The sequence below is a fragment of the Lethenteron reissneri genome, chromosome 27 (genome assembly GCF_015708825.2).
Source record: "Lethenteron reissneri isolate LAM-NWPU_2019-01 chromosome 27, ASM1570882v1, whole genome shotgun sequence".
Taxonomy (NCBI): Eukaryota; Metazoa; Chordata; class Hyperoartia; order Petromyzontiformes; family Petromyzontidae; genus Lethenteron; species Lethenteron reissneri.
Window position 1 is genome coordinate 17,421,340 of NC_083805.1, and position 66,996 is coordinate 17,488,335.

The following is a 66,996-nucleotide window of genomic DNA, read 5'->3' on the forward strand; positions in this document are numbered from 1 at the left end:
CATTCAGCTATTCACTCACTCAGCCACACACTCAGCTGGTCACTCACTCAATCACTCAACCACTCGCTCACTCAACTACTCAGCCACTCACTCCCTCAACCACTAACTGACTGAACCACTCAATCAACCGCTCACTCACTCAACCATTCACTCACTCAGCCACTTGCTCAACCAATCACTCAATAATTAACTCAACCACTCACTCAACCATGCACTTGTGCACTCAAAGACTCACTCATTCAATCACTCACTTGCTCAATCAAGTACTCACTCACTCAACCCACTAACTCAACTACTCAACCCACTCACTCAATAATCAACTCACTCAATTATCCACTCACTCAGTCACTCACTCAACCACTCACTCAACCACTCATTCAAGCACTCACTCAACCACTCACTCACTCAACCCTTTCACTCAACCCTCACCTAACCACTCGCTCAACGACTAACTCTACCACTCACTCACTCAACCCCTTACTCAACCCCTCACCCAAACACTCACTCAACCATTCACTTAACCACTCACTAACTCAACCACTCACTTAATGACTTACTCAACCAGTCAACCAATTACTCTCTCACTCACTTAGCCACTCACTCTTTCATTCAGCCACTCACTCATTCAGCCACTCACTCAACGACTCACTTACTTAGCCAGTCAGCCGCGCACGCATTAAGCTACTTACTCAACCACTCACTCACTTAATCACTTACTCAACCACTCAATCATCACTCTCACTCACTCAACCATTCACTCACTCAGCCACTCACTCGATCACTCAACCACTCACTCGATCACTCAACCACTTACTCAACCACTCATTCAACCGCTCACTCGATCACTCAACCACTCACTGAACCACTCACTCGCTCAACCTCTCACTCACTCAACCACTCACTCACTCTACCACTCACTCAAGCACTTACTCACTCAACCATTCAATCGCTCACGCAACTACTCACTCAACTACCCACTCAACCACTAACTCACTCAGTCATTCACTCAACCATTCGCTCAACCTCTCACACACTCAACCTCTCACTCGCTCAACTACTTGCTCACTCAACCACTCGCTCAATCAAGCACTCACTTGCACACTCAACTTATCACTCGCTCAACCTCTCACTCAACCACTCACTGAACCACTCACTCGCTCAAACACTCACTCAACCACTCACGCACTCAACCTCTCGCTCACTCAACCACTCGCTCAATCAACCACTCACTTGCACACTCAACTTCGCACTCACTCAACCTCTCACTCAACCACTCACTCAACCACTCACTCACTCGCTCAACCACTCACTCGCTCAACCACTCACCCGCTCAAACATTCACTCAAGCACTCACTCAACCACTCGCTCAATCATTCAACCACTCACTCAATCACTCACTCAACCACTCACTCAACCACTCACTCGCTCAACCACTCACTTGCTCAACCACTCACCCGCTCAAACGCTTACTCAAGCACTCACTCAGCCACTCACTCAACCACTTACTCGCTCAACCACTCACTCAACCACTCACTCGATCACTCAACCACTCACTCAACCACTTACTCAACCACTCACTCAACCATTCAATCAACCACTCACTCACTCAATTACTCGCTCACTCAACCACTCACTCGCTCAACCACTCACTCGATCACTCAACCACACACTCGATCACTCAACCACTCACTCGATCACTCAACCACTCACTCAACCACTCACTCAACCTCTCACTCAACCACTCACTCACTCGCTCAGCCACTCTCTCGCTCAACCACTCACTCGCTCAACCACTCACTCACTCAACCACTCACTCTACCACTCACTCAACCACCTACTCAACCACTAACTCACTCAGCCGCTCACTCAACCATTCACTCAACCTTTCACTCACTCAACCTCTCACTCGATCAACTACTTGCTCACTCAACCACTCGCTCAATCAACCACTCACTTGCATACTAAACTTCTAACTCACTCAACCTCTCAGTCAACCACTCGCTGAACCATTCACTCGCTCAACCACTCACTCAACCACTCACTCGATCACTCAACCACTCACTCACTCACTCAAACTCTCACTCAACCACTAACTGAACCACTCACTCACTCGCTCAACCGCTCACTCACTCACTCAACCACTGACTCACTCAACCACTGATTTAATCACTCACTTAACCACTTATTCACTTAACCACTCACTTGCACACTCTATCACTCACTCAACCTCTCACTCAACCACTCACTCGCTCAACCACTCACTCGCTCAACCACTCACTCGCTCAACCACTGATTCAATCACTCACGTAACCACTTATTCACTTAACCACTCACTTGCACACTCTATCACTCACTCAACCACTCACTCTCTCAACCACTCACTTGATGATTCAACCACTCACTCAGTCAACCACTCACTCACTCACTCAACCACTCACTCACTCACTCAACCACTCACTCACTTAATCACTTCCTAAACCACTCAACCAATCACTCACTCATTCAACCATTCACCCTTTCAGCCACTCACTCAGTCACTTACTCAGTCACTTACTCATTGACTCAGCCGCTCACGCACTCACTCATTCAACCACTCACTCACTCAACCACTCACTCAACCACTCACTAAACCACTCGATCACTCAATCACTCACTCAACCACTCACTCAACCACTCATTCAACCACTCACTCGATCACTCAACTACTCACTCACTCAGCCACTCACTCAAACAATCACTCACTCAATTATTAACTCAACCACTCACTCACTCAACCACCTACCCACTCGCTCATCTACCCACTCACTGACATTTCCACTAACCTACCCACTTCCCTATCCACTCACTCATCTACCCACTCGCATTTTTTTTATTTTACCAGGTAAAGCCCACTGAGCTCTATAGCTCTTTATCAGAAATGACCTTGCCACAAATGATAGCCCAATGAAGTGGCTTATCACGATGCAATGTAAATAAGCCAAATACTGTCAATGCATATTTATATATGTGGAGGGCAAAACCAGAGGATCCATAGAAAAAGTCACGCAACTCCTCATATGTAAGCATCAGGGTTTGGATCAAACCTACAACCTCCTGTATACCAGGCGAAATAGTGACCTTCTCGTCACCCGGGTCGCCCTAATCCATTCCCGTATCTCTTCTTCTGTGTGTGTGCTACAGGCGGGTGTCTCAGATTGCCAGCACCATATGATGGGAGCTCCAGGGCATGCTGCGTGCTCGCCAGGAGGGGCTGGGCAAGATGGCGTAGTCGCTGGAGCAGCTGCGGGCGCGGCACCGCCGCTCTCACCCTGGCGGAGTGCAGCAACACAGTGGGGCGGCACCAGCGGGACACTCTGGACAACGCAGCCAAGGTGCGCGCCAGCCACTCACTCACTCATCCACTCACTCACTCAGCCACTCATACAACCACTCACTCACTCATCCACTAACTTAAACCACTCACTCAACTACTCACTCACTCAACTACTCACTCACTCACTCAACCACTCACTCAACCATTCACTCAACCATCCACTCAACCATCCACTCACTCAACCACTCAATCAATCACTCACTCAGTCATTAACTCAACCACTCACTCAACCAAACACTCATGCGCTCAAACACTCACTCATTGGTTCAAACACTCACTCATTCAAATACTCATTCAACCACTCACTAATTCACTCAACCACTCACTCACTGAACCACTCACTCGCTCACTCAACCACCCGCTCGCTCACTTAACCAATCGCTCCATAAATCACTCATTCAGCCACTCACTCAACCAATCAGTCACTCACTCACTCAGCCACTCACTCAACCAATCAGTCACTCAATCATTAATTCAACCACTCACTCAACCCCTTACACACAGGCTCATCACCTGTGTCTCAACCATCTTACTGAGTAACATAACTCTTTTTTTAGAAGTGACCTGGCCACAAATGATAGGTCAACAACGTGCCTTATGTGGAAATTTATAGCAGCCAACTACTCTAAACGCCTGTTTCTAAATGTGTAGGGAAAATCCAGAGGACCAGAATAAAAATCCACTTGACCACGGAGAGAACATGCAAACTCCAAATATACAGTTGTCAGGGTTGGGATCTAACCGACAACCTCCTGTATACCAGACGAGGTAGTTAACATTGTATCTGGGCAAGCCGTACATCGAGCTGGAGTGGACCATGCGGCCCATCCCTATCGCGTGAGTGGCTCCCACTGTTGTTATTGTGTTAATATGTGTGTGTTCTGCTTGTGTGTATGCGTGTGCCGCACTGCGCTATGAACCCAACATGACCAGGCTGTTGCCCTGCTCGCCCGACTCGTTGAGAGGCTTGCCCACCCCCCAGGGCGTTGTCGTGAAGATACCGCTGGGAGGAAGAATATCTCACAATACTGGAAGAGGTGAGGACTACACATAGAGTGGGTGATTAACTGGGTGGGTCTGTGAGTGAGTTGGTGGGTGAGTCAATGGGTGAGTCGGTGGGTGAGTGGGTGCGTGAGTGTGTTAGAGATTGAGTGGGTGGTGGGTGATTGTGTGAATTAGTGGGTGGGTGAGTGAGTGAATAGTTTGAAGTGAGTGAGTGGGTGAGGGAGTGGCTGAGAGGTGGGTTGGTGAGTGGATGAGTAAATTGGTGGGTTAGAGATTGAGTGGGTGGGTAACTAGGTGATTGTGTGGGTGAGAATGGGTGAGTAGGTGAGTGCCTGGATAAGTAAGTGAGTGGATGGTAGCATGAGTGGGTGGATGGTTGAGTGAGGGGTGAATTAGTGACTGACTGAGTGAGTTAGTGGGTAGGTCAGTGCGTGATTGTGTGGGGGAGTGGTGAGTGAGGAGTTGAGTGAATAGGTTAGTGGGTGGGTAAGTAGATTGTTGGGTGGGTCAGTTAGTGGGTGGGTGAGTGAATATCGAAGGTTGAGCAGGTGAGTTGTTAGTGTGTGATTGGGTGGGTGGGTGAGTCAAAGAGTGGGGCACCACGGTGATGAGATGTTAACTACCTCACCTAGTATACAGGAGTTTGTGAATTCGATCCCATCCCTTCCACCTGTATATTTGGAGTTGGCATGTTCTCCCCGTGGTCGTGTGGATTTTTCTCCGGGTCCTCCAGGTTTTCTCTCCAGATTTAAGATCAACATGCATTTAGAGGATTTGGCTGCAATAAATGTCTCCGTGATAATCAGATAACCAGGTCACTTCTGAAAAATATAAATATAGTTCTGAGCCTTATCTGGTAAAATAAAAAAGATGGTTTAGTTTATTGGGTGGGTGAGTGGGTAGGTGGGTTGTGGAGTGCGTTGGTGGGTAGGGTAGAGGTTGAGTGGGTGAATGGTGGGTGTGTGAGTGGGGGTGTGAATAGTTGAATAGGTGAGTGGGTGAGTAAATTGTTGAGTGAGTGGATTAAAGATTGAGTGGGTGGCAGGGTGAGTGGGTTTGTGAGTGGGTTGGTGGGTGTTTGAATGGGTGAGTGGGTGGAGTGCCGTGGTGGCGAGCTGTTAACTACCTCGCCTTTTATACAGGAGGTCGTGAGGTCGATCCCGACCCTGACACCTGTATATTTGCATGTTCTCCGCATGGTCGCGTGGAATTTTCTCCAGGTGCTCCGGGTTCTCCTCTCCACATTTAAAAACATGCAATTATAGAATTTGGCTGCTATAACTTTATACGTGAAAAGCCACCTAATTGAGTTGAATATTTGTGGTCAAATGGTTTTTGAAAAACATCTATATAGCCGAGTGCCTTACCTGGTAAAATAAAAAAGCGTAATTTTCATTTAGTGTGCAGAGGAGTGGCTGGGTGGGTGAGTGGATGAGTGAGTGCGATGTTTGATGGGTGTTTTATTTTACTTTTATTAATTTACATTTTTTTACCCACGTGACTTTACCGAAAAAACCTAAGAATAGTTTGATTGGTAGTAGGTCAGTGGCTGGGTGAGTGAGTGTGGGCTATAGATTGAGTGGGTGGCTTGGTAAGTGGGTGAGTGTGTGCTTGGCTCGGTGGTTGAATGAATGGATGGTTGAGTTAGTGGGTGGGTGTTTGAGTGTGTGTTATCGTGTGTGGGAGAGTCAGAGAGTGGAGTGCCATGTTGGCAAATTGTTAACTATCTTGCCTGGTATTTTTAAGTTCGTAGGTTCGATCCAAACCCTGCTTCTCAAAACAATCTATATAGCTCAGTGGGCCTTACCTGGGGAATTTTTTTATTTTATTTAGTTAAGGGTGTTGTTGAGTGGGCGGGTGGGTGAGTGCATCAGTGTGGGTTTGAGATTTGTGGGTGGCTTGGTGAGTGGGTAAGTTCGAGTAACTCAGTGGTTGAGTTTGTGGGTTGTTACGTTAGTAGGTGATTAAATTAGTGGGTGGGTCAGTAATTACGGTGGTAGTGGGTGAGTGGCTGAGTGGCTGAGGGAGTAGGCGGGTGGTTGGCTGGGTTGGTGGGTGAGTAGGTGGGTTATAAATTGAGTAGGTGGCAGGGTGAGTGGATCTGAAAGTGGGTGAGTGAGTAGGTGCACGGCTGGGTGAGTTAGTGAGTGGATGGTTGAGTGAGTGGGTGAGTGTGTGGGTGCATGGATGTGTGGGTGGGTGAGTGTGTGTGGGTAGGAGGTTAGGTGGGTAGTGCGTGAATGGATGGGTTAGAAATCGAGTGAGTGGGTTAGTCACTGGGTGAAGTGAGTGGATGGGTGGGTTTGTGAGCTTTGGTTAAGAGATTGAGTCAGTAGCAGGGTTTGTGTGTGGTTTCGAGATTGAGTGGGTGGTTGAGTGAGTGGGTGGTTGGGTGAGTGGGTGGGTTAGAGATTGAGTGGCTCGGTGAGGGAGTATTGGGTGGGTGAAGTGAGTTGGTAGGTCGGTGAGTGCGTGGGTGGGTGATTCAGTAAGTGGGTGAGTGAGGGGTTGGGTGAGCGATGGGTTGAGTGGGTGTGTTTTTTGTTCGTGAGTTTGTGGGTGGGTGAGTTGGTCAGTTAGTGGTTGGGTGAGTAAGTGGGTGGGTGAGCAAGTGAGTGAATGGGTGTGTTGGTAGGTGAGTGTGTAGCTTGGTGAGTGGTCGTAGGGTGAGTGGGTGGGTGAGAAAGTGGTTAACGGAGTGAGTGGTTGGGTGGGTGAGTTGTTGACTGAGTGGGGTCAGCGAGTGGGTGGGTGAGTTGATGTGGGAGGTTGAGTGGGTACGTTAGCGTGTGAGTGATTGGATGGGTGAGTCAGAGAGTGAGGCGCCAAGGTGGTGAGACGTGCACTGCCTCGCCTGGTATACAGGAGATTGTGGATTCGATCCTGACCCTGTCGCCTGTATATTTGGAGTTTGCATGTTCTACACATGGTCGCGTGGATTTTGCTTACAGGTCCTCCGGGTTTTCCCCTCTGCATTTAGAATCAACATGCGTTTAGAGGATTTGGCTGCAATAAATGTCTATGTGATAAGCCACTTCGTTTATCTATAATTTGTTCACAGGTCTATTCTGAAAAGGATCTATATAGCTCAATGGGCCTTACCTGGTGAAATAACAAGTAAACCCGTAAAAACAAAGTTTTTCACTCTAAATCCTTTATATGCGTGGCGGCTAGAGTTCTCTCGTCCTCTGGCTTGAGATGGCTGCAATCTATGGGGCAGATGATTGTCTGCCAGTATTAAGCAATTGGTAATTAAATATTTAATTTGTTTTCCCTAAACAGTGTAAAATTTTGGAAAAAAATTTTCACGAAAATTAATTGTCACACACAACGAGTCTGTGTGGAAAATGTCAGCTCGATTGGATCACGGGAAGTGGGTTAAAAAACGAGCGAAAGATTTGCACGGTCCTAAGCAAGCAAGCGAGCTTAATATAAAGGATTTAAAAATATATTCGCCTGTGGAGGACGCGGGGATCGATCCCGCGACCTTTGGCATGGGAAGCGAGGGCGCTACCAACTGCGCTACTCCGCCACGGCCTGTGGAGGGGTTACGCTCTGGGCTCTTGCACTGTGATGTTCAGCCAAAGACATGAATGCGTTCTATTTGAATATATGTAAAATAATTTTTTTTGCCTAAAAAGTGTAAAATTTTGGGAATTTTTTTTCACGAACAATAATTGTCTGGCACAACGAGTCTGTGTGGAAAATGTCAGCTCGATTGGATCACGGGAAGTGGGTTAAAAAACGACCGAAAGATTTGCACGGTCCTAAGCAAGCAAGCAAGCACGCGAACTTAATATAAAGGATTTAAAAAGTAGTTTAGTTTAGGGGGTAGGTGGCTCGTTGGGTAGGTAGGTCTGTTGCAGGTCGAGTAGGTGGCAGGGTGAGTAGGTGAGTAGGTAAGTGGCTGGGTGAGTGGGTGGACTGGTGAGTGTGTGAGTTAGAGATGGAGTGGGTGGATGGGTGGGTGTACGGGGGAGTGAAATGGTGAGTGGATGGGTGAATGAATTGTTGAGTGAGTGAGTCAGTGAGTGGGTGTGTAGGTGGGTGCGTAGGTAAGTGGTTAGCAAGGTGTGTGGGTCTTTGAGTGGGTATGTGGCTGAATGGGTATGTGGCTGAATGGGTATGTGGCTGAATGGGTATGTGGCTGAGTGGGTATGTGGCTGAGTGGGTATGTGGCTGAATGGGTATGTGGCTGAATGGGTATGTGGCTGAATGGGTATGTGGCTGAATGGGTATGTGGCTGAATGGGTATGTGGCTGAATGGGTATGTGGCTGAGTGGGTATGTGGCTGAGTGGGTATGTGGCTGAGTGGGTATGTGGCTGAGTGGGTATGTGGCTGAGTGGGTATGTGGCTGAATGGGTATGTGGCTGAATGGGTATGTGGCTGAATGGGTATGTGGCTGAGTGGGTATGTGGCTGAGTGGGTATGTGGCTGAGTGGGTATGTGGCTGAATGGGTAGGTGGCTGGATGGGTATGTGGCTGAATGGGTATGTGGCTGATTGGGTAGGTGAGTGGGTATGTGGCTGAATGGGTATGTGGCTGAATGGGTAGGTGAGTGGGTATGTGGCTGAATGGGTATGTGGCTGAATGGGTAGGTGAGTGGGTATGTGGCTGAATGGGTATGTGGCTGAATGGGTAGGTGAGTGGGTGGCTGCGAGTCAGAGAGTGGAGCCCCATGGTGGCGAGATGTTAACTACCTTACCTTTTGTACAGGAGGTTATGGGTTCGGTCTCGATCTTGATGCCTGTATATTTGGAGATGCATGTTCTCCTCGTGGTTCATGGATTTTTCTCCGAGACCTCTGGGTTTTTTGTGGCCACGTTGCTTCTGAATAAGATCTGTATAGCTCTGTGGGCCTTACCTTGTAAAAAAAAAAATAGTTTACAGTTGGGTGAGTGGGTGGTTGAGTGCGTGGGTGGGTGAGTGAGTTGGTGGGTGGTTAGGTTAGTAGGTGAGGGGCTGGGTGAGTGAGTTGTTGGGTTAGATATGGAGTAGGTCACAGTGTGAGTGGGTGGGTTGGTGCGTGAGTTGGTCAGTGAGTGGGTGGGTGAGTTGGTGGGTGGGTTGTTGGGTGAGTGAGTTGGTGAGTGCATGTGTAGGTGGGTGCGTGGATGAGTGGTTTAGTGAGTGGGTTAGAAATTGAGTGCGTGGCAGGGTGAGTGGGTTTGTGAGTCGGTTAGTGGGTGGCTTTAGTAGTTGAGTGGGTGAGTCAAAGAATTGAGCGCCACGGTGGCAAGATGTTAACTACCTCGCCTGCTATACAGAATGTTGTGGGTTCGATCCCGACCCTGACGCCTGTATATTTCACTCCACATTTAGAAACATGTAATAACAGGAATTGGGTGCAATAAATGTTTACAGTGACTTTGTTGAACTATCATTTGTGGCGAGGATGCTTCTGAAAACAATCTTTATAGCTCAGTGGGCCTTACCTGGTAAAATACTGCTGGGAGGAAGAATATCTCACATTACCAGAAGAGCTAACGACTACACATAGAGTGGGTGATTAACTGGGTGGGTCTGTGAGTGTGGGTCAGTGATTGAGGAAGTAGGTGAGTGAGTGTGTTAGAGATTGTGGGTGATTTTATCCCAGCCCTTCCGCTTGGATATTTGGAGTTTCTATGTTCTCCCCGTGGTCGCGTGGAATTTTCTCCAGGTTGTCCCTCCACATTTGAACATGCATTTATATAATTTGGTTGCAATAACATTCTACGTGAAAAGCCACTTAATTGAACTGTCATTTGTGCTGAGGTGGCTTCCGACAAAGATCTGTAGATCAGGGCCTTACCCAGTAAAATGAAAACCAATTAAATATTCGTTTATTGTGTGGATGAGTGGGTGCGTGCGTGAGTGGGTGGGTGCGTGGGTGGATGAGTGAGTGGATGGGTTGATGCGTCGTAGGTGAGTCGCTGAGTGAGTGAGTGGCTGGGTGCATGAGTGTGGGTTAGTGATTGAGTGGGTGGCTTAGTGAGTGGGTCAGTGTATGAATGGCTCAGTAGTTGAGTGAGTGGGTGATTGAATGAGTGGGTGAGTGTGTGGGTTAGTGCGTGGGAGAGTCAGACAGTGGGGTGCCACGGTGGCGAGATGTTAACTACCTCGCCTGGTATGCAGAAGGTTGTGGGTTTGATCCCGACCCTGACACCTGTATATTTCCCTCCACATCTAAAATCAACAAGCATTTATAGGATTTGGCTGCAATACATGTCATAAGCCACTTCGTTGACCTATAATTTTTAACCAGGTCATTTCTGAAAAAGATGTTTAGCTCTATCGGCCTTACCTGGTTAAAAACCACAATTTAGATTTAGTTTAGTGTGTTGGTGAGTGGGCGGGTGAGTGGGTGGGTGGGTGAGTGGGTGAGTGTGAGTGGCTCGGTGGTTGAGTTAGTGGGTGGTAGTGGGTGGTTGAATGTTTTGGTGGTTGAATTATTGGGTGGTTGAGTGATGGGTGGGTGGGTGAATAATTACGTGGTTAGTGGGTGAGTTGCTGAGGGAGTGGTTGGGCGAGTGGGTGGGTTAGAAATTGAGTGGGTGGCATGGTGAGTGGATGTGTATGTGACTGGGTGAGTAGGTGAGTGGCTGGGTGAGTATGTGAGTGGATGGATGAGTGAGGGGTTGAGTGGATTTGTGGATGAGTGAGTGTGTGGGTAGCAGGTTATGTGGGTAGTGGGTGGGTTATAAATTGAGTGAGTGGGTTAGTGACTGGGTGAATTGTAGTTGAGTTAGAGATTGACTGGCTCGGTGAGTGAGTGCTGGGTGGGTTAGTGAGTTGTTGGGTGGGTGCGTGTTAGTGGGTGGATGATCGACTGGGTGGGTGGTTGAGTGAGGAGATGGGTGGGTGGTTTGCAGTGACGTGTGGTGAGGTCAATGGCTGGGGAGGCACTGGCTTGTGTCAGAGCCAGATTCACACACTGAGGGGGACGTGGCCTCACGGAGGGGGGCGTGTTAGACGCATCCCCCTCAGTGAGGCAAATGTGATGGCTACCTCCCCTGGTGCTTTTTCATTGCAGTTTCATGACGAGACCAGCGAGCCTAAATATCTTTATACACATACGTGAAATAAGTTACGTGGAGTATGGAAGGCGAGGACATGAAATGAAGGGGTCTACAAACATTACATTGGTGACATACTGTGATAGTAACAGGCACGCGCTTATTGCCCGCGCTCCATCCAGTTACTGAGGGGTTGCGTAATCAGGGGAGGCTGAGCTCGTCGCTGCCTCACCTCTCGTCTCTTCCTGTATTTGCAGCGGAGCTCCGCAAATTTAGCGATTTTGACTATAAAAATGATTGGAATCGTACAGAAATGACATTTATAACACAGATCAGTGGAAAAATCTTATTTTATTTTATTATTCTCTTTTTTTTTACTTTTCGTAAAAACTATTGTCATTGGAGTATGACAGTTGAGGCTCTGCCTCCCGTGACCGCACGTCGCTAGTGGGTTGGTAGGTTGGTGAGGAAGTGAGAGAGTTAGTGGGTACGAGATTGAGTGGGTGGCTGGCTGAGTGGTTGAGAAGATGGGTGTGCGATTTCATGGGTGAGTGAGTCGGTGAGTGAGTGGGTGAGTGGGTTTTTGTATAGGTGAGTGCTTCAGTGGGTTCATGAGTGAGTGGATGGGTTATTGAGTGAGAGGGTGGGTATTTGAGTAAGTGGTGTGCATGAATAGGTGAATGGGTGGGTGTTTGAGTGAGTGAGTCAGAGAATGGGGTGCCACGGTGGTGAGATGGTAACTTCCTCACCTAATATACAGGAGGTTGTCGATTCGATCCCGACCCTGTCGCAAGTATATTTGATTGTGCTTGTTCTCCTCGTGGTCGTGTGGATTTTTGTTCCAGGTCAACGGAGTTTTCCCTCTGCATTGAGAATAAACTTGCATTCAGAGGATTTGGCTGCAATAAATGTACGTGATAAGCCACTTTGTTTACCTGTAATTTGTAACAAGGTCGCTTTTGAAAAATATCCTATATAGCTCTGTGGGCCTTAGCTGGTACATTGAGAAATAGTTCCGTTTTCGTTTATTGGGTGGGTGAGTGGTTGGTGGGTGATTGATTGAGTGGGTGGTTGGGTTGGTGGGTGAGTGTGTGAGTTAGAGAGTGGGTGGGTGGATGGGTGGGTGTGTGAGTGGGGGAGTGAATAGGTGAGTGGGTGGGTGAGTGGAGTCTAGAGTGAGTGAGTGGGTTGGTGGGTGGGTCGTTGAGTTAATGAGTGGGTGTGTAGGTGGGTGCACAGGTATGTTCTTGAGTGACTGTGTGTGTGGCTGTGTGTGTGCATGAGCAAGTGATTTAGCGGTTGAGTGGGTGGCAGGGTTAGTGGATGAGTGAGAGTGTGTGTGGCTTTCGTAGTTTAGTGGTTGGGTGAGTCAGATAATGAGGCACCACAGTGACGAGATGCAAACCCCCTCGCGAAAGCCGACGTGTTAAACTGGTATATTGGAATTCGTAGGTTTGACCCCAACCCTGATGTCTGTATATTTGGAGTTTGCATTTTCTCTCGTGGTCACGTCGATTTTCCTCTGATTCCTTCGCGTTTGTTTAACACGTAGACTTTCGCGACCAATATCATCCATAATAGAGGTTTATTTTTTGGATTAGATCGCGTAAATATATCATTGTGTCGTTAAAACCCACCACCACCCGACACAGCCAACTAGTAAGGGTTGTCACGTACGCAGAACATGCCAATTTGTAACTAGTACAGCTCACGGTGTGTTGGAGAGTCAAGCCACAACATTTACAATCTGAGTAGAACGTTTCGCCAGTAATTACAACTAGCTTCATCAGGCAACAGCCAGATTTGTGGAGACATTCACCTGTTTCGTTCCTTATGTAGAGGCGTAGATGTGCTGCCTGTTTTTTATCATTTGCCTGTTATCATTCGCCTGTTGTCAAGTTAAAAGTAGAAATAGTTATTATTGTTGTAATCACGTTATAAGTATAAATAATTATTATTTCGTTAAAAGTAGAAATAATTATTGTTATCAAGTTCTAAGTGGAAATAATAATTACTGTTCTCATTCGCCTGTCGTTTCATTTGCCTGTTGTTATTTTTCGTCTATTGTTATCAAGTTAGAAGTAGAAAGTTATTATTATTGTTATTATTCGCCTGGTGTTGGTAGTGCACGTCTCTAATCCAGCACTGTGGAAGGTAGCGAGGGTTGGTGAATCACCGCACAATGATGTTGGCAAATGACCTTCCCGTGGGCGTCGAGGTGCCATAACCTGACTCGCCAGGAGAAGGCAGTAGAGCAAGTGGACTAATCGCCATCTTCACCTGTACAGGGATAGAGTGTTTCACCCTCGCACGCATGGGTTTTCTCCGGGTACTCCAGTTTCCCCCACTGGTATAAACACTCGTCATTAATTAGCGCATAATGCCTCCATAGAGGACCGCAGAGCTTGGACAATTGTTGGTACTGGCTCACCACGTGGCTTCCTTCCTGCACGGCTGTGGTTCCTCATGCCTCTGAGTCGGTCTTGTGCGCGCTATAAAACTTTTAATTATTACTATTATTCGCCAGGCGGTGGTGTTGCAAGCCTGTAATCCAGCAGTGGAAGGCAGCAAGGGTGAGTGGATCACACAGTGAATGTTGTGAAACCCCTTTTCCGTGGGGGTTTCACACGACACGACTAGAGAGCTGGCTTGCACTGCAGGGAACGTAATAATCAACTTGGATTCTGCAACCCTCAATGGCCATTTTAAGTTAAATTTGTGCATGTAAGACTTGCACAAACAACCATACCCAGAAACCCATAGACTCCAACAGAGACCCATACATTCCTACAGACACTCAGACTCACACAGCGACCCCATACTCACAGAGACCGATAGACATGCACAGAGACCCATAGCCTCACATAGAGATCCATACACTCAAGGCCCAAAAACTCACACAGAAATCCATAAATTCGCACAGAGGTCAATAGAATTTGAATTTGAATATTTATTTCTACTGGATGAATCTGATGAGCTATAACGATCTGTTTTCACAGACGTCCAATCGGGTGGGTCAGAAAATAACAACAAAAATACAATACAAAAACATCACAGGAAAGGTAAACAAATTGTTTCGAAATATACAAATTAAACTGAACTCTTTTTATCTTACCATAGACTCATGCAAACATGTTGGACTCGCACAGAGACCTTAACCACTAAACCTCTAACAATTAAAACCCTCTAAACCCCTAACTATCTAAACCCATAACCATCTAAACCGCTAACCCTCTCAACCCCTTTACTCTTACAACTCTAATCTTTAAACCCCTCGCCCTCTAAAAGCTTAACCTCTAAACCCCCAAAACCCTAACCATCTCAACCCCTAACCCTCTAAATTCCTATACCCCTAACCCTCAACCCCTTTACCCTTAAAACCCTAACCCACCAAGACCCTCACTCTCTAAACCCCTTATTCTTTTAACCCTAATCGTCTAAGCCATTAATAACCAAACCCTCTAAACCCTCTGAATCCCTAACCCTCTATACCTTGAAACCCTAACCTTCTAAAACCCTAAATCCGTAACCTAATCCCAACACATTTAAACCCCAACCCTCTAAAGAACGAACCCTCTAGACGCATAACCCTTAAAACACCTATGCCCCTAAAATGCTAACCCTCTAAACACATAATCTACTAAACCCGTAACCCTCTAAACCCATAAAGGTTTTTTTTGTTCGATTATGTAAATATAAACGTGTCATTAAACCAACCACCACCCGAAACAGCCAATTAGTAAAATTTGTCACATCAACAAAAAGTTCCATTAAGTGTTGGAGACTAACGAAAAAAAAACACTTTATTACGGACAATATTAGTTGTGAAAGTCTAGGTGTTAAACCCTCAACTCTCAAACCACTAAAGCCCTAACACTGGAAATCCCTAACCCTTGAAACCCCGATACCTCTAAACACATACCCTTATAACCTCCTCAACTTCTAACCATCTAAACCATTCAACATCCAACAATTGAAACCCATAAACCTCTAAACACGTAACTCTCTAAACCCCTAACCCTCTAAAACCCATAAACCTCTAAACATGTAACTCTCTAAACCCTCTAAACTCAAAACGTTCTAAACTCTAACCCTCTAAACACCAAATCCTCTGAAGGACTTTCCCCTTAAGACCCCAACCGTCTAAACACCTCACCCTATAAAACGGCAACCCATAAACCCCCAACACTCTTAACTGCCTAAACCCTTAACCTTATAAACCCCAAACCGTCGAAACCCCTAAACCTGTAAAACCGTAACCCACTAAACCCCTCGCCTTATAAACCCCTAATCCCCTAAACATCAAAACCTCTAAACCCATAACCTTCTAAAACTCCTAACCTTGTAGACCAATACACCGAGCAATCAAAACCCATGAACCCTCTAAACACCCAACTCTCTAAACCCCAAACCCTCTAAACCCATAACCTTCTAAACTAAACCCCTTTACCCTTAAAACCCTATCTGTCTAAACTCACCCTTTTAAATCCTAACCCAAATACACCGAAATCCCTAACCCTCTAAACCCCTCAACCTCTAACACACTCAACCCCGAAACATCATAACCCTTGAAACACCCAAAACCTCTTTACCCCTAAGCCCATAACCTTATAAACTCCTAACCCTCTAAACCACTAACCCTTTAACAATCAAACCTCATAAATCCTCTAAACACCTAATTCTCTAAACCGAGAACCCTTTAAACCCATGTCCTTCTAAACTGTAACCCTCTAAAACCCAACCCTCAAAACCCCTTTACCCTTAAAACCATAACGGTCTAAACCCATCACCCTCTAAAATCCTAACCCATAAACCCCCAAACCTCTAACCCACTGAACCCTTAACCTAAACCCTTACAGTGAGGGAAAAAATATTTGATCCCCTGCTGATTTTTTGTAAGTTTGCCCACTGACAAAGAAATGATCAGTCTATAATTTTAATGGTAGGTTTATTTGAACAGTGAGAGACAGAATAACAACAAAATCCAGAAAAACGCATGTCAAAAATGTTAGAAATTGATTTGCATTTAATGAGGGAAATAAGCATTTGACCCCCTCTCAATCAAAAAGATTTCTGGCTCCCAGGTGACTTACTACACAGGTAACGAGCTGAGATTAGGAGCACACTCTTAAAGGGAGTGCTCCTAATCTCAGCATGTTACCTGTATAAAAGACACCTGTTCACAGAAGCAATCAATCAGATGCCAAACTCTCCACCAAGGCCAAGATTAAAGAGCTCTCCAAGGATGTCAGGGACAAGATTGTAGATCTACACAAGGCTTGAATGGGCTACAAGACCATCGCCAAGCAGCTTGGCGATAAGGTGACAACAGTTTAATACGTAGGCTTTCGCGACCAATATTATTCATAATCAACGTTTTTGGGTTTAGATCGCGTTATTTATAAATGTGTCGTAACCCTCCACCACCCGACACGGCCAATCAGTAAAAAAGTGTCACGTTGACAAAAGACAAATAGTTCACTGCTTTAGCCCACCGGTGTGTTGAAGCGTGAAACCACAACAATTTACAATTTTGAGTACGACGTTTCGCTGGTAATTGCATCCAGCATCATCGGGCAGTGAACTATTTGAGTTGCCAAACGTCAGCCTCGAAACCTTAATGACTTGGAGAATTTTTCGATTTAAAGCTTTCGTGACTGCAGGGATTTATCTTCTTGGTTCTTTCGGTAAAGTCACGTAGAAGGGAAGTAATAAAATAATAAAAATAAAATATAATAAAACAATTCTCACGACGTTTCGGCCACAACGCAAGCAGCCGTCCTCAGGTGAAAACCAGGTCTGTCGAGGCGACAGTGTCTGAATGAAACAGTACACGTGCTTGGAGCATATATATAAGCTGGGTTGGAAGGGGGGAAAAGAGCGCCTTGACAAAAGAATATGCATATCAAGAGGAATTTAGCATTTTTATGGGAAATGCAGGTATGTGATTAGTACTACATATGACCGTGCATTATGCAGGATTAGCAGCATCAAAGGGAAGGGATATGGGAAATGCAGGTATGTGATTAGTACTACTTATGCCCGTGCATTATGCAGGATTAGCAGCATCAAAGGGAGGGGATAGGGTTAGCATTAATAAAGGGAAGGAGTGTTAATAGTATGTAGCTGCAGTAACTAAAACCACCACGTAAACAACTAAAGTATAAACTACATAGTATCATCAGTATACTAAATATACTCTACAATAAGCTGAGTTACTAACAGTAAGTAATACATTACAATTGTACGTCGTAAAAAATATATAATATGCTTCCATCTAAACTTTATTCTCTTACATCACACGAGTCTACACCGTACTATATACTGCCATAGACAAACCCAACATTAAATTATATACTGTATTGCTATAAACCACCCTATACCTTAGACATTGTAATATTACACTATGTATTATTCTACCCACCCTAATGTATATCACACTGCTGTATATTGCCTATACAATTACGATACTATATATTACTTTGTACATTGTATTAAGCATAAAAATGTTATACTATGTTATTATACACTGTACCATTGGCCGTCGTGTGAAAGATACTAAGAGGAAGCAACGAAATATGTCAATGGGTGAGTAGTGAGGGAAACTTGCAGCGGAGCAAAGAATCCATTCCCTGCGGAGAATACAATGCCAGTGAGTGGAACGCGGTCTGAAAGTCACCGTAAACGTGAACACAATCAGTTAAGATCCGAAATGGTTTATTACGTCCTTCCAATGATTGGTAAGCCAGAATCCATCTTCTCGGTTGAAATTGTCTCTGTGTTTGTATATGTGGATCGCCTCATGAACGAATCTCTCATGGTAGCCAGATGGCTTGTAGATAACCTCTGTCTTGGAGAAGTCAATATCATGTGAGCCCACTGAATTGTAACAGTGATCTGCCACGGCTGAGGTGTTTGTCCTACCGTGTTTCAAGTCTGCTATATGTTCACGGATGCGGTCCGAGACATGTCGTTTGGTTTCTCCAATGTAACTGCTACCACAGAGGCAACTTAGCTTGTAGACGCCAGGGTACTGTATGTCTGGAACCACATCTTTTACAGACGGGACCAGATCACGGATTTTATGTACTGTGTTGAATCGGACCTGGATCTTGTGTTTTATCAGGATTTTGGAGATCTTTTTTGTGACCCCAGCAATGTAGGGTAAGGTGATGGTCTTGAAAGGCTCCTCAACAGGATCCTTCTTGATGGTTGGAGTGATGGCTTTGCGGATTGTGTAGTCGGAGTAACCATTAGCCTTAAGAGCTTGGCGTACGTGTTTGAGTTCACTGGCAATGTGTTCCTGGTCGGATATGCATTGGGCTCTATGGTATAGAGTCTTGATGAGGGAATTCTTCTGGGATGGATGGTGGTGGGAATCCGGTTTTAGGTAAGCATCCGTATGGGTGGCTTTCCTGTAAACAGAGTGGCTCATTGAACCATCAAATCTCCTTTTAATTAGGACATCCAAAAAGAGTAGCTTGCCATCGACTTCCATGGTGAATCTGATGGCTGGGTGTATGGAATTGATGTGGTCGAGAAATTGGTCTAGAGCAGGCCGGCCATGTGGCCAGATGACAAAAGTGTCATCTACGTACCTCTTCCATAAGGTCGAGCGTCGAGTGGCAGTCTGGATGGCGTCAATCTCAAATTTCTCCATGAACACGTTGGCTACAACCGGAGATAGGGGGGAGCCCATTAGGGTGACCTCAGTTTGCTTGTAGAAAGTTCCATTCCAGGTAAAGTATGTATTGGTTAAGCAGTGTCTCACCAGGGGGGGTACCCCAGCATTCAGTCCTTGATGAACCAAGTCTTCAATGATTGCGATGGTGTCAGGTACAGGAACTTTGGTGAATAAGGAAACCACATCAAAACTGACAAGCAGGTCGTCTGGGGACAGGGAAATCCCCTTGATTGTCGATACCAGGTCAGTAGAGTTTAGTACCGCAGGTGGTTTTTCCAGTGAAAGGCCATAGGATTTCAGACAAAAAACGAGCCAGTTTGTTGGTGGGGGAGTTGATAGTAGAGACAATGGGACGAATAGGTGTATCTTCTTTATGTATCATTGGCAAGCCGTATAATCTTGGTGGCCTGGCTGCAGAAGGTTCCAACGAGAACTGTTTGGTCTGATCAATTAATGCGGTTGAAGCAGAAATGATTTTGTTGGTTTTAGAGACGAGGCTGTTGGTGGGGTCTATTTTTATTTTTGTATAGCTGCCATCGTTGAGTAGTTCTTGAATTTAGTTGTTGTATTTTATTTTGTCCATGATGACAGTGGCATTGCCTTTGTCGGCTGAGAGGATGACAATGTCATCCCTATTTTTTTATTGAGCTAATTCAAAACGCTCATCTTTGCTGATGTTGCTAGCTGGCATCTTAGCGTTTTTGAGGGTTGCAGAGATTTCAGATCTTGCTACGTCTGCAGCGATGTGACTCAGGCCCTTGAGAGCTACATCTACTCTAGCAATTATATCATTAACTGGTATGTGTCTAGGTGTGACTGCAAAGTTTAGTCCTTTAGCTAAAACGGATTTCAGACCTTCAAAAATAGAACTGTTATTGCGATTAAGTACGACTTTATTAACGTCTAGCTTTTCAATGTGTGGGTCCGGTCTCTTGTTTGAGAGGCGGTTGAATTTGGAAATCATTTGGTCGACATAGCGGCAGTGGAAGAGGCAGTCATCTTGTCTACATGTTCCCAATCCGATGTGGACATTGTTGCACTCAAAGATAAGTGTGATTTGTAGAGTGTCTTGTCTAACTGATCTAGATCGGTGCGCGTAAGTCTGATTTTCTCTGAGATAAGAGCTAAGCTAGTTCTAGACAGAATTCGTTTAGCATTATCTCAGAGAAAATCAGACTTACGCGCACCGATCAAGATCAGTTAGACAGGACACTCTACAAATCACACTTATCTTTGAGTGCAACAATGTCCACATCGGATTGGGAACATGTAGACAAAATGACTGCCTCTTCAGCTGCCGCTATGTCGACCAAATGTAAGGACAACTTGATTTCCAAATTCAACCGCCTCTCAAATAAGAGACCGGACCCACACATTGAAAAGCTAGACGTTAACAAAGTCGTAATTAATCGCAGTAACAGTTCTATTTCTAAAGGTCTGAAATTCTTTTAGCTAAAGGACTAAACTTTGCAGTCACACCTAGACACATACCAGTTAATGATATAATTGCTAGAGTAGATGTAGCTCTCAAGGGCCTGAGTCACATTGCTGCAGACGTAGCAAGATCTGAAATCTCTGCAACCCTCAAAAACGCTAAGATGCCAGCTAGCAACATCAGCAAAGATGAGCGTTTTGAATTAGCTCAATTAAAAAAGAGGGATGACATTGTCATCCTCTCAGCCGACAAAGGCAATGCCACTGTCATCATGGACAAAATAGAATACAACAACAAAATTCAAGAACTACTCAACGATGGCAGCTATACAAAAATAAAAAGAGACCCCACCAACAGCCTCGTCTCTAAAACCAACAAAATCATTTCTGCTTCAACCGCATTAATTGATCAGACCAAACAGTTCTCGTTGAAACCTTCTGCAGCCAGACCACCAAGATTATACGGCTTGCCAAAGATACAAAAAGAAGATACACCTCTTCGTCCCATTGTCTCTACTATCAACTCCCCCACCTACAAACTGGCTCGTTTTTTGTCTGAAATCCTACGGCCTTTCACTGGAAAAACCACCTCTGCGGTACTAAACTCTACTGACCTGGTATCGACAATCAAGGGGATTTCCCTGTCCCCAGACGACCTGCTTATCAGTTTTGATGTGGTTTTCTTATTCACCAAAGTTCCTGTACCTGACACCATCGCAATCATTGAAGACTTGGTTCATCAAGGACTGAACGCTGGGGTACCCCCCCTGGTGAGACACTGCTTAACCAATACATACTTCACCTGGAATGGAACTTTCTACAAGCAAACTGAGGGCACCCCAATGGGCTCCCCCCTATCTCCGGTTGTAGTCAACTTGTTCATGGAGAAATTTGAGACTAACGCCATCCAGACTGCCACTCGACGCCTGACCTTATGGAAGAGGTACGTAGATGACACTTTTGTCATCTGGCCACATGGCCGGCCTGCTCTAGACCAATTTCTCGACCACATCAATTCCATACACCCAGCCATCAGATTCACCATGGAAGTCGATGGCAAGCTACCCTTTTTGGATGTCCTAATTAAAAGGAGACTTGATGGTTCAATGAGCCACTCTGTCTACAGGAAAGCCACCCATACGGATGCTTACCTAAAACCGGATTCCCACCACCATCCATCCCAGAAGAATTCCCTCATCAAGACTCTATACCATAGAGCCCAATGCATATCCGACCAGGAACACATTGCCAGTGAACTCAAACACGTACGCCAAGCTCTTAAGGCTAATGGTTACTCCGACTACACAATCCGCAAAGCCATCACTCCAACCATCAAGAAGGATCCTGTTGAGGAGCCTTTCAAGACCATCACCTTACCCTACATTGCTGGGGTCACAAAAAAGATCTCCAAAATCCTGATAAAACACAAGATCCAGGTCCGATTCAACACAGTACATAAAATCCGTGATCTGGTCCCGTCTGTAAAAGATGTGGTTCCAGACATACAGTACCCTGGCGTCTACAAACTAAGTTTCCTCTGTGGTAGCAGTTACATTGGAAAAACCAAACGACATGTCTCGGACCGCATCCGTGAACATAAAGCAGACTTGAAACACGGTAGGACAAACACCTCAGCCGTGGCAGATCACCGTTACAATTCAGTGGGCTCACATTATATTGACTTCTCCAAGACAGAGGTTCTCTGCAAGCCATCTGGCTACCATGAGAGATTCGTTCATGAGGCGATTCACATATACAAACACAGAGACAATTTCAACCGAGAAGATGGATTCTGGCTTAGCAATCATTGGAAGGACGTAATAAACCATTTCGGATCTTAACTGATTGTGTTCACGTTTACGGTGACTTTCAGACCGCGTTCCACTCACTGGAATTGTATTCTCCGCAGGGAATGGATTCTTTGCTCCGCTGCAAGTTTCCTTCCCTACTCACCCATTGACATATTTCGTTGCTTCCTCTTAGTATCTTTCACACGACGGTCAATGGTACAGTGTATAATAACAAATAGTATAACATTTAGATGCTTAATACAATGTACAAAGTAATATATAGTATCGTAATTGTATAGGCAATATACAGCAGTGTGATATACATTAGGGTGGGTAGAATAATACATAGTGTAATATTACAATGTCTAAGGTATAGGGTGGTTTATAGCAATACAGTATATAATTTAATGTTGGGTTTGTCTATGGCAGTATATAGTACGGTGTAGACTCGTGTGATGTAAGAGAATAAAGTTTAGATGGAAGCATATAATATATTTTTCATGACGTAGAATTGTAATGTATTACTTACTGTTAGTAACTCAGCTTATTGTAGAGTATATTTAGTATACTGATGATACTATGTAGGTTATACTTTAGTTGTTTACGTGGTGGTTTTAGTTACTGCAGCTACATACTATTAACACTCCTTCCCTTTATTAATGCTACCCCTATCCCCTCCCTTTGATGCTGCTAATCCTGCATAATGCACGGACATAAGTAGTACTATTCAAATACCTGCATTTCCCATATCCCCTCCCTTTGATGCTGCTAAGTCTGAATAATGCACGGGCATAAGTAGTACTAATCACATACCTGCATTTCCCATATCCCTTCCCTTTGATGCTGCTAATCCTGCATAATGCACGGTCATAAGTAGTACTAATCACATACCTGCATTTCCCATAAAAATGCTAAATTCCTCTTGATATGCATATTCTTTTGTCAAGGCGCCCTTTTCCCCCCTTCCATCCCAGCTTATATATATGCTCCAAGCACGTGTGCTGTTTCATTCAGACGCTGTCGCCTCGACAAACCTGGTTTTCACCTGAGGACGGCTGCTTGCGTTGTGGCCGAAACGTCGTGAGAATTGTTTTACGATGTTTTATTTTTATTATTTTATTACTTCCCTTCTACGTGACTTTACCGAAAGAACCAAGACTTGGAGAATATCTGCAAAGAGGAGTGGGACAAAATCCCTCCTGAGATGTGTGCAAACCTGGTGGCCAACTACAAGAAACGTCTGACCTCTGTGATTGCCAACAAGGATTTTGCCACCAAGTACTAAGTCATGTTTTGCAGAGGGGTCAAATACTTATTTCCCTCATTAAAATGCAAATCAAGTTATAACATTTTTGACATGCGTTTTTCTGGATTGTGTTTTTGTTATTCTGTCTTTCACTGTTCAAATAAACCTACCATTACAATTATAGACTGATCATTTCTTTGTCAGTGGGCAAACGTACAAAATCAGCAGGGGATCAAATACTTTTTTTCCCTCACTGTAAACCCAAAACCCTATAAACCCCTAACCCTCTGAACCCCTTTACCCTTAAACCCCTTTACCCTGAAAACCCGAACCCTCTAAAAACCCCTAACTCTCGAATCCCCTCAACCCCTGACACTCTCAACCCCTAAACCCTATAACCCTCGAAATCCCGAAACCTCTAAACCCCTTATCCCTGAAATAACCCGAAACCTCTAAACCCTTAACTTTATAAATCCCTAACCCTCTAAACCCCTAACCCTTTGTGTGGAATGTGGTGGGGATGGGATCATGGGGTGGGTGGGTGCAGGGTGTGTGTGGTGTGCGGTGGGTAGTGGGTATCACAGGGGGGTGAATAGGTGCAGGGTGTGTGTGGTGGGTATGGTGATAGTGGTCGTGGTTCACAACGATCCGTGACCACCACCACCACCTCTACTGTGTGGTGGACCGGCCACCACACAGCAGCACGCGTCGGAGGAGTGAACGGATGGTTCTCGCTATGCGGGCCAGACGCCCTCGCTTCCTCTTCTCCTCCTGCATCACCATCACCTGATCCTCTGTCCTTGTCATCTCCTTCTCCACCATCTTCTCCACCAATGTCTCCTCCACCTGCACCACCATCTCCTCCACCAAGGTCTCCTCCTCCTGCACCACCAGATCCTCCACCAGGATCTCCTCCTCCTGCACCACCAGCTCCTCTATCAGGGTCTCCTCCTCCTGCACCACCAGCTCCTCCACCAGGGTCTCCTCCTCCTGCACCACCAGCTCCTCCACCAGGGTCTCCTCCTCCTGCACCACCAGCTCCTCCACCAGGGTCTCCTCCTCCGGCACCACCAGCTCCTCCACCAGGGTCTCCTCCTCCTGCACCACCAGCTCCTCCACCAGGGACTCCTCCTCCTGCACCACCAGCTCCTCCACCAGGGTCTCCTCCTCCTGCACCACCAGCTCCTCCACCAGGGTCTCCTCCTCCTGCACCACTAGCTCCTCCACCAGGGTCTTCTCCTCCTGCACCACCAGCTCCTCCACCAGGGTCTCCTCCTCCTGCACCAACAGCTCCTCCACCGGAGTCTCCTCTTCCTCCACAACAACCGTCAGCCATTTAGAGGCCTGGGCAAGCGCGGAGGATGGGGGCAGCGCCGGCTCCGCTCTGTAGAGAGATGCGCACGACACTGTTCCAACTTCCTGCTACAGCAGAGATCGCACTCCCCCCCCCCCCCCCCCCCCCCCACCATCGTGCGGAGATAGATTAACCAGGTTAATAACGATGCTGCAGTAACACAGAATACCTTTGCCCATCGTGGGTCTGGTTACAAAATGGGCATTAGTCTTGCGATATCACACTGGATGAAAGGCTACATGGCAAAGATATGGCTGCTTCATTATTTGTCCTCACCCAGAACCCAATTATAAAAATACATCCGTATATAACCGAATGTACACGTGGGGTTTGAACTGTACATGTGTTCGTTTGCAGGCGGCAGGGCTGGAACTCCCAGTCAGAGGGACCTGGGTTTGATGCCCAAACTTGGGCCACTTTCTCCATGTGGAATGTGGAAAATTACACTGGTCAACACTTTTTCTGGCATAAGGTATTCCAACGGTTTTAATGTAATTTTGGGGTGCTGATTACATATCTGGCTTCAGTTTTTGTCTATCACATCAGGTTTTTGAGATCTCAAATATTGCACTTTCAATAAAAACTACAGAAGAAAAATATTAAATAAATGTGGATATCTACATAAAATGATATTATAAACACACTATCCTAAAAATACAGCACCATATTTTAACACTAAAGCAGTCACTGAATCGCAACAACTTGCAATCATAAGTGACAGAGTTAATTTCGGATAAAATCAATGAAAATGGGGTATGCCGATAGCATAAAAATGAGATGTGATCGAGCTAATCTGAGATAAGATTTGTAATCAGCACACTGAAATTAGTCTAAAACAGCTGTAAAAGTCCAGGCCAGAAAAACATGTTTTTTGTTGACCAGTGTTATTTAGACTGGATGAAGAGGAATCCGATATGCAGTCGAGGCACAGGGTCAGCAAGTTACAACAACAAACATAAGAAAATGAGTGCAATGTGTAAAAATGTAAGCAAGTCCCGAAATAATTGAGCATATAAGCACAAAGTACGCAAAATCCTGCCAGTTTTTCAACACTAAATACAAACTTGGGCAAGGCAGCAAAACATCAACAAGAACAGCCCCAGACCTCACCAAGACAACACACAGTCCCTCAATAAAATTGTACATTAAAATGTAACTTTCATTCCTTGGGGTTTGGCATTTTCCTCCATGTAACCGAACCCTGACACACACGCCACACAACCAGTGTTGGATGGACATCCTCGGCAGTGTTAGAAATTGAACCCCCAAATCACTCAATAGGAATCGCATAGCAGCAGTAGCAAAAGCAAATTTGTTCTGTACTGCAAACAACTTGGCAGGACTCTAATTAAAAAGAGTCTTGAGACTGAGTGAGGCTCATGCTGGCTAAATAAGGGTAGTAGTAATCAATATAGAGCCGGGTACGGTGTACTGGGGAAACCGCCCCGGGCACCGTGCTTCTGGCAGCCCTGTGCTTCGAGGTCACGGTGTCAGACGTAATGTCTTTTTAACACGTAGGCTTTCGTACCAGATTGGCTCACATGATGACATCAAATTTATCACTATTTAAGACCGAAACAGGAGTATTTCTCCACAATTCTCCCCGGCAAAATGTCGTACTCGAATTGTAAATGTGGTGGGTTTGCTTTCCAACACACTGGTGTGCTGATCTAGTAACTAATTGTCACATTTTGTTTACATGATTCAGACGCTGTCTCCCCGACAGACCTGATCTTCACCTGAGGACAGCTGCTTGCGTTGTGGCCGAAACGTCGTGAGAATTATTTTAGTATGTTTTATTTTTATTATTTTATTACTTCCCTTCTACGTGACTTTACCGAAAGAACCAAGAAGATGATACACCTTACTAATTGGCTGTGTTGGGTGATGGTGGGTTTAACAACACACGTATATCTACGCGATCTAACCGAAACAAACCTGTATTATTAGTAATACTTCCGGTTTAATTGTGACTTGCCCCGGGCTCCACACCTCCCTATGGACTGTCTTGAACATTTGACAAGCAGATCGTGGCTTACCGTCGCTCAGCAGCTCCAAAACACTGTACACTGCCAGGAGTAGCAGTGGTGGTGGTGTTGCTGGTGGTGCTGGTGGCCGCGGTCCGGAGCCAGCTGTGACCCAGCGCCTGCGCTGGCGTCATGCGACAATCCGGATCCCATCTGTTGAGAGGCACACGGGGGTCACACGCGGCGCACATGGTGAGAGAGGCGTGGTGAGAGCATTGACGTTCCTTCCCTTCTCCCACGAGGTCCAGGAACGCACAGCAGCAGCGGTAGTCGTGGTAGCAGCGGCAATCCTTCAATATGCAGTACTCTAAAAATGCCCTGAGCCTCGCACTGCCGAGTAGAATCTTTAAAGAACCTCCAAAGAGGGCGATCTTAACACCGGTGGTACTGGTCATCGGCAGGTTCACTCAGCTCCACATCTTCCTGGTGATCGGAGGAGAGCGATCGTTGATCACCTTGGTGGGGGAAATCCTTATGGGGAGGGGGTGGGGGATGATTCTTACCGCAGGCAGGAGCTGACGAATTCAACAAACTCCGGGTCGTGGCTATTGAGTGCCCCGTGAAGTGACAAGCTCCCTGGCACCCTTCTCTTGACTGGGCAGAACATCATGCCCACACGATCTGCAGGAGACATGCACAGCAGGAGAGACACACAGTCACCAACCACCACTTTGCCCACCTACCCACTTACCCACCCACCCACCCAAGGAATTGAAAATACAAAGAGGCCCCCCCCCCATGGCCAACACCCCAAAAAAACTACAACAGCTCCAGGCCACACCCTAACACTGAATCCGGTCGGTTGCTCGCCCCACCCTTCAACTCACCAAAGTAGTGCATTCCGTCAGGAGCTGCATCCATCATACATCTTGGAGGCAACCCGAGGATCTGCACATGGTTGAGATGAAAGCAAAAGTCACCCATGTAGCTGCAGCAGACTGTAGGGGCAAGTGCTTTTAGTAGTGAGTAGAAACAGCAGCAACAGCAGCGGCACCAGTTGAGGGCCAGGACTGTGGCACACACAGAGAGGGGATGGTTGGTCATAATGAAGCAGGTACACACCGCACCAGGTACTCATTTGAGGCTGAGTCGAACTCGGGGATGCCCAGTACCGGTTCAGATAATCCTCACTGATGTTGGCCGTGATTTGGAATCAAACTCGCATTACCGGGTTTGTAGCTGAGCACGCTAACCGCTGCACCACTGCTTCCCCCACACGTACAAGACACACACGTGTACACACATACAACATACGATGGCTGCCATTCGCCAGGTCACCAAGTACCCAATCGCCCCCCCCCCTCTCCTACCTCCCCCCCCAGAGCCTACAACTTTAAGGAAGGAGGGGGGAATCACGAGTGGGTGAACGCCCAGTTGGAAATACCTCCATGCAGCACGGGAGGTGGTCGTCGCAGCTGTCCGACTGGAATAATTCCCTGCCGGTCACCAACTCCGCCACCGTGCAGCCCAGTGCCCACATGTCCACTGCACAGGTCAATCTGTAGCCCAGCAATACCTCCGGAGATTGGAATGGCAGGGTCCCACCAACATGCAGAGCTGCACAACAATCACAACAACAACAACAAATATGTATGTGTGTACTCACTATGTCATGAACAGCATCGTTATCACACACTGTCACATGTACAGACACTAAGAGACTTGCACACACACTGGTACACAGACACACCCACACGCAGAAACTCACACCCAGGTTAAGTTACTCACGTTGACTTTTCACAAAAAAGCTGGTGCCAAAGTCCGTGACCCTGATGGTGCCGGTCACGGTGTCCTTGATTAAAACATTTTCCTAAAGCAAGAGAGGAAGAAGGAATTCACACTCTAAGGTTACACCAATAGCATTCAGCCCGCAGTGGATCAATCACGTACCACAGTACATACTAAACAGGGGAACTAGGTGAGGCGTAGCGCCGTCGTCAACCTTTAGTCAAGTGCAACATTCCCTGTTTTCTGACAGCTGCCACTGGGGGTGCCCCTTTCAAATGCGTCAAGACGAGCGATGTTTGTCGAGGCTCATCACATTTAAAGCTCTCTGAAGCACCATCTAAGTAAAAGGGTGCGGCTCTATAGACAACTTATCCTAGTTGCTCACAGCTGCCCGTTAACGAGTTACGAACCAAAAACCACACTCGAGGGCGCACGGATTTAGTGACGATTTGGGAAGTTTTCCATTCACAGCATGGAAGCCGACAATGGGCACCTGTCAGTTCAAACGCGTGTTTGGCACGTTTTGAAAATCATTCTTTTCAGCTCCGGTTTGTGTTTCCCAAAGTTTGTGGCAATGCTGTGATCTACATTGCTGGTTTTCTCTGTGATGAGTCCCCCAATAGCGACACGACTCCACAAGACAGTTTAATTCATACCGGATCATCACCAGAGGTAACGTGACCCTGTCTCCTTCCAGATAGACGGACAGACCTAACACATCGACCCTGTGACCAACGTCGGCGGTTTTCTCTATGGTCCGAGTCCCCAATAATGACACAACTCCGGAACAAAGTCGCGCTGAATGCTGTGTCCACTCACTGGCTTGATATCCGCATGGATGATGCTCCTGGCCCTGGTGTGGCAAAGGAACTTGAGGATGCCCCTGGTGTAAGTTTTCACCATCCCCATGTGCAATTGCCGGAGCCCCGCTTCCTTAATCACATCATGGAGGCTCTCCCTGTGAAAGGCAGAAGCAACAACAACAATTACAACAACGACGCAGTGTCAGTGTCAGACCCTGCAATACTGCGTGGATTATGATAACGACAATATTAATATTCTATTTGCACATTCACGACTAATATGAGTCATAGCTCCGTGTGGGTTTAGGTCATTGATTTGCTGATAAACCGAATCAGCTAGCACATCTGACCACTTGCTTTCATTGGCTCTGTTTCCGGGTGGTGGAGTTATCTATTAGGAGATACAAACTCCACGCAGAAAGGCGTCCGTGTTGAGAATCAAACTCAGGGATTTTCACCGAGGGGCACAAGCGTCACCACTGTGCTGCAGCCAACCTGCTGATCGAGTGGAGGCGTGGCTATATAAAAGTGGGTGGCACTGATTGAGAAAAGAGGAGTGGCCTCTAGTGCACCTGGGGCACATGACAGCTCCACAGTATCGCAATACAAGGTTGGCACGGGAATCCCAGAAGTAACATCTAGCCCCGGTGGTGTGATGTTATCACCCCCCCTGGTGTGGAAGAGATCGGGGCTTTTATCCTGACCCTGACGCATGTATATTCTGAGTTTGCATGTTCTCCCCCTGGTCACGTGGATTTTTCTCGGGGTCCTCTGGTTTTTCCCTCTACATTTAGAAACATATGTTTAGAGTATTTGGCTGATATACACTTCCACATCAGCCACTTTTTTGAGCTATCATTTGTAGCCAGGCCGCTTGTGAAAAATAACTAATCGGGCAGTGGGATTTACCTGCTAAATAAAATATTTTTTGTTTAGCTAATGGAGTTAACCACGCCAAGGGGGGGTGGGGGCGGTGGGAACACATGGTACGTACTTCAACAGCTCCAGGACAATGCAGTGGTGTCCTCTGAAGTCAAAATGGTTCAGGACTTTGACGACGTTGTAGTCCTCATCACTGCCCTCGCCCTGAAGTTCCAGAGCCATCTTGATCTCCATTCTCTGAGATTTATCATGCTTGGAGCTGTGCAGAGAAAATCCACAGATGAATCATGACTTAGACTTGCTTAAGGAATGACCAAAAACAAATTATATTCAGAATTAAATAATTATACCTTCCCCAAGTGTTATGTCATTGTGAGTTCCAGTAGCGCGCTCATGGAAGGTTCCAGAAAGGATCGGGAAGAGGATAAAATAAGCAAGGGATAGAGGGGGGTTTGGGGTGCTGCCTTAACGTAGTGATTCCCTAATGTGTGAATTGAGCCGACTCCGAGCATGGCCCCAGCCACACTCAGGATTTCCAGGAGCTGAGCCAAGCCACGGCTGAGCCACTCGTGTATCTTTATCAGCAGCTGAGTGGCTCAAGCCTGAGCCAAACCACGGCTGAGCTGGAGCTGAGCCTGAGTTTTAGAGACTGAGCCATAGCTGATTCGTGACTGAATGTGGCTCTCACAAAGCAAGGCATTATAACGTGGAACATCATGGGACCTCCTTTGCCAATACCAAAATATGAGAATAGATTTTCCCCTTTTTCCTGGCAACAAAACAGGTGTTAAGATATTTAAAAAAAACTGAAACCTTTTACAAGGAATCATGTCTGAATTAACCACAATACTTGTGGTCAGAGGTGTGGACTCGAGTCATGTGACTTGGACTCGAGTCAGACTCGAGTCATGAATTTGATGACTTCAGACTCGACTTGGACTTGCATAACAATGACTTTGTCCCACCTCTGCTTGTGGTCAGTATGCAAACAAAAAACATACTCTGATAATATATGCATTGTCTTTTAAACTGATTGGTCCACACCAGACAGCTTTCTGTTGAGTCTAGTCTCAAAACGGTGTTAAACCAGAGGACGCCAAAAGGCGTACAGCACAAAGACAAGCACTATCAGAGGAATGAGAGCTCTGGGTGAGCAGCTACATCATGGGACCTCCTTTGCCAGTATATTTTTGGTACTGGCAAAGGAGGTCCCATGATGTAGCTGCTATAACGCAGAACGCACATGTTATAACACAGAACGCGCCCGTTATGACATGGGACAACCTCATTAAAGCGTGGAACGTGCCTTTTATAGCGTGGAACGTGCCCATTATAACGTGGAAGGCTCCCGTTATAACACGGACCGCACCCATTATAATCCGGAATGCATCTGTTCTAATGCAGGAAAGCGCCCATTATAACGTGGAATGTGCCCGCTATGAAACTGCACGGCTGAGCGGTATGATACAGTAGGCGGAATGCGGAATGATAACGTGACATGACAGCATACCCTCCATTATTGGTATCTTCATATCACTGTGCGTGTATTATATCTTGCAAAACTTTATCGTTACATTATATATGGGGATATTATGTTTGCTTAATGTGCTTTCCCTTAACGCGGCACTTTTCAGGAATGCATCTACCAGGTGAAATGAAGAATTTATGTAATGTAAGAGTGAACTGATCCAGAACAGGGGGAGAACATACAAACTCCACACAGGAGGGCACCCGAGTCAGGAGTCGAACCGGGGTCCCTCTGTGAGGCACGAGTTGTCACCACCTCATCACACGGCCGCCCACAGCAAAGGACTGAACAACAACGTCGTCTGTGACAACACCGCTCTGAATTCTTACCTCAATGGTGATACCAAGATCTTCACGGCCACCAGGGTGTTCCTCATGTGGTCAAGGCACCGGATCACCTGGCCTTGACCTCCGTACCCAATCTTCTTCAGCACCTCATAGCGGTAGTGGAGGTGCTCATGCTGGACCTGCACCAAATTACAATCATTTAGACTGACTATATTTTGAAAATCACAACATGTAAGAAGTGTGAGCATTATTTTACGAAATAATTGTTTTATTAAGTGTTTGGTTTTCTTAAATCTGTAATTGTGGAATGCTCTGATGTCTGCTGGCTGAGACACCCTTAAAAAGCTCATTAGCTCAATGGGCTTAACTTGGGAAATAAACTTGATTGTGAAGTGTGTGGGAGAGTGCATGTGTGCTGTCTCTGGGTGGTTGGTACTTCAGGTGCAATGACAAGAAGCCACGAACCTCGCGACCGCTGCGCCTGCGACCGCCCCCACGGCGGGGGCTTTGTGGCGAGTCTCACCGGAATGTAATGATGTTCGTGGTCGTCGTATCCATCGTTGTTTGGTCCCCGGGATCTGTTGCGGAGCGCAAAGTACCATACTTCCTGTATGGCGGCAAGCTCCAGCTTCTCCCGGTGGGTCATTTGAGGGCCAAAGAGAGCCAGGATTGCTGCAGGCAAGAGAATAACAACAACAGTTGTCAGTGATCATTTGTTTAGATTCCTTTTCAGGAGGTTCCTGCAGATGATTTACAGAGAATGGGGGCGACAATGCTGCCATTACGTCTGCTGTGTGATGCCAATTTGAGGAATTTGCAGGGGATTTGGATGTTTTGGCCAATACCAGTTATGTCTGTATGTTGAACTTATTTTGCACCGTGCTTCGGCAACCCTGCTAATCAGAAGTGAGGGGGAAGGACAATAAACTAAAAAGTTCGCAAAAATTATAGATTTAAAAGAAAATCGCTCCAGTGGCTTCCTAATGTCAGAAGAGCATTCCAGATGACTGCAGAAGCACATCTGAAAACGTGCGATGCAGTGACCATCTTCGTTCGATGTCCAGCTATATGCAGCTTTGATGACGTCTTAGGTTGCTTGGATTTGACAACGGGGTTAATGAATTAGATAAATATAACACAGATATGCCAAGGATTTTATGAAATAAGAATAACTTTTACCCTTTCTGGCACAAAAACAGGTGTTAATATGTTCAAACACCAAATAGATACCTTTTGCAAGGCATCAAGTCTGCATTTACCACACATACAGTACTTGTGGAAAAATATGCAAACAAACATGCTCCGATAATATATGCATTGTCTTTGAAATTGACTGGCCTGCACCAGAGACAGCCTTCTTTATGATCTTGTCTCGCCGGTGTGAGACCAGAGAATGGCAAAAGTCGAACGGTACATCACCCATGCAACATGGCCACCATGAAGTCCCCCATGCATCATGGTCACTGTCACGTCCCCCTTGAAACATGACCGTCGTGATGTCCCACCATTCAGTGTCGCCATCTTGACGTCACTCATTTCTGTTCTTACCTTGTGGCGACTTGCTGCGGATGGAGGCGGTGCGCGCTGAGGACAGCGCACTCCACGTGGTGCAAGACTCGCCGTTACTCCGAGCCTCTCCAGCTCGGCTGATCTACACACACACACAAAAAGGTCCACCACTAGAGCTTGAGGAGTGAGTGGGACTCGGGCAGGACGAGCCATGGCCAGGATGGACAACAATGGCTGACAGTCAAGAATAATAACAGCGACAACCAAGGAACGGAACACATCAGAGAGGAGAGCCGCCAGAGAGATGGTGCGACGAAACCGGCGCTTGGCGGATTATTCCATCACAGGATGTGAGGGGTAGCAGGGTCTCAGGGAGCGAGGCGTTCATCCATCAGTGGATAGATAACAGTGCTGTAGATGCTCACGCGTAGACGGGCATGTACACCAACAGGATCTCGGAGAGACACTGATAGACGCACACACACTCAGGCGGGCAAGGAGAAGCTCATCCAGGTATACAGGTCACAGGTAGGCACACGCAGAGGGGAGAACACACGTCCACCCATACTTCACCACACAAGTCGAGGAGCCACATGTTACCTCCATGGTAGCAACTTGCAGACGAGGGTGCTCAGAGCTCACGGTGTCTCTCGCGCGGTCCGGGTCTCTGCGTGGAGAGCGGGAGACAGAGGCGAGGGTCACAGAGTCGAAGGGGCGTGACAAACCCAGGTCTAAACACACGTCACTTCACAATGCGGACTCTCATCATCAACACAGACTCACATCCTCACCAGTCACCCATAATACGAAAAACACAAAAAGCAACAACTGCCTTTCCTCATCATGCCTGGCAAGGCGGTGTTGAATAATCCTTGCCAGGACCTTTCCCGGCACACTGAGGAGTGAGATGCCCCTGTAGTTGTTACAGTCTGTGCGGTCTCCCTTATTAAAGATGGGGACCACCAGGGCATCCTGCCACCTCACTAACACCACCACCACTAATACCACCAACACCACCATCACTAACACCAGTAACACCACCACTATCACCACTAATAACAACCACAATCACTAACACCACCATCACTAAAACTAACACCACCACCATCACAAGCACCACCCCCACTAATACCACCAACATTAACACCACCACTCCTCCCCCTGCCAGTATGGGACACCAAAGACAAAGAAGGCTCAGCTAATCGAGTCTCTCACCTTTCTAAAGAGATGCCGTGACTCTAAGGTAATACTCTGCTGCTGTAACTTCTTCTAATGCTAAACGAATTCTGTCTAGAACTAGCTTAGCTCTTATCTCAGAGAAAATCAGACTTACGCGCACCGAACTAGATCAGTTAGACAAGACACTCTACAAATCACACTTATCTTTGACTGCAACAATGTCCACATCGGATTGGGAACATGTAGAAAATATGACTGCCTCTTCAGCTGCCGCTATGTCGACCAAATGTAAGGAGAACTTGATTTCCAAATTCAACCGCCTCTAAAATAAGAGACCGGATCCACACACTGAAAAGCTAGACGTTAACAAAGTCGTAATTAATCGCTAATCCTGCATAATGCACGGGCATAATATGACTTTGAAACCCCCCGCCAAACCTCCTACGCATTTCACAAGTAGTACTAATCACATACCTGAATTTCCCATAAATATGCTAAATTCCTCTTGATATGCAAATTATTTTGTCAAGGCGCCCTTCCCCCCTTCCAACCCAGCTTAAATATACGCTCCAAGCGTGGTGGTGTTTCATTCAGACGCTGTCTCCCCGACAGACCTGGTCTTCACTTGAGGACGGCTGTTTGCGTTGTGGCCGAAACGTCGTGAGAATTATTTTATAATGTTTTATTTTTATTATTTTATTAATACCCTTCTACGTGACTTTACCGAAAGAACCAAGAAGATGAATCCCTGCAGTCACGAAAGCTTTAAATCGAAATAAAAACAAAGATCCCCGTAGAGACTTAACAGTCTGTAGGGGAAAGTGCTCTTAACCAGCAGTGCGTATGAAGGCTGGCACGACACACGAGGGGGTTGGATTGCCAGCACCACGCCCGGCCGCCTTTGTCTCCCTAGTGGCGACCTTTACACACCGCACCAGGTACTCATTCGAGGTTGAGTCGACCTAGGGGAGGCCCAGCACCGGTTCAGATAATCGTCACTGCTGTTGGCCTTGAGAGAGAATCCACCTCGGGGTCTCGCAGTTAATAGCGCGGCACGCTGTCAGCTACACGACCGTTCCACACACACACAGAGACTCACACAGATAGTCTCACACACACACAGACTCACACAGATAGTCTCGCAGACACACAGACTCGCACAGAGAGACTCACACACACACACAGAGACTCACACAGAGAGACTAACACCACCACCACCACTCGCCCACAGCTCGGTTCAACTCCTCACCTGCTCTGGGGTCTGTCGGCGCCTCTCTAACGGGCAAACTGCCAGTGGGAAGCACGTGGCGCGAGACGCGGGGGCGGTACAAGTTAACCACGCCCCCCCGTGATGTCACAGCCATTAGCTCCTCCCCCCCGACCTGAGCTCCTCCCCCCATGCCTCCTCTGCCCCCCACCCGAGACCCCCCATGTACCCCCCTCAATACCCCCACCATGACCGTTCCACACAGAGAGACTCACACACACACGGACTCACACGGAGAGACTCACACACAGAGACTCACACAGCCACCACTCACCCACAGCTCGGTTCCACTCCTGCAGAAGACCGACTCAGTGTAGTCCCAGGGCTTGCGAGCTGGTTTTCAGTCTCCAACGGCTCTTCTGCTCCAACGACTGCCTCGAGCTCTCTCACGCACCGCCTTATATAGCCAACTGCCCCCCGAGGGGCGGGGCTGTATGCGGACGTCGATGTCGACACCCCATGCACGGATGTAGACACCGCAACGTAATGGCTTGCTACACCCCGGTACGTAACACCTCTAGATCTCGATTTAAAGCTTTCGTGACTGCAGGCATTCATCTTCTTGGTTCTTTTGGTAAAGTCACGTAGAAGGGAAATAATAAAATAATGAAAATAAAACATAATAAAATAATTATTACGACTTTTCGGCCACAACGCAAGCAGCCGTCCTCAGGTGAAGAGCAGGTCTGTCGGGGAGACAGCGTCTGAATGAAACACCACCACGCTTGGAGCGTATATTTAAGCTTGGTTGAAAGGGGGGAAGGGCGCCTTGACAAAATAATTTGCATATCAAGAGGAATTTAGCATATTTATGGGAAATTCAGGTATGTGATTAGTACTTCTGTACTTGTGAAATGCGTAGGAGGTGGGCGGGGGGTTTCAAAGTCATATTATGCCCGTGCATTATGCAGGATTAGCAGCATCAAAGGGAGGGGATAGGGGTAGCATTAATAAAGGGAAGGAATGTTAATAGTATGTAGCTGCAGTAACTAAACCACCACGTAAACAACTAAAGTATAAACTACGTAGACATCTCTAACGGCCAAACTGCCAGTGGCGCGAGACGCGGGGGCGGTACAAGGTAACCACGCCCCCCCCGTGATGTCACAGCCATGAGCTCCTCCCCCCATGCCCCTCCCCAATGCCCCACCCCCCTCCCCCCATCGCGACCACCCCATGCCCCTCCCCCTCACCCCCCATGCCCCTCCCCCCTCACCCCCCATGCCCCCCCTGCCTCCCCCCATGCCCTCCCTGCCTCCCCCCATGCCCTCCTGCCTCCCCTCGCGACCACCTTTCATGCCCCACCCCCCCTCTCGAACCCCCCATGCCCCCACCCCTCACCCCCTCACCCCCCCTACCCCCCCATGCCCCCACCCCCATGCCCCTCACCCTTCATGCCCCTCCCCCCCACCCCCCATGCCCCTCCCCCCTCACCCACCCCCCATGCCCCTCCCCCTCACCCCCATGCCCCTCACCCCCCCATGCCCCACCCCCCTCCCCCCCCCATGCGCCTCCCCCTCACCCTTCATGCCCCTCCCCCTCACCCCCCCACCCCTCCCCCTCACCCCCCCTGCCCCTCCCCCCTCCCCCCCCTGCCCCTCCCCCCTCCCCCCCATGCCCCCCCCCCATGCCCCTCCCCCCTCACCCCCAATGCCCCTCCCCCCCATGCCCCTCCCCCTCACCCCCCCATGCCCCACCCCCTCACCCCCATGCCCCTCCCCCCTCACCCCCCCATGCCCCTCCCCCTCACCCCCATGCCCCTCACCCCCCCATGCCCCACCCCCCTCCCCCCCCCATGCTGCGCCTCCCCCTCACCCTTCATGCCCCTCCCCCTCACCCCCCCCCCCCTCCCCCCCTGCCCCTCCCCCCCCTGCCCATCCCCCTCCCCTCCCCCCCCATGCCCCACTCCCCCTCCCCCCCATGCCCCTCCCCCTCACCCCCCATGCCCCTCCCCCCTCACCCCCATGCCCCTCCCCTCACCCCCCATTGCCCCACCCCTCACCCCCCATGCCCCACCCCCCTCACCCCCCCAGCCCTCCCCCTCACCCCCCATGCCCCACCCCCCCCCTCCCCCCGCTGCCACTTCCGCTGGGGTCGGGGCCGAGTGGAGGCGGCGCGCGCAGTGCATTGTGGGTGGCGAGCGGCTGTTTGGATTCCCGCTCACGGCCACCGTCAGTGGCGAGCGGAAGCTTCTGAAGCGGCGGCTCGCTGGGCCTCCTCTACGTCGACTCAGCCTGAAGGTGAGAACCTCGCGCGGTGTGTCCACATCAGCAGTGGCGGCGGCGGTGGGAGGAGACAGAGGAGGCGCCTGGCCCACAGACGTCACGTTCTGCGGAGTTCGCGGCGCAGCTTCAAGCAGAGCTCGGCCCTGCTGCTGCTGCTGTTGTGGTTACATTATAGTTGTGGTTACATTATAGTTGTGGTTACATTATAGTTGTGGTTACATTATAGTTGTGCTTAAGTTATAGTTGTGGTTAAGTTATAGTTGTGGTTACAGTTGTTGGTCGTGGTTATTGTTGTGATTATAGTTGTGTGGTTGTTACTGTGGTGGTTGTGCAGGTGGTGGCACACGAGTTAACCCATAGCACCAGGGTCTAGCCCTCCTCTTGTACCGAGCCAGGCAGAGCAGTCGGCCCATGGCACCTGAGTCTGGCCCGTGACCTCCTCCTGCACTTAGCCTGGCACAGCCGTCAATCCATGGCACCTGGGTTATTGTGGTGACGTCACCGCCACGTCGTGGTGAATGGCGACTGTTAATGTGTGTTGGCTTGTGTGTGAGTATGATGGTGAATGCGTGAGTATGATGGTGAGTATGATGGTGAATGCGTGAGTATGATGGTGAGTATCATGGTGAGTATGATGGTGAATGCGTGAGTATGATGGTGAGTATCATGGTGAGTGTGATGGTGAGTGTATCGTGGTTGGTGAGTAATACTGAGTGTGAGTTTGACTAATTATCTTCCCTCTCGCTGTCTCTGCTTTCCCCCCTAACTACCTCGCCTGGTATACAGGAGTTTGTAGGTTCGATCCCGACCCTGATGCCTGCTGTATATTTGGAGTTTGCGTGTCTCTGTCTCTCCCTGTGGTCGCGTGGATTTTTCTCCGGGTCCTCCGGTTTCTCTCTCCACATTAAGATACATTCGTTTAAAGTTTTGACTTAAAACTTTCGTGAGGGCAGGAATTAATATAATTGGTTCTTTCGGTAAAGTCACGTAAATAGAAAACAAAAACAAATCTATTTTTTAAGTTAAAAAAATGAGATAAATTGAAAATAATAAAAGCAATTTATTCGATTTATTACTCTTTTTTTTTTTGGTTTTCTATTTACGTGACTTTACCGAAAGAACCAAGAATATGAATATTCGTTTAAAGTATTTGGCTGCTATAATTTACACGTGATGATGAGCCACTTCGTTGAGCTATTATTGGTGGCAAGTCGCTTCTGAATAAGTAATATTTAAAAGTACTTTGTTTTTTAAAACGCTTTAATTAAATTAAATGTACCACGACTCCAGGAAGTGGCCCCGATGCTTGCCATAACGTAAGGGGCCGTGGTGATTTACAGCCAACGTCAGTTGAGCGTGGACAATTAGACCCAAGCCGAAACATAACATAAAAATGAATGTTTAAAAATACTTTTTTTTCATATAATGTAGTTTTGTCATCAGTATGACATAAGTATACCAAGTTTGCAGTCGATACCACATTGGGAAGTGGGTTAAAATTGAGTTGCAAGATTTGAGGATACAACAACAACAACAGACAGAGTGAGTTAAATAAAAGCGCGTAATAAAAGAGATGTTCATCTCAGTGGACCTTACCTGGTAAAATGAAAATCGTTGAGATCTAGTTTTATCTCTCCTTCCCGAGCACAACAACAAGCAGGAGTAGTGGGAGGAGCATTCTCCACTAAGTAGTGGTGACGACACCACGGCGCTTGTGCCAGGATATGTGCACCATAGATATCCATCACATAGAGACCCATAGAGTCATCACACATAGACCTATACACGCACTACGCACAGACCCTCAGACTTGCACAGAGAACCATAGACTCACCACAAAGACCCATATACTCATCAGACAGAGAACCACAGACTCAAACAGATCCACAGACTCGCACAGAGCCCTATAGACTCACCAAACAGAGACATAGACTCACCACAGAGAGACACATAGACTCACCAGACAGATACCCATAGACTCAATCGTAACCATACTCGCACAGAGACCCACAGACTCGCCACACATACCCATCTAATTACCACACAGAGACCCATAGACCTACACAAAAGCGCATAGACTCATCACAGAACCACAGACTCAAACACACCCACAGACTCGCACAGAGGTCTATAGACTCACCACACAAACACACGGACTCACCACAGAGCCCCATAGACTCACCACAGAGACCCATAGACTCATCAGACAGAGACGCATAGACTCACCCCACAGAGACTCATAGACTCACCCCACAGATACCCATAGAGTTATACAAAAACGCATAGACTCATCACACAGAGAACCACCGACTCAAACAGACTCGCACAGAGCCCTATAGACTCACAAAACAGAGACACATAAACTCACCACACAGAGACACATAGACTCACCTCACAGAGACCCACGGACTATCACAGAGACCCATAGACTCACCACACAGAGATCCATCGACTCACAGAGACCCAAGTGCTCGCACGTGAATGTGTGGTGATTTAGTTGAAGGTGGAGGGGGGTTACCAGCCCCTCGCACCCATCCAGAACTCCCTGTGGCCACTGGTGGCTGCGGGCGACGTGAGGTTCACAGCTGGTCAGGGTTGGCGCCCCCCCCCAAAATGTCATCTCTCACAACCACCGCTGCATTATCAACCGTCACCATTCGCCAATAAGTGACAATGACGTTACCACAGCGCCTGTGCCAGGCCAGGTGCACTTTGAAGTCACGTGAAGTGTCGAAGGCTGGCTGACCGGAGGTCCTGGAACAGGCCCAGGTGCCATGGGTTGGTTGACTGAGATGACTGGCAGCACCACCTGTACCCCGTACTGTGCCAAATTGCTGCATATTTATCATCCGGTGTTCCGCTCGTTGTTGTGAGTGTCACTCCTCCGTTGTTGTTGGAGGGCGATTGTCGCCAACTGCCAAGTAGAAGCATCCTTCACGAGCCTCCCCGCAGAGGCCGATCTCGACACCACTGGTACCAGTCGTCGGCAAAGCCCACTCAGCTCCACATCCTCCCGTACCGCATCAGTCCACCTCCACTCCAGCCAATGCCGTGCCCGCCCAGCTCCCTCCATCCACCCACATACTCACTTACCGGCTTACTCACGCACTCACCCACTCATATCTGCTCTCGCACCTACGCATGAAATTTTAAATGCAGGCTACGCAAAGCATCGTGATCAATTTACACCAAAATCTACTCTCAACCACTTAAACCACATATTCGTAAATGATGCGCACCATAATCAGCCACTATGGCTGTGTGCAGGGTGTTGTGATGTCACGTAGTACGACGTTTTTCTTGCTCCCCCCCCCCCCCCCCCCGTTTTAACGCGGCGTCTATCTATGGCCTCGTCACATTGGCCTTAATGGACGCGTGGTGATGGTGAAAGATGATTCGGCGGTGGATACTGAATTACCGGAGCCCCATTTAACATTCAGGTGACACGGGGCACGGTACGTGAAGAACCTCTTATGTCCTGTAAGCAGACTTCTCTGCGTGGGATAGTTAACACCTCTTAATGCACAGACAACCGCCAACGCAGCCTCGCCTGCCGGAGGAGCTCGCTGATGATCGGACAGTGTTCAGATCTCTCAAGGATCTGTGAGCTACTCGCACACAAAGATCCCCGTATAGCCTTTAACAGACTGTTGGGGCAAGTGCTTTATAACATCAAAGGGGCGCTGCAATACGATGCAATCAAAATCACCGATCAGAGATTTTCCCATATATGGTCTTTGCTGATTGTGAATCGATACTAATTGTATTGATTCCACTCAGTCGATACAGCAGCAAGCTCAAAATGTCCGATTTTATCTGAAAATTTCTGCGTTTCACAGATCATACAAAGCAACGGTATTGATGCCTGGTTTGTATGTACTTTTTATTTTAAAAAAAATGCATGTAGTCTATCAGACTTTTGTATTAAATCGCTCTGCAAAAAGTCATTTTGTATGCTAATAAATCAATGTTATGCTAATGCAAAATTTCATCATAGCCGCGACTCGGTTTACTCCGATATGCAATGTCATCTTTATTTCGATCCTGTGAGTGTACAATTTTATATTAAACTTCATTTACTGAGTGAATACAAGACCACTTATATGCTGATGTCCATTTTTATCATAGCTGTGATTCATTCAGCCATTCACTCACTCAGCCACAAACTCACTCAGCCACACACTCACTCAACGACTCACTCAACTACTCAGCCGCTCACTCACTCAGATATTCACTCACTCAACCACTCACTCAATTATTAACTCAACCACTCAACCAATCATTCAACCACCCACTCACTCAATCACTCAACCATCACGCTCTCACTCACTCAACCATTCACTCACTCAGCCACTCACTCAGCCACCCACTCACTCAGTCACTCAACCACTCGCTCACTAAACCACTCACTCATTCAACCGCTCGCTCACTCAACCATTCACTCACTCAACCACTCGCTTGCTCACTCAACCACTCACTTGCTCACTCAAGCACTCGCTCACGCAACCACTCACCCAACCACTCGCTCAACGACTAACTCTACCACTCACTCACTCAACCCCTCACTCAACCTTTCACTCAACCCCTCACCAAACCACTCACTCAACGACTCACCAGAATCCTCTCGGCTTGGGGACTCACTTAACCACTGACTTAACCACTCACTTAACCATTCACTTAACCACTCACTAGAGCAACCACTCACTCACTTAATGACTTACTCAACCACTCAACCAATTACTTTCTCACTCACTCAGCCACTCACTCCTTCACTCAGCCACTCACCCTTTCACTCAGCCACTCACTCATTAGCCACTCACTCAGCCACACACTCAACCACTCAGCCGCGCACTCACGAAGCTACTTACTCACGAAGCTACTTACTCACTCAACCACTCACTCACTTAATCACTTACTCAACCACTCAACCATCACTCTTTAACTCACTCAACAATTCACTCAATCAGCCACACTCACTCAACAACTCACTAACTTAACCGCTCAGCCGCTCAGTCACTCTATCTCAATCACTCAACCACTCGCTCACTCAGCCACTCACTCCCTCAACCACTAACTGACTGAACCACTCACTCAACCACTCACTCATTCAACCGTTCCCGAATTCATTCAACCAGTCACTCAACCATTATGTCGCTGGACGAGTCCCACCTTGATGGGTCTGCGACATTTCTTTCCAGAGTTATTGCCAAAAAACCACAAACATCCCAGAATCCTCTTGGTTTGGGGTCCAAATGTTGTCGCTTATTATATCCCATGAGAAACATCGCATCGAATAAATGTGATTGGATTCTCCCCGCCTGGACGAGCAGAATTGAATATGTAAGCATCAGGGTTTGGATCAAACCTACAACCTCCTGTATACCGGGCGAAGTAGTGAACTCGTCACCCGGGTCGCCCTAATCCATTCCCGTATCTCTTCTTCTGTGTGTGTGCTACAGGCGGGTGTCTCAGATTGCCAGCACCATGTGATGGGAGCTCCAGGGCATGCTGTGTGCTCGCCAGGAGGGGCTGGGCAAGATGGCGTAGTCGCTGGAGCAGCTGCGGGCGCGGCACCGCCACTCTCACCCTGGCGGAGTGCAGCAACACAGTGGGGCGGCACCAGCGGGACACTCTGGACAACGCAGCCAAGGTGCGCGCCAGCCACTCACTCATCCACTCACTCACTCAGCCACTCATACAACCACTCACTCACTCATCCACTAACTTAAACTACTCACTCAACTACTCACTCACTCAACCACTCACTCAACCACTCACTCAACCATTCACTCAACCATCTACTTACTCAACCACTCAATCAATCACTCACTCAGTCATTAACTCAACCACTCACTCAACCACACACTCATGCGCTCAAACACTCACTCATTGGTTCAAACACTCACTCATTCAAATACTCATTCAACCACTCACTAATTCACTCAACCACTCACTAATTCACTGAACCACTCACTCACTCACTCAACCACCCACTCGCTCTCTGAACCAATCGCTCCATAAATCACTCACTCAACCACTCACTCAACCCCTTACACACAGGCTCATCACCTGTGTCTCAACCATCTTACTGAGTAACATAACTCTTTTTTTAGAAGTGACCTGGCCACAAATGATAGGTCAACAACGTGCCTTATGTGGAAATTTATAGCAGCCAACTACTCTAAACGCCTGTTTCTAAATGTGTAGGGAAAATCCAGAGGACCAGAATAAAAATCCACTTGACCACGGAGAGAACATGCAAACTCCAAATATACAGGTGTCAGGGTTGGGATCTAACCGACAACCTCCTGTATACCAGACGAGGTAGTTAACATTGTATCCGGGCAAGCCGTACATCGAGCTGGAGTGGACCATGCGGCCCATCCCTATCGCGTGAGTGGCTCCCACTGTTGTTATTGTGTTCATATGTGTGTGGTCTGCTTGTGTGTATGCGTGTGCCGCACTGCGCTATGAACCCAACATGACCAAGCTGTTGCCCCGCTCGCCCGACTCGTTGAGAGGCTTGCCCACCCCCCAGGGCGTTGTCGTGAAGATACCGCTGGGAGGAAGAATATCTCACAATACTGGAAGAGGTGAGGACTACACAGTGATTAACTGAGTGGGTCTGTGAGTGAGTTAGTGGATGAGTCGGTGGGTGAGTCGGTGGGTGAGTGGGTGGGTCAGTGGTTGAGGGAGTAGGTGAGTGAGTGTGTTAGAGAAGTGGGTGTGTTGAATGTGAGTGAATAGATGCGTGTGTGGAGGAGTGGATTGTTGAGTGAGTCGTTGGGTGAGTGAGTAGGTGGGTGTGGGTTAGAGATTGAGTGGGTGGTGGGTGATTGTGTGAATTAGTGGGTGGGTGGGTGAGTGAATGGTTTGAAGTGATTGATTAGATGAGGGAGTGGGTGAGAGGTGGGTTGGTGAGTGGATGAGAAAATTGGTGGGTTAGAGATTGAGTGGGTGGGTAACTAGGTGATTGGGAGGGTGAGTGGGTGAGTGGCTTAATGGGTGATTCAGTCGGTGGGTGAGTAGGTGAGTGCCTGGATAAGTAAGTGAGTGTATGGGAGCATGAGTGGGTGGATGGTTGAGTAGGTGGGTGAATAGGTGAGTGGGTGGTGGGTGGGTGAATTAGTGAGTGACTGTGTGAGTGAGTGCGTGGGTAGGTCAGTGCGATATTGTGTGGGGGAGTGGGTGAGTGAGGGGTTGAGTGAATAGGTTAGTGGGCGGGTGAGTAGATTGTTGGGTGAGTGGGTGGGTGAGTCAGTTAGTGGGTGGGTGAGTGAATATCGAAGGTTGAGCAGGTGAGTTGTTAGTGTGTGATTGGGTGCGTGGGTGAATCAAAGAGTGAGGCACCACGGTGGCGACATGTTAACTACCTCGCCTAGTATACAGGATTTTGTGTATTCGATCCCATCCCTTCCACCTGTATATTTGGAGTTGGCATGTTCTCCCTGTGGTCGTGTGGATTTTTCTCCGGGTCCTCCAGGTTTTCTCTCCATATTTAAAATCAACATGCATTTAGAGGATGTGGCTGCAATAAATGTCTCCATGATAATCCACTTCGTTATCCTATCATTTGTAACCAGGTCACTTCTGAAAAATATTAATTTAGTTATCTGAACCAGAGGTCGCAACCGGGTACCCGATACCCGTACCCTACCCGATACCCGGCTACCCGTACCCAGCCGGGTACGGTACGGGTAGCCGTTTGCGACCCTGGGCGGCCGGGTACGGGTACAGATAGGCCGTGAGTCACTGGTGAGTAACCGTTTGTCACTCATTTCGGGTAGGGTACGGGTAGGGAACGGGTACCCGTACCTCTGATCTGAACCTTTTCTGGTAAAATTAAAAAAATATTGTTTAATTTAGTTTATTGGGTGGGTGAGTGGGTAGGTGGGTTATTGAGTGATTTGGTGGGTAGGTTAGAGATTGAGTGGGTGAATGGGTGGGTGTGTGAGTGGGGGTGTGATTAGTTGAGTAGGTGAGTGGGTGAGTAAATTGTTGAGTGAGTGGATTAGAGATTGAGTGGGTGGCAGGGTGAGTGGGTTTGTGAGTGGGTTGGTGGGTGGTTTTGAATGGGTGAGTGGGTGGAGTGCCGTGGTGGCGAGCTGTTAACTACCTCGCCTTTTATACAGGAGGTCGTGAGGTCGATCCCGACCCTGACACCTGTATATTTGCATGTTCTCCCCATGGTCGCGTGGAATTTTCTCCAGGTGCTCCGGGTTCTCCCTCCACATTTAAAAACATGCAATTATAGAATTTGGCTGCTATAACTTTATACGTCAAAAGCCACCTAATTGAGTTGAATATTTGTGGTCAAATGGTTTTTGAAAAATATCTATATAGCCGAGTGCCTTACCTGGTAAAATAAAAAAGCGTAATTTTCATTTAGTGTGCAGAGGAGTGGCTGGGTGGGTGAGTGGATGAGTGAGTGCGATGTTTGATGGGTGTTTTATTTTACTTTTATTAATTTACATTTTTTTACCCACGTGACTTTACCGAAAAAACCTAAGAATAGTTTGATGGGTAGTAGGTCAGTGGCTGGGTGAGTGAGTGTGGGCTATAGATTGAGTGGGTGGCTTGGTGAGTGGGTGAGTGTGTGCTTGGCTCGGTGGTTGAATGAATGGATGGTTTAGTTTGTGGGTGGGTGTTTGATTGTGTGTTATCGTGGGTGGGAGAGTCAGAGAGTGGAGTGCCATGTTGGCAAATTGATAACTATCTTGCCTGGTATTTTTAAGTTCGTAGGTTCGATCCAAACCATGCTTCTCAAAACAATCTATATAGCTCAGTGGGCCTTACCTGGGGAAATTTTTTATTTTTTTTAGTTAAGGGTGTTGGTGAGTGGGCGGGTGGGTGAGTGCATCAGTGTGGGTTTGAGATTTAGTGGGTGGCTTGGTGAGTGGGTAAGTTCGAGTAACTCAGTGGTTGAGTTTGTGGGTGATTACGTTAGTAGGTGATTAAATTAGTGGGTGGGTCAGTAATTACGGTGGTAGTGGGTGAGTGGCTGAGTGGCTGAGTGGCTGAGGGAGTAGGCGGGTGGTTGGCTGGGTGGGTGGGTGAGTAGGTGGGTTATAAATTGAGTAGGTGGCAGGGTGAATGGATCTGAAAGTGGGTGAGTGAGTAGGTGCACGGCTGGGTGAGTTAGTGAGTGGATGGTTGAGTGAGTGGGTGAGTGTGTGGGTGCATGGATGTGTGTGTGGGTGGGTGAGTGTGTGTGGGTAGGAGGTTAGGTGGGTAGTGCGTGAATGTATGGGTTAGAAATCGAGTGAGTGGGTTAGTCACTGGGTGAGTGAGTGGATGGGTGGGTTTGTGAGCTTTGGTTAAGAGATTGAGTCAGTAGCAGGGTTTGTGTGTGGTTTCGAGATTGAGTGGGTAGTTGGGTGAGTGGGTGGTTGGGTGAGTGGGTGGGTTAGAGATTGAGTGGCTCGGTGAGGGAGTATTGGGTGGGTGAAGTGAGTTGGTGGGTCAGTGAGTGCGTGGGTGGGTGATTCAGTAAGTGGGTGAGTGAGGGGTTGGGTGAGCGATGGGTTGAGTGGGTGTGTTTTTTGTTCGTGAGTTTGTGGGTGGGTGAGTTGGTCAGTTAGTGGTTGGGTGAGTAAGTGGGTGGGTGAGCAAGTGAGTGAATGGGTGTGTTGGTAGGTGAGTGTGTAGCTTGGTGAGTGGTCGTAGGGTGAGTGGGTGGGTGAGAAAGTGGTTAACGGAGTGAGTGGTTGTGTGGGTGGGTGAGTTGTTGACTGAGTGGGGTCAGCGAGTGGGTGGGTGAGTTGATGTGGGAGGTTGAGTGGGTACGTTAGCGTGTGAGTGATTGGATGGGTGAGTCAGAGAGTGAGGCACCAAGGTGGTGAGACGTGCACTGCCTCGCCTGGTATACAGGAGATTGTGGATTCGATCCTGACCCTGTCGCCTGTATATTTGGAGTTTGCATGTTCTACACATGGTCGCGTGGATTTTGCTGCAGGTCCTCCGGGTTTTCCCCTCTGCATTTAGAATCAACATGCGTTTAGAGGATTTGGCTGCAATAAATGTCTATGTGATAAGCCACTTCGTTTATCTATAATTTGTTCACAGGTCTATTCTGAAAAGGATCTATATAGCTCAATGGGCCTTACCTGGTGAAATAAAAAGTAGTTTAGTTTAGGGGGTAGGTGGCTCGTTGGGTCGGTAGGTCTGTTGCAGGTCGAGTAGGTGGCAGGGTGAGTAGGTGAGTAGGTAAGTGGCTGGGTGAGTGGGTTGTCTGGTGAGTGTGTGAGTTAGAGATAGAGTGGGTGGATGGGTGGGTGTATGATTGGGGGAGTGAAATGGTGAGTGGATGGGTGAATGAATTGTTGAGTGAGTGAGTCAGTGAGTGGGTGTGTAGGTGGGTGCGTAGGTAAGTGGTTAGCAAGGTGTGTGGGTCTTTGAGTGGGTATGTGGCTGAATGGGTATGTGGCTGAATGGGTATGTGGCTGAATGGGTATGTGGCTGAGTGGGTATGTGGCTGAATGGGTATGTGGCTGAATGGGTATGTGGCTGAATGGGTATGTGGCTGAATGGGTATGTGGCTGAGTGGGTATGTGGCTGAATGGGTATGTGGCTGAATGGGTATGTGGCTGAATGGGTATGTGGCTGAATGGGTATGTGGCTGAATGGGTATGTGGCTGAATGGGTATGTGGCTGAATGGGTATGTGGCTGAATGGGTATGTGGCTGAATGGGTATGTGGCTGAATGGGTATGTGGCTGAATGGGTAGGTGAGTGGGTGGCTGCGAGTCAGAGTGGAGCCCCATGGTGGCGAGATGTTAACTACCTTACCTTTTGTACAGGAGGTTATGGATTCGGTCTCGATCTTGATGCCTGTATATTTTGAGTTTGCATGTTCTCCTCGTGGTTCATGGATTTTTCTCCGAGACCTCTGGGTTTTTTGTGGCCACGTTGCTTCTGAATAAGATCTATATAGCTCTGTGGGCCTTGCCTTGTAAAAAAAAAATTAGTTTACAGTTGGGTGAGTGGGTGGTTGAGTGCGTAGGTGGGTGAGTGAGTTGGTGGGTGGTTAGGTTGGTAGGTGAGGGGCTGGGTGAGTGAGTTGTTGGGTTAGATATGGAGTAGGTCACAGTGTGAGTGGGTCGGTTGGTGCGTGAGTTGGTCAGGGAGTGGGTGGGTGAGTTAATGGGTGGGTTGTTGGGTGAGTGAGTTAGTGAGTGCATGTGCAGGTGGGTGCGTGGATGAGTGGTTTAGTGAGTGGGTTAGAAATTGAGTGCGTGGCAGGGTGAGTGGGTTTGTGAGTCGGTGGGTGAGTCAAAGAATTGAGCGCCACGGTGGCAAGATGTTAACTACCTCGCCTACTATACAGAATGTTGTGGGTTCGATCCCGACCCTGACGCCTTTATATTTCACTCCACATTTAGAAACATGTAATAAGAGGAATTGGGTGCAATAAATGTATACAGCGACTTTGTTGAACTATCATTTGTGGCGAGGATGCTTCTGAAAACAATCTTTATAGCTCAGTGGGCCTTACCTGGTAAAATAATATCTCACATTACCAGAAGAGGTAAGGACTACATATAGAGTGGGTGATTAACTGGGTGGGTCTGTGAGTGTGGGTCAGTGATCTAGGAAGTAGGTAAGTGAGTGTGTTAGAGATTATGGGTGATAGGGTAAGCCATGGGTGACGTGAGTGGGTGTGTTGTTTGGGAGTGAATAGACGAGTGGTTGGGTGTGTGGCTGGGTGAGTGGGTGGGTGGGTAGGTGAGTGGGTTAGAGATTGATTGGGTGAGTTAGTGGGTGGCTGAGTGGGTGGGTGGGTGAATGGGTTTAGAGATTGAGTGGGTGGTGGGTGGTTGGGTGAATGAGTGGGTGAGTGGGTTTGTGAATGGTTGAGGTGAGTGAGTGGGTGGGTCAGTGCGTGAGTGGGTGTGGGAGTGGGTGAGAGGTGGGTTGGTGAGTTGGTGAGAGGATTAGTGAATTGGTGGGTTCGAGATTGCGTGGCTGGGTGAGTGAGTCGGTTAGAGATTGAGTGGGTGGCAGGGTAAGTGGGTGGGTTGCTTAATGGGTGTGTGAGTGGGTGGATGAATAGGTGAGTGAATAGGTGCATAGTTTAGTGGGTGGGTGAATAAGTGAGTGGGTGGGTGAGTGGATTGTTGGGTGCATGTGTGGGTGGTTGAGTTTTTGGGTAGATGGGTGTGTGAATATGGGAGGTGAGTTCGTGTGTTAGTGGGTGGGTGAGTCGGAGAATGAGGCACCATGGTGTCGAGATGTTAACTACCTCGCCTAGTATACAGGAGGTTGTGGATTTTATCCCAGCCCTTCCGCTTGTATATTTGGAGTTTCTATGTTCTCCCCGTGGTCGCGTGGAATTTTCTCCAGGTTGTCCCTCCACATTTGAACATGCATTTATATAATTTGGTTGCAATAACTTTCTACGTGAAAAGCCACTTAATTGAACTGTCATTTGTGCTGAGGTGGCTTCCAACAAAGATATATAGCTCAGGGCCTTACCCAGTAAAATGAAAAACAATTAAATATTCGTTTATTGTGTGGATGAGTGGGTGCGTGCGTGAGTGGGTGGGTGCATGGGTGGATGAGTGAGTGGATGGGGTGTTGCGTCGTAGGTGAGTCGCTGAGTGAGTGAGTGGCTGGGTGCATGAGTGTGAATTAGAGATTGAGTGGGTGGCTTAGTGAGTGGGTCAGTGTATGAATGGCTCAGTAGTTGATTGAGTGAGTGGGTGAGTGTGTGGGTTAGTGGGTGGGAGAGTCAGACAGTGGGGCGCCACGGTGGCGAGATGTTAACTACCTCGCCTGGTATGCAGAAGGTTGTGGGTTTGATCCCGACCCTGACACCTGTATATTTCCCTCCACATTTAAAATCAACAAGCATTTATAGGATTTGGCTGCAATACATGTCATAAGCCACTTCGTTGACCTATAATTTTTAACCAGGTCATTTCTGAAAAGATGGGAGTGGGTGAGTGTGAGTGGCTCGGTGGTTGAGTTAGTGGGTGGTAGTGGGTGGTTGAGTTAGTGGGTGGTGGAATGTTTTGGTGGTTGAATTATTGGGTGGTTGAGTGATGGGTGGGTGGGTGAATAATTACGTGGTTAGTGGGTGAGTTGCTGAGGGAGTGGTTGGGCGAGTGGGTGGGTTAGAAATTGAGTGGGTGGCATGGTGATTGGATGTGTATGTGACTGGGTGAGTAGGTGAGTGGCTGGGTGAGTATGTGAGTGGATGGATGAGTGAGGGGGTGAGTGGGTTTGTGGATGAGTGAGTCTGTGGGTAGCAGGTTATGTGGGTAGTGGGTGGGTTATAAATTGAGTGAGTGGGTTAGTGACTGGGTGAGTTGTAGTTGAGAGAGTCAGTTTAAAAGTGAGTTGGTGGGTTAGAGATTGACTGGCTCGGTGAGTGAGTGCTGGGTGGGTTAGTGAGTTGTTGGGTGGGTGCGTGTTAGTGGGTGGATGATCGACTGGGTGGGTGGTTGAGTGAGTAGATAGGTGGGTGGGTTGCAGTGACGTGTGGTGAGGTCAATGGCTGGGGAGGCACTGGCTTGTGTCAGAGCCAGATTCACACACTGAGGGGGACGTGGCCTCACGGAGGGGGGCGTGTTAGACGCATCCCCCTCAGTGAGGCAAATGTGATGGCTACCTCCCCTGGTGCTTTTTCATTGCAGTTTCATGACGAGACCAGCGAGCCTAAATATCTTTATACACATACGTGAAATAAGTTACCTGGAGTATGGAAGGCGAGGACATGAAATGAAGGGGTCTACAAACATTACATTGGTGACATACTGTGATAGTAACAGGCACGCGCTTATTGCCCGCGCTCCATCCAGTTAATGAGGGGTTGCGCAATCAGGGGAGGCTGAGCTCGTCGCTGCCTCACCTCTCGTCTCTTGCTGTATTTGCAGCGGAGCTCCGCAAATTTGGCGATTTTGACTATAAAAATGATTGGAATCGTACAGAAATGACATTTATAACACAGATCAGTGGAAAAATCTTAATTTTTATTTTATTATTCTCTTTTTTTTACTTTTCATAACAACTATTGTCATTGGAGTATGACAGGTGAGGCTCTGCCTCCCCTGACCGCACGTCCCTGGTGGGTTGGTAGGTTGGTAGGTTGGTGAGGAAGTGAGAGAGTTAGTGGGTACGAGATTGAGTGGGTGGCTGGCTGAGTGGTTGAGAAGATGGGTGTGCGATTTCATGGGTGAGTGAGTCGGTGAGTGAGTGGGTGAGTGCTTCATTGGGTTCATGAGTGAGTGGATGGGTTATTGAGTGAGAGGGTGGGTATTTGAGTAAGTGGTGTGCGTGAATAGGTGAATGGGTGGGTGTTTGAGTGAGTGAGTGAGTCGGAGAATGGGGTGCCACGGTGGTGAGATGGTAACTTCCTCACCTAGTATACAGGAGGTTGTCGATTCGATCCCGACCCTGTCGCAAGTATATTTGATTGTGCTTGTTCTCCTCGTGGTCGTGTGGATTTTTGTTCCAGGTCAACGGAGTTTTCCCTCTGCATTGAGAATGAATTTGCATTCAGAGGATTTGGCTGCAATGCATGTGTATGTGATAAGCCACTTAGTTAACTTGTCATTTGTTACAAGGTCGCTTTTGAAAAAGATCTATATAGCCCTGTGGGCCTTACCTGGTAAAATAAAAACAGTTTAGTTTTTGTTTCGTGGGTGAGTGAGTGAATGGGTGGGTTGGTGGTTGGGTGATTGAATGGGGGTTGGGTGGGTGAGTTGGTGGGTGTTCGAGTCAGTGGCTGGGTCATTGTGTTAGTGGATGGGTATTTGAGTAAGTGGTGTGAGTCAGTAGGTGAATGGGTGGGTGTTTGGGTGAGTGGCTGGTATGTGGGTGAGTAAGTTAGTGTAGGAGGTTGAGTGGGGAAGTTAGTGTGCGAGTGGGTGGGTGAGTGAGTCAGAGAATGGGGCACCACGGTGGTGAGATGTTAACTACCTTGCCTAGTATACAGGAGGTCATGGAATTGATCCCGACCCTGCCGCCTGTATATTTCGAGTTTGCGTCTTCTCCCTGTGGTCACGTGGATTTTTCTCCGGGTCCTCGGGGTTTTACCTCTGCATTGAGAATAAACTTGCATTCAGAGGATTTGGCTGCAATAAATGTATATGTGATAAGCCACTTTGTTTACCTGTAATTTGTAACAAGGTCGCTTTTGAAAAAGATCTATATAGCTCTGTGGGCCTTAGCTGGTACAATGAGAAATAGTTCCGTTTTCGTTTATTGGGTGGGTGAGTGGTTGATGGGTGATTGATTGAGTGCGTGGGTGGTTGGGTGGGTGTGTGAGTGGGGGAGTTAATAGGTGAGTGGGTGGGTGAGTGGAGTCTAGAGTGAGTGGGTTAGTGAGTGAGTGGGTTGGTGGGTGGGTCGTTGAGTTAATGAGTGGGTGTGTAGGTGGGTGCACAGGTATGTTCTTGAGTGGCTGTGTGTGTGCATGAGCAAGTGATTTAGCGGTTGAGTGGGTGGCAGGGTGAGTGGATGAGTGAGTGTGTGGGTGGCTTTCGTAGTTTAGTGGGTGGGTGAGTCAGATAATGAGGCACCACAGTGACGAGATGCAAACCCCCTCGCGAAAGCCGACGTGTTAAACTGGTATATTGGAATTCAGAGGTTTGACCCCAACCCTGATGTCTGTATATTTGGAGTTTGCATCTTCTCTCGTGGTCACGTCGATTTTCCTCTGATTCCTTCGGGTTTGTTTAACACGTAGACTTTCGCGACCAATATCATCCATAATAGAGGTTTCTTTTTTGGGTTAGATCGCGTAAATATTTAAATGTGTCGTTTAAACCCACCACCACCCGACACAGCCAACTAGTAAGGGTTGTCAGAACATGCCAATTTGTAACTAGTACAGCACACGGTGTGTTGGAGAGTCAAGCCTCAACATTTACAATCTGAGTACGACGTTTCGCCAGTAATTACAACTAGCTTCATCAGGCGACAGCCAGATTTGTGGAGACATTCACCTGTTTCGTTCCTTATGTAGAGGCGTAGATGTGCTGCCTGTTTTTATCATTTGCCGCTTATCATTCGCCTGTTATCAAGTTAAAAGTAGAAATAGTTATTATTGTTGTAATCACGTTATAAGAAGAAATAATTGTTATTTCGTTAAAAGTAGAAATAATTATTGTTATCAAGTTCTAAGTGGAAATAATAATTACTGTTCTCATTCGCCTGTCGTTTCATTTGCCTGTTGTTATTTTTCGTCTATTGTTATCAAGTTATAAGTAGAAAGTTATTATTATTGTTATCATTCGCCTGGTGTTGGTAGTGCACGTCTCTAATCCAGCACTCTGGAAGGTAGCGAGGGTTGGTGAATCACCGCACAATGATGTTGGCAAATCACCTTCCCGTGGGCGTCGAGGTGCCATAACCTGACTCGCCAGAAGGCAGTAGAGCAAGTGGACTAATCGCCATTTTCACCTGTACAGGGATAGAGTGTTTCACCCTCGCACGCATGGGTTTTCTCCGGGTACTCCGGTTTCCCCCACTGGTATAAACACTCGTCATTAATTAGCGCATAATGCCTCCATAGAGGACCGCAGAGCTTGGACAATTGTTGGTACTGGCTCACCACGTGGCTTCCTTCCTGCACGGCTGTGGTTCCTCATACCTCTGAGTCGTTCTTGTGCGCGCTATAAAACTTTTAATTATTACTATTATTCGCCAGGCGGTGGTGTTGCAAGCCTGTAATCCAGCAGTGGAAGGCAGCAAGGGTGAGTGGATCACACAGTGAATGTTGTGAAACCCCCTTTCCGTGGGCATCGAGGTGCCTTCTCCTGGCTGGCTGGCCAGGAGAAGGCAGTACAGAAAGTGGGATAATCGCCATCTTTGCCTGCACGGTTTAAAGTGCTGCCCCTCGTATGCGTGGGTTTTCTCCAGGTGCTCCGGTTTCCCCCACTTGTGTAAGAACTCATCATTCATACGTCGAAAATGTAAAAAAACAATTCAGGACCCGACTGTGACTCAGTGTGGATTTCCTGGACTTAGTCTATTTTATTATTATAAAGAATTAAAGGGGCTGCTGTTTGATGACACGACTAGAGAGCTGGCTTGCACTGCAGGGAACTTAATAATCAACTTGGATTCTGCAACCCTCAATGGCCATTTTAAGTTAAATTTGTGCATGTAAGACTCGCACAAACAACCATACCCAGAAACCCATAGACTCCAACAGAGACCCATCCTACAGACACTCAGACTCACACAGCGACCCCATACTCACAGAGACCGATAGACATGCACAGAGACCCATAGCCTCACATAGAGATCCATACACTCAAGGCCCAAAAACTCACACAGAAATCCATAAATTCGCACAGAGGTCAATAGAATTTGAATTTGAATATTTATTTCTACTGGATGAATCTGATGAGCTATAACGATCTGTTTTCACAGACGTCCAATCGGGTGGGTCAGAAAATAACAACAAAAATACAATACAAAAACATCACAGGAAAGGTAAACAAATTGTTTCGAAATATACAAATTAAACTGAACTCTTTTTATCTTACCATAGACTCATGCAAACATGTTGGACTCGCACAGAGACCTTAACCACTAAACCTCTAACAATTAAAACCCTCTAAACCCCTAACTATCTAAACCCATAACCATCTAAACCGCTAACCCTCTCAACCCCTTTACTCTTACAACCCTAATCTTTAAACCCCTCGCCCTCTAAAAGCTTAACCTCTAAACCCCCAAAACCCTAACCATCTCAACCCCTAACCCTCTAAATTCCTATACCCCTAACCCTCAACCCCTTTACCCTTAAAGCCCTAACCCACCAAGACCCTCACTCTCTAAACCCCTTATTCTTTTAACCCTAATCGTCTAAGCCATTAATAACCAAACCCTCTAAACCCTCTGAATCCCTAACCCTCTATACCTTGAAACCCTAACCTTCTAAAACCCTAAATCCGTAACCTAATCCCAACACATTTAAACCCCAACCCTCTAAAGAACGAACCCTCTAGACGCATAACCCTTAAAACACTTATGCCCCTAAAATGCTAACCCTCTAAACACATAATCTACTAAACCCGTAACCCTCTAAACCCATAAAGGTTTTTTTTGTTCGATTATGTAAATATAAACGTGTCATTAAACCAACCACCACCCGAAACAGCCAATTAGTAAAATTTGTCACATCAACAAAAAGTTCCATTAAGTGTTGGAGACTAACGAAAAAAACACTTTATTACGGACAATATTAGTTGTGAAAGTCTAGGTGTTAAACCCTCAACTCTCAAACCACTAAAGCCCTAACACTGGAAATCCCTAACCCTTGAAACCCCGATACCTCTAAACACATACCCTTATAACCTCCTCAACTTCTAACCATCTAAACCATTCAACATCCAACAATTGAAACCCATAAACCTCTAAACACGTAACTCTCTAAACCCCTAACCCTCTAAAACCCATAAACCTCTAAACATGTAACTCTCTAAACCCTCTAAACTCAAAACGTTCTAAACTCTAACCCTCTAAACACCAAATCCTCTGAAGGACTTTCCCCTTAAGACCCCAACCGTCTAAACACCTCACCCTATAAAACGGCAACCCATAAACCCCCAACACTCTTAACTGCCTAAACCCTTAACCTTATAAACCCCAAACCGTCGAAACCCCTAAACCTGTAAAACCGTAACCCACTAAACCCCTCGCCTTATAAACCCCTAATCCCCTAAACATCAAAACCTCTAAACCCATAACCTTCTAAAACTCCTAACCTTGTAGACCAATACACCGAGCAATCAAAACCCATGAACCCTCTAAACACCCAACTCTCTAAACCCCAAACCCTCTAAACCCATAACCTTCTAAACTAAACCCCTTTACCCTTAAAACCCTATCTGTCTAAACTCACCCTTTTAAATCCTAACCCAAATACACCGAAATCCCTAACCCTCTAAACCCCTCAACCTCTAACACACTCAACCCCGAAACATCATAACCCTTGAAACACCCAAAACCTCTTTACCCCTAAGCCCATAACCTTATAAACTCCTAACCCTCTAAACCACTAACCCTTTAACAATCAAACCTCATAAATCCTCTAAACACCTAATTCTCTAAACCGAGAACCCTTTAAAACCCATGTCCTTCTAAACTGTAACCCTCTAAAACCCAACCCTCAAAACCCCTTTACCCTTAAAACCATAACGGTCTAAACCCATCACCCTCTAAAATCCTAACCCATAAACCCCCAAACCTCTAACCCACTGAACCCTTAACCTAAACCCTTACAGTGAGGGAAAAATATTTGATCCCCTGCTGATTTTTTGTAAGTTTGCCCACTGACAAAGAAATGATCAGTCTATAATTTTAATGGTAGGTTTATTTGAACAGTGAGAGACAGAATAACAACAACAAAATCCAGAAAAACGCATGTCAAAAATGTTATAAATTGATTTGCATTTAATGAGGGAAATAAGCATTTGACCCCCTCTCAATCAGAAAGATTTCTGGCTCCCAGGTGTCTTTTATACAGGTAACGAGCTGAGATTAGGAGCACACTCTTAAAGGGAGTGCTCCTAATCTCAGCTTGTTACCTGTATAAAAGACACCTGTTCACAGAAGCAATCAATCAGATGCCAAACTCTCCACCAAGGCCAAGATTAAAGAGCTCTCCAAGGATGTCAGGGACAAGATTGTAGATCTACACAAGGCTTGAATGGGCTACAAGACCATCGCCAAGCAGCTTGGCGATAAGGTGACAACAGTTTAATACGTAGGCTTTCGCGACCAATATTGCATCCAGCATCATCGGGCAGTGAACTATTTGTCTTTTGTCAACGTGACACTTTTTTACTGATTGGCCGTGTCGGGTGGTGGAGGGTTACGACACATTTATAAATAACGCGATCTAAACCCAAAAACGTTGATTATGAAGGTGACAACAGTTGGTGCGATTATTCGCAGATGGAAGAAACACAAAATAACTGTCAATCTCCCTCGGCCTGGGGCTCCATGCAAGATCTCACCTCGTGGAGTTGCAATGATCATGAGAACGGTGACGAATCAGCCCAGAACTACACAGGAGGATCTTGTCAATGATCTCAAGGCAGCTGGGACCATAGTCATCAAGAAAACAGTTGGTAACACACTACGCCGTGAAGGACTGAAATCCTGCAGCGCCCCGCAAGGTCCCCCTGCTCAAGAAAGCACATATACATGCCCGTCTGAAGTTTGCCAATGAACATCTGAATGATTCAGAGGACAACTGGGTGAAAGTGTTGTGGTCAGATGAGACCAAAATGGAGCTCTTTGGCATCAACTCAATTCATCGTGTTTGGAGGAGGAGGAATGCTGCCTATGACCCCAAGAACACCATCCCCACCGTCAAACATGGAGGTGGAAACATTATTCTTTGGGAGTGTTTTTCTGCTAAGGGGACAGGACAACTTCACCGCATCAAAGGGACGATGGACGGGGCCATGTACCATCAAATCTTGGGTGAGAACCTCCTTCCCTCAGCCAGGGCATTGAAAATGGGTCGTGGATGGGTATTCCAGCATGACAATGACCCAAAACACACGGCCAAGGCAACAAAGGAGTGGCTCAAGAAGGAGCACATTAAGGTCCTGGACTGGCCAAGCCAGTCTCCAGACCTTAATCCCATAGAAAATCTGTGGAGGGAGCTGAAGGTTGAGTTGCCAAACGTCAGCCTCGAAACCTTAATGACTTGGAGAATTTTTCGATTTAAAGCTTTCGTGACTGCAGGGATTTATCTTCTTGGTTCTTTCGGTAAAGTCACGTAGAAGGGAAGTAATAAAATAATAAAAATAAAATATAATAAAACAATTCTCACGACGTTTCGGCCACAACGCAAGCAGCCGTCCTCAGGTGAAAACCAGGTCTGTCGAGGCGACAGCGTCTGAATGAAACAGTACACGTGCTTGGAGCATATATATAAGCTGGGTTGGAAGGGGGGAAAAGAGCGCCTTGACAAAAGAATATGCATATCAAGAGGAATTTAGCATTTTTATGGGAAATGCAGGTATGTGATTAGTACTACATATGACCGTGCATTATGCAGGATTAGCAGCATCAAAGGGAAGGGATATGGGAAATGCAGGTATGTGATTAGTACTACTTATGCCCGTGCATTATGCAAGATTGGCAGCATCAAAGGGAGGGGATAGGGGTAGCATTAATAAAGGGAAGGAGTGTTAATAGTATGTAGCTGCAGTAACTAAAACCACCACGTAAACAACTAAAGTATAACTACATAGTATCATCAGTATACTAAATATACTCTACAATAAGCTGAGTTACTAACAGTAAGTAATACATTACAATTGTACGTCGTAAAAAAATATATAATATGATTCCATCTAAACTTTATTCTCTTACATCACACGAGTCTACACCGTACTATATACTGCCATAGACAAACCCAACATTAAATTACATACTGTATTGCTATAAACCACCCTATACCTTAGACATTGTAATATTACACTATGTATTATTCTACCCACCCTAATGTATATCACACTGCTGTATATTGCCTATACAATTACGATACTATATATTACTTTGTACATTGTATTAAGCATAAAAATGTTATACTATGTTATTATACACTGTACCATTGGCCGTCGTGTGAAAGATACTAAGAGGAAGCAACGAAATATGTCAATGGGTGAGTAGTGAGGGAAACTTGCAGCGGAGCAAAGAATCCATTCCCTGCGGAGAATACAATGCCAGTGAGTGGAACGCGGTCTGAAAGTCACCGTAAACGTGAACACAATCAGTTAAGATCCGAAATGGTTTATTACGTCCTTCCAATGATTGGTAAGCCAGAATCCATCTTCTCGGTTGAAATTGTCTCTGTGTTTGTATATGTGGATCGCCTCATGAACGAATCTCTCATGGTAGCCAGATGGCTTGTAGATAACCTCTGTCTTGGAGAAGTCAATATCATGTGAGCCCACTGAATTGTAACAGTGATCTGCCACGGCTGAGGTGTTTGTCCTACCGTGTTTCAAGTCTGCTATATGTTCACGGATGCGGTCCGAGACATGTCGTTTGGTTTCTCCAATGTAACTGCTACCACAGAGGCAACTTAGCTTGTAGACGCCAGGGTACTGTATGTCTGGAACCACATCTTTTACAGACGGGACCAGATCACGGATTTTATGTACTGTGTTGAATCGGACCTGGATCTTGTGTTTTATCAGGATTTTGGAGATCTTTTTTGTGACCCCAGCAATGTAGGGTAAGGTGATGGTCTTGAAAGGCTCCTCAACAGGATCCTTCTTGATGGTTGGAGTGATGGCTTTGCGGATTGTGTAGTCGGAGTAACCATTAGCCTTAAGAGCTTGGCGTACGTGTTTGAGTTCACTGGCAATGTGTTCCTGGTCGGATATGCATTGGGCTCTATGGTATAGAGTCTTGATGAGGGAATTCTTCTCGGATGGATGGTGGTGGGAATCCGGTTTTAGGTAAGCATCCGTATGGGTGGCTTTCCTGTAGACAGAGTGGCTCATTGAACCATCAAGTCTCCTTTTAATTAGGACATCCAAAAAGAGTAGCTTGCCATCGACTTCCATGGTGAATCTGATGGCTGGGTGTATGGAATTGATGTGGTCGAGAAATTGGTCTAGAGCAGGCCGGCCATGTGGCCAGATGACAAAAGTGTCATCTACGTACCTCTTCCATAAGGTCGAGCGTAGAGTGGCAGTCTGGATGGCGTCAGTCTCAAATTTCTCCATGAACACGTTGGCTACAACCGGAGATAGGGGGGAGCCCATTAGGGTGACCTCAGTTTGCTTGTAGAAAGTTCCATTCCAGGTAAAGTATGTATTGGTTAAGCAGTGTCTCACCAGGGGGGGTACCCCAGCATTCAGTCCTTGATGAACCAAGTCTTCAATGATTGCGATGGTGTCAGGTACAGGAACTTTGGTGAATAAGGAAACCACATCAAAACTGACAAGCAGGTCGTCTGGGGACAGGGAAATCCCCTTGATTGTCGATACCAGGTCAGTAGAGTTTAGTACCGCAGGTGGTTTTTCCAGTGAAAGTCCATAGGATTTCAGACAAAAAACGAGCCAGTTTGTTGGTGGGGGGGGTTGATAGTAGAGACAATGGGACGAATAGGTGTATCTTCTTTATGTATCATTGGCAAGCCGTATAATCTTGGTGGCCTGGCTGCAGAAGGTTTCAACGAGAACTGTTTGGTCTGATCAATTAATGCGGTTGAAGCAGAAATGATTTTGTTGGTTTTAGAGACGAGGCTGTTGGTGGGGTCTATTTTTATTTTTGTATAGCTGCCATCGTTGAGTAGTTCTTGAATTTAGTTGTTTATTTTATTTTGTCCATGATGACAGTGGCATTGCCTTTGTCGGCTGAGAGGATGACAATGTCATCCCTATTTTTTAATTGAGCTAATTCAAAACGCTCATCTTTTCTGATGTTGCTAGCTGGCATCTTAGCGTTTTTGAGGGTTGCAGAGATTTCAGATCTTGCTACGTCTGCAGCGATGTGACTCAGGCCCTTGAGAGCTACATCTACTCTAGCAATTATATCATTAACTGGTATGTGTCTAGGTGTGACTGCAAAGTTTAGTCCTTTAGCTAAAACGGATTTCAGACCTTCAGAAATAGAACTGTTATTGCGATTAAGTACGACTTTATTAACGTCTAGCTTTTCAATGTGTGGGTCCGGTCTCTTGTTTGAGAGGCGGTTGAATTTGGAAATCAAGTTGTCCTTACATTTGGTCGACATAGCGGCAGCTGAAGAGGCAGTCATCTTGTCTACATGTTCCCAATCCGATGTGGACATTGTTGCACTCAAAGATAAGTGTGATTTGTAGAGTGTCTTGTCTAACTGATCTAGATCGGTGCGCGTAAGTCTGATTTTCTCTGAGATAAGAGCTAAGCTAGTTCTAGACAGAATTCGTTTAGCATTATCTCAGAGAAAATCAGACTTACGCGCACCGATCAAGATCAGTTAGACAAGACACTCTACAAATCACACTTATCTTTGAGTGCAACAATGTCCACATCGGATTGGGAACATGTAGACAAAATGACTGCCTCTTCAGCTGCCGCTATGTCGACCAAATGTAAGGACAACTTGATTTCCAAATTCAACCGCCTCTCAAATAAGAGACCGGACCCACACATTGAAAAGCTAGACGTTAACAAAGTCGTAATTAATCGCAGTAACAGTTCTATTTCTAAAGGTCTGAAATTCTTTTAGCTAAAGGACTAAACTTTGCAGTCACACCTAGACACATACCAGTTAATGATATAATTGCTAGAGTAGATGTAGCTCTCAAGGGCCTGAGTCACATTGCTGCAGACGTAGCAAGATCTGAAATCTCTGCAACCCTCAAAAACGCTAAGATGCCAGCTAGCAACATCAGCAAAGATGAGCGTTTTGAATTAGCTCAATTAAAAAAGAGGGATGACATTGTCATCCTCTCAGCCGACAAAGGCAATGCCACTGTCATCATGGACAAAATAGAATACAACAACAAAATTCAAGAACTACTCAACGATGGCAGCTATACAAAAATAAAAAGAGACCCCACCAACAGCCTCGTCTCTAAAACCAACAAAATCATTTCTGCTTCAACCGCATTAATTGATCAGACCAAACAGTTCTCGTTGAAACCTTCTGCAGCCAGACCACCAAGATTATACGGCTTGCCAAAGATACAAAAAGAAGATACACCTCTTCGTCCCATTGTCTCTACTATCAACTCCCCCACCTACAAACTGGCCAGTTTTTTGTCTGAAATCCTACGGCCTTTCACTGGAAAAACCACCTCTGCGGTACTAAACTCTACTGACCTGGTATCGACAATCAAGGGGATTTCCCTGTCCCCAGACGACCTGCTTATCAGTTTTGATGTGGTTTTCTTATTCACCAAAGTTCCTGTACCTGACACCATCGCAATCATTGAAGACTTGGTTCATCAAGGACTGAACGCTGGGGTACCCCCCCTGGTGAGACACTGCTTAACCAATACATACTTCACCTGGAATGGAACTTTCTACAAGCAAACTGAGGGCACCCCAATGGGCTCCCCCCTATCTCCGGTTGTAGTCAACTTGTTCATGGAGAAATTTGAGACTAACGCCATCCAGACTGCCACTCGACGCCTGACCTTATGGAAGAGGTACGTAGATGACACTTTTGTCATCTGGCCACATGGCCGGCCTGCTCTAGACCAATTTCTCGACCACATCAATTCCATACACCCAGCCATCAGATTCACCATGGAAGTCGATGGCAAGCTACCCTTTTTGGATGTCCTAATTAAAAGGAGACTTGATGGTTCAATGAGCCACTCTGTCTACAGGAAAGCCACCCATACGGATGCTTACCTAAAACCGGATTCCCACCACCATCCATCCCAGAAGAATTCCCTCATCAAGACTCTATACCATAGAGCCCAATGCATATCCGACCAGGAACACATTGCCAGTGAACTCAAACACGTACGCCAAGCTCTTAAGGCTAATGGTTACTCCGACTACACAATCCGCAAAGCCATCACTCCAACCATCAAGAAGGATCCTGTTGAGGAGCCTTTCAAGACCATCACCTTACCCTACATTGCTGGGGTCACAAAAAATATCTCCAAAATCCTAATAAAACACAAGATCCAGGTCCGATTCAACACAGTACATAAAATCCGTGATCTGGTCCCGTCTGTAAAAGATGTGGTTCCAGACATACAGTACCCTGGCGTCTACAAACTAAGTTGCCTCTGTGGTAGCAGTTACATTGGAAAAACCAAACGACATGTCTCGGACCGCATCCGTGAACATAAAGCAGACTTGAAACACGGTAGGACAAACACCTCAGCCGTGGCAGATCACCGTTACAATTCAGTGGGCTCACATTATATTGACTTCTCCAAGACAGAGGTTCTCTGCAAGCCATCTGGCTACCATGAGAGATTCGTTCATGAGGCGATTCACATATACAAACACAGAGACAATTTCAACCGAGAAGATGGATTCTGGCTTAGCAATCATTGGAAGGACGTAATAAACCATTTCGGATCTTAACTGATTGTGTTTCACGTTTACGGTGACTTTCAGACCGCGTTCCACTCACTGAAATTGTATTCTCCGCAGGGAATGGATTCGTTGCTCCGCTGCAAGTTTCCTTCCCTACTCACCCATTGACATATTTCGTTGCTTCCTCTTAGTATCTTTCACACGACGGTCAATGGTACAGTGTATAATAACAAATAGTATAACATTTAGATGCTTAATACAATGTACAAAGTAATATATAGTATCGTAATTGTATAGGCAATATACAGCAGTGTGATATACATTAGGGTGGGTAGAATAATACATAGTGTAATATAATGTCAAGGTATAGGGTGGTTTATAGCAATACAGTATATAATTTAATGTTGGGTTTGTCTATGGCAGTATATAGTACGGTGTAGACTCGTGTGATGTAAGAGAATAAAGTTTAGATGGAAGCATAATATATTTTTCATGACGTAGAATTGTAATGTATTACTTACTGTTAGTAACTCAGCTTATTGTAGAGTATATTTAGTATACTGATGATACTATGTAGTTTATACTTTAGTTGTTTACGTGGTGGTTTTAGTTACTGCAGCTACATACTATTAACACTCCTTCCCTTTATTAATGCTACCCCTATCCCCTCCCTTTGATGCTGCTAATCCTGCATAATGCACGGACATAAGTAGTACTATTCAAATACCTGCATTTCCCATATCCCCTCCCTTTGATGCTGCTAAGTCTGAATAATGCACGGGCATAAGTAGTACTAATCACATACCTGCATTTCCCATATCCCTTCCCTTTGATGCTGCTAATCCTGCATAATGCACGGTCATAAGTAGTACTAATCACATACCTGCATTTCCCATAAAAATGCTAAATTCCTCTTGATATGCATATTCTTTTGTCAAGGCGCCCTTTTCCCCCCTTCCATCCCAGCTTATATATGCTCCAAGCACGTGTGCTGTTTCATTCAGACGCTGTCGCCTCGACAGACCTGGTTTTCACCTGAGGACGGCTGCTTGCGTTGTGGCCGAAACGTCGTGAGAATTGTTTTACGATGTTTTATTTTTATTATTTTATTACTTCCCTTCTACGTGACTTTACCGAAAGAACCAAGACTTGGAGAATATCTGCAAAGAGGAGTGGGACAAAATCCCTCCTGAGATGTGTGCAAACCTGGTGGCCAACTACAAGAAACGTCTGACCTCTGTGATTGCCAACAAGGATTTTGCCACCAAGTACTAAGTCATGTTTTGCAGAGGGGTCAAATACTTATTTCCCTCATTAAAATGCAAATCAAGTTATAACATTTTTGACATGCGTTTTTCTGGATTGTGTTTTTGTTATTCTGTCTTTCACTGTTCAAATAAACCTACCATTACAATTATAGACTGATCATTTCTTTGTCAGTGGGCAAACGTACAAAATCAGCAGGGGATCAAATACTTTTTTTCCCTCACTGTAAACCCAAAACCCTAAAACCCCTAACCCTCTGAACCCCTTTACCCTTAAACCCCTTTACCCTGAAAACCCGAACCCTCTAAAAACCCCTAACTCTCGAATCCCCTCAACCCCTGACACTCTCAACCCCTAAACCCTATAACCCTCGAAATCCCGAAACCTCTAAACCCCTTATCCCTGAAATAACCCGAAACCTCTAAACCCTTAACTTTATAAATCACTAACCCTCTAAACCCCTAACCCTTTGTGTGGAATGTGGTGGGGATGGGATCATGGGGTGGGTGGGTGCAGGGTGTGTGTGGTGTGCGGTGGGTAGTGGGTATCACAGGGGGGTGAATAGGTGCAGGGTGTGTGTGGTGGGTATGGTGATAGTGGTCGTGGTTCACAACGATCCGTGACCACCACCACCACCTCTACTGTGTGGTGGACCGGCCACCACACAGCAGCACGCGTCGGAGGAGTGAACGGATGGTTCTCCTATGCGGGCCAGACGCCCTCGCTTCCTCTTCTCCTCCTGCATCACCATCACCTGATCCTCTGTCCTTGTCATCTCCTTCTCCACCATCTTCTCCACCAATGTCTCCTCCACCTGCACCACCATCTCCTCCACCAAGGTCTCCTCCTCCTGCACCACCAGATCCTCCACCAGGATCTCTCCTCCTGCACCACCAGCTCCTCTATCAGGGTCTCTCCTGCACCACCAGCTCCTCCACCAGGGTCTCCTCCTCCTGCACCACCAGCTCCTCCACCAGGGTCCTCCTCCTGCACCACCAGCTCCTCCACCAGGGTCTCCTCCTCCGGCACCACCAGCTCCTCCACCAGGGTCTCCTCCTGCACCACCAGCTCCTCCACCAGGGTCTCCTCCTCCTGCACCACCAGCTCCTCCACCAGGGTCTCCTCCTCCTGCACCACCAGCTCCTCCACCAGGGTCTCCTCCTCCTGCACCACAGCTCCTCCACCAGGGTCTCTCCTCCTGCACCACCAGCTCCTCCACCAGGGTCTCCTCCTCCTGCACCAACAGCTCCTCCACCGGAGTCTCCTCTTCCTCCACAACAACCGTCAGCCATTTAGAGGCCTGGGCAAGCGCGGAGGATGGGGGCAGCGCCGGCTCCGCTCTGTAGAGAGATGCGCACGACACTGTTCCAACTTCCTGCTACAGCAGAGATCGCACTCACTCCCCACCCCCCCCCCCCCCCCCCCCCCCCCCCCCACC

General features: G+C 47.1%; 1 protein-coding gene and 1 long non-coding RNA gene across 2 annotated transcripts; one reads left to right on the forward strand and one right to left on the reverse strand.

The window, feature by feature from the left end:
- Positions 1-23,950: 23,950 nt before the first annotated feature.
- Positions 23,951-36,096, reverse strand: LOC133348490 (dual specificity tyrosine-phosphorylation-regulated kinase 4-like). Its single transcript, XM_061561327.1, has 13 exons — positions 36,075-36,096; positions 34,247-34,313; positions 33,686-33,788; positions 32,661-32,809; positions 32,180-32,316; positions 30,435-30,581; positions 29,457-29,595; positions 28,638-28,719; positions 28,294-28,466; positions 27,737-27,797; positions 27,413-27,530; positions 26,922-27,062; positions 23,951-24,912 (listed from the first exon to the last, which is right to left on the reverse strand). The coding sequence occupies exons 2-13, from the start codon at positions 34,250-34,252 to the stop codon at positions 24,198-24,200; spliced, it is 1,971 nt and encodes a 656-aa protein (XP_061417311.1). The 5' UTR covers positions 34,253-34,313; positions 36,075-36,096; the 3' UTR covers positions 23,951-24,197.
- Positions 36,097-38,238: 2,142 nt separating this feature from the next.
- On the forward strand, positions 38,239-55,017 carry LOC133348669 (uncharacterized). Its single transcript, XR_009755821.1, has 4 exons — positions 38,239-38,332; positions 43,777-43,967; positions 44,808-44,910; positions 54,971-55,017. It is a non-coding gene; the product is annotated as an uncharacterized LOC133348669 (long non-coding RNA).
- Positions 55,018-66,996: the final 11,979 nt, after the last annotated feature.

Bases quoted from the DNA above. Each gene is read 5' to 3' on its own strand.
- LOC133348490 (XM_061561327.1), bottom strand. The intron at 28,720-29,456 runs GTGAGTGGACAC...CTCTTGCTTTAG, and splicing joins TCCATGCGGATATCAAGCCA to GAAAATGTTTTAATCAAGGA. The intron at 24,913-26,921 runs GTAAGCCACGAT...ATCTCTCTACAG, and splicing joins TTTGGAGCTGCTGAGCGACG to AGCGGAGCCGGCGCTGCCCC.